The sequence below is a fragment of the Leishmania infantum genome, chromosome 32, assembly GCF_000002875.2.
Source record: "Leishmania infantum JPCM5 genome chromosome 32".
Taxonomy (NCBI): Eukaryota; Euglenozoa; class Kinetoplastea; order Trypanosomatida; family Trypanosomatidae; genus Leishmania; species Leishmania infantum.
Genome location: NC_009416.2, coordinates 1305043 through 1372409, shown reverse-complemented (window position 1 = coordinate 1372409; position 67367 = coordinate 1305043). Strand labels below are relative to the sequence as shown.

General features: G+C 59.5%; 16 protein-coding genes across 16 annotated transcripts in view; all 16 read right to left on the bottom strand.

Annotated features, from left to right (window-relative positions):
* The window catches only part of LINJ_32_3610 (conserved hypothetical protein), a gene marked incomplete at both ends in the record, with an annotated part of 8355 nt that extends 7211 nt beyond the window's left edge, over positions 1 to 1144 (bottom strand). Inside the window, one exon of the mRNA XM_001467997.1 lies at positions 1 to 1144. This exon is cut by the window's left edge and continues 7211 nt beyond it. Coding sequence (XP_001468034.1) covers positions 1 to 1144 — 1144 coding nt within the window.
* Positions 1145 to 2364: 1220 nt separating this feature from the next.
* Positions 2365 to 4179, bottom strand: LINJ_32_3600 (conserved hypothetical protein; the record flags this gene model as incomplete). Its single annotated transcript, XM_001467996.1, has 1 exon — positions 2365 to 4179. The coding sequence occupies one exon, from the start codon at positions 4177 to 4179 to the stop codon at positions 2365 to 2367; it is 1815 nt and encodes a 604-aa protein (XP_001468033.1).
* A 3332-nt stretch (positions 4180 to 7511) lies between these two features.
* Positions 7512 to 9275, bottom strand: LINJ_32_3590 (conserved hypothetical protein; the record flags this gene model as incomplete). The annotated part of the gene is made up of 1 exon (XM_001467995.1): positions 7512 to 9275. One exon carries the CDS (start codon positions 9273 to 9275, stop codon positions 7512 to 7514), a length of 1764 nt encoding a protein of 587 aa, XP_001468032.1.
* A 1255-nt stretch (positions 9276 to 10530) lies between these two features.
* LINJ_32_3580 (conserved hypothetical protein) lies at positions 10531 to 13347 on the bottom strand (the record flags this gene model as incomplete). The annotated part of the gene is made up of 1 exon (XM_001467994.1): positions 10531 to 13347. The coding sequence occupies one exon, from the start codon at positions 13345 to 13347 to the stop codon at positions 10531 to 10533; it is 2817 nt and encodes a 938-aa protein (XP_001468031.1).
* Positions 13348 to 14127: 780 nt separating this feature from the next.
* LINJ_32_3570 (putative chloride channel protein) lies at positions 14128 to 16785 on the bottom strand (the record flags this gene model as incomplete). The annotated part of the gene is made up of 1 exon (XM_003392676.1): positions 14128 to 16785. The coding sequence occupies one exon, from the start codon at positions 16783 to 16785 to the stop codon at positions 14128 to 14130; it is 2658 nt and encodes an 885-aa protein (XP_003392724.1).
* A 1304-nt stretch (positions 16786 to 18089) lies between these two features.
* Positions 18090 to 20519, bottom strand: LINJ_32_3560 (conserved hypothetical protein; the record flags this gene model as incomplete). Its single annotated transcript, XM_001467993.1, has 1 exon — positions 18090 to 20519. One exon carries the CDS (start codon positions 20517 to 20519, stop codon positions 18090 to 18092), a length of 2430 nt encoding a protein of 809 aa, XP_001468030.1.
* A 2189-nt stretch (positions 20520 to 22708) lies between these two features.
* LINJ_32_3550 (conserved hypothetical protein) lies at positions 22709 to 26665 on the bottom strand (the record flags this gene model as incomplete). Its single annotated transcript, XM_001467992.1, has 1 exon — positions 22709 to 26665. One exon carries the CDS (start codon positions 26663 to 26665, stop codon positions 22709 to 22711), a length of 3957 nt encoding a protein of 1318 aa, XP_001468029.1.
* A 3324-nt stretch (positions 26666 to 29989) lies between these two features.
* Positions 29990 to 33325, bottom strand: LINJ_32_3540 (conserved hypothetical protein; the record flags this gene model as incomplete). Its single annotated transcript, XM_001467991.1, has 1 exon — positions 29990 to 33325. The coding sequence occupies one exon, from the start codon at positions 33323 to 33325 to the stop codon at positions 29990 to 29992; it is 3336 nt and encodes a 1111-aa protein (XP_001468028.1).
* Positions 33326 to 34218: 893 nt separating this feature from the next.
* Positions 34219 to 34563, bottom strand: LINJ_32_3530 (conserved hypothetical protein; the record flags this gene model as incomplete). Its single annotated transcript, XM_001467990.1, has 1 exon — positions 34219 to 34563. One exon carries the CDS (start codon positions 34561 to 34563, stop codon positions 34219 to 34221), a length of 345 nt encoding a protein of 114 aa, XP_001468027.1.
* Positions 34564 to 36645: 2082 nt separating this feature from the next.
* Positions 36646 to 37557, bottom strand: CYC6 (putative CYC2-like cyclin; the record flags this gene model as incomplete). Its single annotated transcript, XM_001467989.1, has 1 exon — positions 36646 to 37557. One exon carries the CDS (start codon positions 37555 to 37557, stop codon positions 36646 to 36648), a length of 912 nt encoding a protein of 303 aa, XP_001468026.1.
* A 3902-nt stretch (positions 37558 to 41459) lies between these two features.
* GCVL-2 (putative dihydrolipoamide dehydrogenase) lies at positions 41460 to 42890 on the bottom strand (the record flags this gene model as incomplete). The annotated part of the gene is made up of 1 exon (XM_001467988.1): positions 41460 to 42890. The coding sequence occupies one exon, from the start codon at positions 42888 to 42890 to the stop codon at positions 41460 to 41462; it is 1431 nt and encodes a 476-aa protein (XP_001468025.1).
* A 997-nt stretch (positions 42891 to 43887) lies between these two features.
* Positions 43888 to 45090, bottom strand: LINJ_32_3500 (putative chaperone protein DNAj; the record flags this gene model as incomplete). Its single annotated transcript, XM_001467987.1, has 1 exon — positions 43888 to 45090. One exon carries the CDS (start codon positions 45088 to 45090, stop codon positions 43888 to 43890), a length of 1203 nt encoding a protein of 400 aa, XP_001468024.1.
* Positions 45091 to 46611: 1521 nt separating this feature from the next.
* LINJ_32_3490 (conserved hypothetical protein) lies at positions 46612 to 47334 on the bottom strand (the record flags this gene model as incomplete). Its single annotated transcript, XM_001467986.1, has 1 exon — positions 46612 to 47334. The coding sequence occupies one exon, from the start codon at positions 47332 to 47334 to the stop codon at positions 46612 to 46614; it is 723 nt and encodes a 240-aa protein (XP_001468023.1).
* Positions 47335 to 49608: 2274 nt separating this feature from the next.
* Positions 49609 to 52113, bottom strand: LINJ_32_3480 (conserved hypothetical protein; the record flags this gene model as incomplete). The annotated part of the gene is made up of 1 exon (XM_001467985.1): positions 49609 to 52113. The coding sequence occupies one exon, from the start codon at positions 52111 to 52113 to the stop codon at positions 49609 to 49611; it is 2505 nt and encodes an 834-aa protein (XP_001468022.1).
* A 7842-nt stretch (positions 52114 to 59955) lies between these two features.
* LINJ_32_3470 (putative chaperonin alpha subunit) lies at positions 59956 to 61596 on the bottom strand (the record flags this gene model as incomplete). Its single annotated transcript, XM_001467984.1, has 1 exon — positions 59956 to 61596. The coding sequence occupies one exon, from the start codon at positions 61594 to 61596 to the stop codon at positions 59956 to 59958; it is 1641 nt and encodes a 546-aa protein (XP_001468021.1).
* A 1689-nt stretch (positions 61597 to 63285) lies between these two features.
* On the bottom strand, positions 63286 to 64125 carry LINJ_32_3460 (putative glucosamine-6-phosphate isomerase; the record flags this gene model as incomplete). The annotated part of the gene is made up of 1 exon (XM_001467983.1): positions 63286 to 64125. One exon carries the CDS (start codon positions 64123 to 64125, stop codon positions 63286 to 63288), a length of 840 nt encoding a protein of 279 aa, XP_001468020.1.
* Between the last annotated feature and the right edge of the window lie 3242 nt (positions 64126 to 67367).

Here is a 67367-nt window from a genome sequence, read left to right as displayed (position 1 = left end):
CCCCTTCAGCGGGGCCGGCCGCAGAGCCGGATGCCAGGCCACCGCTCTGTGCTATGAAGACCTTCATGACGTTGAGAGCAGGAGAACGCAGCGCTGAGGCGTCACGGATCAGCACCCACATGTGCGCTGCTAGCACCTGACCACCCCGCAGCTCCGCCCACTCGCCTCGTTGGCTCGAGGAGGGCAAGGACGGGGCAGGTGCGTCGCGAGCGAGGGCTGCCTGCACATATTCAAGCAGCCCCATGGCACCTCGGTATATGGAGCTCGTCTCCGACTCCTCCAAGCAGCTGAGAAGAGCCGTCAGTAACCCCTGCACGCACGCGCGCAGTGCTGATCCGGGCAGACGCCGCACAACGCCACGGTCAAGGAGCTTGAGTATGTCTCCCTTTACCTGCATGGACGCCTGCGGCAGCAGTTCCAGCAGCCCCGGCAGCACGAAGGGCAGGTCCTTCGTCATTGGATACACGGGATTCGCGATTTCGAGATAGCACTGCACCACCTCTAGCGCCTTTCGCTGCACGCCGACCACGCTCAGCGGGCTGAGAGTTCGGCCAAGCGCCTTCGCGAAGTGCAGCCCGTCTGGCAGCTCTACCGCACCAATCACGCCTTTATACTGTCTTAAGCACGCCAGAAGCTGGCCAAGCAGGGAGGCTTGCGTGGCCCAGTCAGCCGAGAGCGTGCTGTCGATAGCGGAGAGGATCTTGTGCATGCCTCGCTCGAGCATCTTGTACTCGCGGTTTTCCTTCCACTTAGCAACGTCACTGGCGGACACGTCTGTCGAGGAGCCGATGTCTTGCATGGCCGGCTGGTCGGTGACGGGTGCGGCACGAGCCGCAGCGGCGGTGGGGCTCCGCGGCGATGGCAGGGAAGAAGAAAAGGTGTATGCCTGTTGCACGGATGAAGGGCCTTGCGAAGCGGGGGCGGCGTGGGAGTGGAATGAGCAAGCCTCTACAGCGCTGTGCTCTGAGTGATCGACTGCTGCATCAACCTCTGAAGGCTTCCCATCGGAATCATCTGAGGGTGCACCAGCGGTGGTGCTCGCCGTCTTTGCGTCCGTCTGCGAAGCCACACCTTGTGAGCTCCCAGAAGTTGCAACATGAACACCGTTGGAGCTGACAGAGGCGACGGATGGGACGAGTGTCATGGGAGCAGCCGCCGGCCGTGTCGGTGGCAGTGACGACCGCTTCAGCGACGGTGGCTGCGAGGACTTCACAGCCTTTCCCTCGCCGTTGTCAGACGCGTGGCTCATCAAGATAGGTATGGCAACAGCAGTCGCAGCAGAAGCAACGGAACCAGCGTTCACGCCTCCGGAGGGGGGGGTGAGGAGTGCGAGAATGGTGACGGTTCGCCTTCGATGCAGCACGTACGTGTGCCGGTGTGTGGATGTGGATGAGTGCGAGTGGAAGAGGAAAAAAAAGAACGCAAGAAAGGATAGCAAAAACAAGCTGCAATGAACGGCAGATGATCGTGAGCTTTTGTGAGTGCCTCGCACCACAAAAAATAGTAGCAAGAGAGAGAGGGAGCAGGGCGGTACAGCTGTGTTCGTGCACGCACGTGGATACCCGTGCAAGTCAGAGGGCGCAAAACGCATGTGTATCGACTCGCCCAATGCGCACAGTAGCCAGTAAGCAGCAGAGCCACGCGAGCACGCGCGACAGTAAGTCAGAAGAAGAGGAGGAGGGTAGGAAAGGCATATGTGTCTTTCACATTATCTAGCTCGCAGCTGGAAACGAAATGGAGGTGCGAGATGACGGTAAGCCGTGCGTGCGCGAGGAACGATGGCATCTTCTGGCCGGCCGCTCCCGTGCATTGACGGCAGTCGTAAAGAGCAGCGACAGCGCGTAGAGAGGCGTGAAAAGATGATCGGCAGCGCGGCCATGCCAGAATGCTGGGAAGAGAACTTCACAAGAGGAGTGGGCCCGGCCTGACGCTATCCCACACGTACGCCTGTACATGCACGCATCGAAAAGAACGAAAAGGTCAAAAGCCGTGCAGGAAGGGAGGGGAAAAAGGGGAGGGAGGGAGGAGGGGATGAGCGCGTGTGCTGTTCCACGACCTCTTTTTATTGCTGAGATCGTTCGCCATCGAGAAGAGAGAATGCTCTCATGCATAGTAGGTTATGAGGGAAGCACAAGCAGAGGCGCGGACATAGGACCGGCGGGCGTCGTGTTCGGGGAGAGGGACACGTCAGCGCAGACATCGTAATAATATAAGCTCACGAATGGAGAGCCAGAGACAGGAGGGGAGGGGCTGTAAAACAAAAATAAAAGGAAAAGCACAGGCACAGAGAAAAGAGGTGCGCACAACGCCTCCGCACACACACACACGCACACAGAGCGAGCGAGGCGTCCTCGATTATCACCTCTATTGGTGCAGGTTTTCGTAAAAGTTGTCGCTGACGCGGCTGTAGTGAAAGGGGCCGTTCGCCTTAAGATAGGTGAGGGCAAAGTAGCCGACGGCGCCAATGCCACCAAGCAGTATCAGCGCGAGCAGCGCGCGGGCAATGAAACGCCACTTAAAGTGAAAGCCACCCTCGTCATCGTTGTCGTCACGACCGCCGTTTGTTTCGTCAGAGTTTGGCTTGTCAAAGTCCCAGGCGTCGCTGGTGCCGTAGTAGATGTCGGTGGCACCGTTGATGAAGTCGATCTTGTGGGCGACGTCAAGCGTGCACTGATCCTCATCCGCCCACACGCCATGATCCCTGAACATCTTCAGATTGTTCACCAAACACGGCGTGAGCACAGCGGAAGGACGGTTCATGATACCTCGAAGCTGACGCAGCTGCACCGAGTCTCCAAGTTGGCGGAAGGCAAGGGCGACCTGGCTGGCTGCACCTCCGGGCAGCAGCGCGTCGGTGTCGGCGTTGAGCAGAAGGATCGGCTGCGTGGCATTGGCTGGGAGCTGCTTCGACTCAGCGCTGCGTGAGATGCGCGGAAACTTCTTAGCGGCGCTGTGAAACGCCGACATGGCATGGAAGGAAGGCAGGATCAGATGCTTCGCCGCCGCGCTGCTGCGAAACGAGTGGATGTTGGCCGGCGGCGCCGCCTGGAGGAATTCGTTTACGAGCCAGTGCATATGCAGGGCGACGCTTTCAGGGCATTCGTAGTTCTTTGCGGCGCTCAAGTAGTCGTAGAGCTTGTTGAGCGCTGCAACGTCCTTTTTGTTGCAGCGCTGAACCCTGTAAAGCAGCGACGGGATCAAGTTCAACAGAGCGGCGTTGCTGGCGAGGAAGGGGTAGACAGGGTACCGCAGCATGAGGGCCAGCACCCCGCGCAGCTCATCGGCAAAGGCGGCGTTGCCGCCTCTGCGGGGTGCCCACTTTAGCCGCGATGCGCACGAGAGCTTTCCCTCTTTCGCCATATGTATGACCGTCATCAGACGGTTCCACGACCCCTCCGCTGCGCCCAGTCGTCCGACACACGCTGCCTGGTCATCACACATGGCAAGGAGGTGCTGCAGGGCAGTGACCATGCTGCCGCCGCCAAAGTAGTTGTACACGTCGAACATGAGCGGGTGCACGTAGTCTAACAGTATCACTGCTGCCTTGGTGTCTTGGTGATACTGAAGGAGACGAAGAACCAACATGCTGCTCAGGCCCTGGCCCAGCACCACATTGGGTCGGCCATCGCCGAGGGTGCGCAGTGCCCAGTCGAGATCGTGCGCTGCCTGTTTCGCCGAGTAGTGCGACATGTTAAGGGGGTTGCTCGTGCTGCTCGCTGCCGCCGCCAGCTCGGCCGCGCATGCCTCAGACATCCAGCACTGCCTGTTGTAGGGGTTCGAGGTATTCGCGCACGTCATAAACGATTGTGTTTGCTTTGAGCCGCGCGGGTGCACAATGACGACGTTAATGCCTTCACGGAAGATGTCCTTCGCCATGTTGACGTCGGCGTCATCCACCACCATCCACACGGTGAGCACGTTTTTCGCGTTCGGGTCTTTCATCATTGCATCCACAGTGAAACTCAAGCGATTCTTCTTCTCCTCCCAGTACTGGTACACCTCGATGGTGGAGCACACCTCGTACGGGGAGGTGCAGGTGCGGCTCCAGCTGGGCTGCGGCAAGCGGTCGTTGTGCGCCCCCACCGTCGCGGAACCGGAGCACTGGACGCAGCCGACGAGTATGGTGAGAATCAGCGGCAGCACCGCTGCCGCCGCGCGCGAGCGTAGCGAAAATGCCATGGAGAATGGCGGCGGGAGTACAAAAACGTAACAAAAAAAAAGAAAAAAGAAAGCAAGCAGGCGGTTGATCTGCTCGAATAAGCAGGCGGGCGAACGACGTGGTCAAGAGGTGTGTGCAGCAACCGGAGAGGAAGCGCTTGTGAAGAAGATGGCAAGATGCCACCGAAAAGCGCTCGAGAGCGAAACACGATAAGCAGAGAAGCTTGCAATGTAAGGGTGGCTTACTGCTGTGGGCGCCAACGCATACCTTCCTTCGCCAGCATGAGAGAGAGACGAGGCCAGGAGAAGAGAGAAGGAAGGTGAGGAGAGAAGAGGGAAGGGAGCTTGTCACCGGCAGCAATGCGTGGGGCCAGATAAATCTCATACGGAGAGCGCGTGCAGTTGCGCCGCTCAGACCGATCTGTGTCACTCCAGGTGGTCCGTAGGAGTCTGTGTGTGTGTGTGTGTGTGTGTGCCTTTGCTTGGTGCGCATGAGCGTGCTAAGCCACCCATCCTGCTGGCTTTCCTACCTCACCTGGCGGAGATTGGAGCGGGGCTTGGATGTGGTGGGGCTAGCTCGAAGACACTGGCAGTGATGGAAAGAAGGGTCAAGGCAGGAATACGAGTGGACAACATGAAGAAAGAAGAGTGTCGATGATAATGGAGGGCGAAGCGCATTGCGTGGTGTATCAGCACAACGAAAGTAAGCACCTGCACTCGATATACACCGGTGCTTCGCGCCGGCTCTCGCCGTCTGGGAGGAGAAGGGGGTGGACCGAAGAATCATTCAACGAAAAAAAAGGGGTTGAAGCAGAGGAGGTCGCAGGGGCAGAGGACTGTTGGCGGACGTCTGTATTCACTCTGCAAGGCAAGCCACCACCGCCGTATGCGCTCATACAGGCGTCTATGCGTATGCGTGCTCGCGCCTCCATGTAAGGAAGCGTAAGCAAGTCAAAACAGCTTCAGTCAACGAGAGAGCGGCAGCGGCGAGACGACGCTGGAAAGCACAAGGCTTGGCGGTGAGGCAGAAGGGGAAAAAATGGGTAGCACATCTCCTCGTGCAGCACAGCCCAGCACAAGCCCCGCGAGGGAGATCTCGTCGCAGAGGAAGTTGAAGAGGCAGTAGCGATCACGTACCTGTCTGTCGGTCTGCCTGTGCGTGTGTGTGTGTGTGTGTGTGTGTCAGGTGCACGAATGACTCGAACAGCAACGGTGCCAATGCACGTGAGAAAGGAAAGCAGGAGGTGTTGGGGCACACGGAAAAGAGCAGCGAGTGAGGAGAGCTTGAGCAAGGCACGAGAATATGCGATTCGATTTCGTACGCAAATGAAGCAGCCGCGGAAGCACACGCGTGTGTCTCTTCTTGTGTGTCTTCGTGCGCGAGGGACGACAGCAGGGCTGCAGACGTCGCTTCGAGGTCAATGATGCGGTCAGCCCCTCTTCCACCCCACTCGCCACCGGTCTCACCCACGCTCCGCTTGCTCATACCCCGGGAACGACACTCCATAAGTACAGTAGTGAGAAGAACTCTTGCGAGGCAGAAAAGTTCCGCGTTACCGTCGCACATGAAAAGGCGTACATGATCGGGAGCGCGAGGCGCGCGCGTGGCAAAGACAAGAAAAGGCTACGCTTCAGCGCAAAAACTCCTTCTTGCTCGACTCCGTCGTCACTCGAAGGGTGGTGAGAGGGAGGGGTGGATGCTGCTTGATAGCCAGCGTCATTCCGCTTGTGAATGGCTGGCTAGGCAGGGAAATAGAAACTGGCAGTATGACGACTCCGCAGCTGCCGTCGTGTGCGCTGCTGCTCTTTGTGTGTGTTGCTTTTTGGTTGGTTTTCCTTCTCTGGATTCTTTAGAGGAAGGAAAAAAAAAGGAAGAGAGAAGAGAAGAGAGACAGCGTGACACAGAGACGCGCACGCGCACAGAGGGCGACGCGAGAGAGGAGGAGAAAGGGAGGCACGGCCGCCCTGCGTAGGGTCTTTCTTCATTGCTGGTTAAAAGGTGGCACTTAGCTAGACAACGCATCCCAGAGCGATAATGAACCGCATCGTCAACAACACGGGCAGCAAGAGGAGAACAGCGGCGAGGAGACACAAACTAAGCAGCTGGGGGGAGGGGAGCACGCCAGCAACGAGCCAAAAGCGAAAGAAGACGAGAGGGAGGAGAAAGAAGGGCGGAGATGCGGCCAACAAATGGAGAGAGACGGCAGGAGAGACGAGGAGATCCTGTGGTGACGACAAAACGACTGGCGCACCGCCTCTCTGCAATCCGTCTTACGCGTATGGAGAGGGCTATCCCCGAGTCAGCGGAAGCCCCCGCCAGCAACACACCTAAGCCCCTCTGATGAGAGAAGACAAAACACGAAGGAGTCGAGGCGGCCAGCACTCAACGGACACGTGAGACCCTCACGCATGCTGGCAGTCCTTACGCGGTAGACGCACGTTGTGCTCCACTGCAGAGCGCGTAGAATGGGTCCTGCAAGGGCGTCTGTGTCTGTTTGCCTGCGTGTGCGTCGACGCTTCTTGGTACCAATCTGCGCCAGTGTGCCTCGCCACCTTTCGTGAACGAGCGCGCAAGCAACCCCTGCCCGGTCCCGGTCCGTGCGCACCACTCTCGGCTCCCTTTCTCACCTCCCCCCCCCTCATCGAGCGCGATGGCTCAGATGTGCGCGCGCTGCAACGCGCCAGCCCTCCCTCTTCCTCTCCAGCTCTCGAGCTACGCACACCAGCACACCTCTGCGCGCTCTCCAGCACTCGAGCGCCACCACCAATGCCACCAACCACAACAACGCAGCGCGAGTGCACAAAACAAAACCACATCAAAGGATGGAGGGAAGGAGAAAACACGTGACTGTTGACATCCCCCAGCCTGTTCACGCCTTACAAACACCTCTTCCTCAGGAGGGAGGACAACCCCGGCGCACAGAACGCACAAGGGGCGCGTGACGAGCTCACCAGCCCGCGGGGAAGAGTAAGAGAAACAGCGGAAGGAACAGGTGTGAGATAAAGAACATGAAGCGACGGAGGGCGATGGGGAGTAGAATTCGGGAGAGGACGAGATCGGTCGTACAAGTCGCGAATGCGCGCGAAGGCGCCTCGAGAAGGAGGTGTGCAAACTCCCTCATCATCTATATCCCATCCCACCACATCTCCCGCACACCCCGCATGTGAAGCCGGATGCTCTTTTTGCTGTCTGCTCCCCCCCCCTTCCCTTCCTCGCCGCCGCCTCCCCCCCCCCCATATGCTCTCCCTTAAATGGGTCAGCAGCTGGTCAAGAGCAGCATCCGCCCCTCCCCTCTCTCTATCCCTCGGTTCGCCTAAGACTTCTTGACGTCCACCTTGGCCTGCTCGCCCTCCTACACGCCATTCTGCTGCTGCATGCTCGCTGTATCAGCCACAGGCTTCTGGCCCAGCTTCAGGAACGACTCGCCCCTCTTCCTCTGGGTCTTGGCCTCCTCCGTCTTCGCATCAGTTTTAAATAGGAGTAAGAGGGCGGCGCGGCGGAAGCATATCATGGCATCCACCTCGAAGGAGTTGGACACCGCCAGCCCATCCTGGCACTGGCTCAGGCAGCGCTCTGCCTGCTCCAGCCAGCGCTGGCACTCGCTCTCCGGGGAGCGCGCTGCCATCATCACAAATATGCGCGACAGCATCATGAGCGCGTCGCGCTGTTGCGCCGTAATGATCTCCTTCAGCCCCTCCACCCCGCCGCTGGGCACGACGTTGGTTACCGCCAGCAACGAGGCGATCGAATCCTTGGCGACCTTTACACGGCGCCAGAACTCTGCCGGGATCGTGCTCTTGAGAGCGTAGTTGATCTGCAGCGACGCCAGTGCGTGCAGGGGACGAGCGTAGGAGACATACTCCTCGAAGGTGTCGATCGGCACGTCGAGGTCCTCGCAGTGGAAAGTGGTGAAGAAGAGTATATGCGCCTGGATGGCGAAGTCGGCGGTTGGACTGAAGACGTAGAGGTAGTCGAGGCAAGCCGCCGCGAGCGGCGCGCAGCCCTCCAAGATGGCGCTGCGGTTCACCTCGCGCAGCAGCACACAGGCAAATCGCGCCACCTCCTCGTGCGGCGGCGACGACGTCAGGGTCGTGGAGGACACCAGGCGATACTGCAGGCCTTCCTGCCGCGCCGATTTGAGCACGTTCAGCGTCAGCTCAATCGCGTAGCCCAGGGAGTTGTTGGGGTCCACCAGCACGCTGAAGGTGCCGTGTTCGAGGCAGCGCCACCACGCCACGAGCGCCGACCCGTCCGGCACCTCCGTCACCACCTCACCAGACTGGCAGCGATACTTGTCATACAGCAGCGGGCACAAGAGCTTATGGTGCCGCTTCATGTGCGCATTCATGCAATCCCGGGAGCAGTAGTGCGGCACCTGGCAGTGCTCGCACGTGTAACCGATGGCGTAGACGGGGTCGAGGCATTGCGCGCATCGGTGGCCATAGAACGGTTTCAGGAGAAACCGAATCGTCTGCGGCGTCTCCACCGCCTTGCCTTCCGCCGTCACCGTTACTGCACCCATGTACCACCCGCACGACTTGTGTCCTGAGCAGTTCAGCACAACATCCGTCAGTATCTCCGGCTCCGCGAGCCCCAACACGGCCGCCTCGAGTCGCGGCATCCGCACTTCCAAGCCGAGCATAGATGAAGAAGGCATTGTACCCGCAGCCTCGAGGCCCTCGACTTGACGGTAGTAGCTCCCGATGGCAACACTGCACCGCCGATCCTTCTGATGCACCGGTACAATCGGGATGCCGTCTGGCGATGTCGAGCTCTGCGCGGGTGTGCCGTCGCGGTTAATGCCGCGCGCCATCCCGCTGGTCAGCGACGGTGTCGGCGAGAACACCTTGGCGTCGCCTTTCACAAAGAACATTTCGTTTTCCACGTCCACGCGGATCAGCATGTGCCACTGGCTGAACTGAGAGAGAGAGCAGCACGGACTGCCGCTCGCGCTGGACTTGCCGCCATCCGAGGACGCCGGTGCTGGTAGCGGAGACGAGGAGGACGAGTTTGTCGCCGTGCTGTTCGTCTTCTCCTGTGATGACTTCTCCGCCGGGAACACCGTGGAGAAGTGCATGGTGTACAGGCCCGAGTGGCCCTCGCGTCCGACGTCCATCCTTCAAGCCTCTGCTGCCTTGCGGTGTGCGTCGGGAGGGTAACAAGAGAAAGAGAAGGAGAGGGGTTGGGAAGCGTGTGACACCACAAAGGTACGCGTGAGGTGGTGCTCGATGCTCTCGTGGAAGAGGAGGAGCGTGCGGAGCGAATGACTTTTTCGCCCTCTCCCCACCCTTCTCTCGGATCACACCTGCGCCGCCACGTATGTGCGTCAAGGGAAGAGAAGGCGCACGCCGAGGGATGCACGTCGGACGGAGGCGCACGCCTCAAAGACACCGAGCCAGGCGCAGGCAAGATGAGCGAGGGCGCCTTCGGCACGCGCACGAGCGGGTTGGCGCGTATGATGGAGTCCTGCAAAAAAAAAAGAGGCCTCGTCCTCCAGACGCGGTTCAGCGCAGCGGCGCGCGCCCCCGCGAGCAGACCCCTCACCTCTTCTCCTCCCCGCAAGCAAAGAGAGAGAGGGCGAGAGAAGCGGCAGAAACGGCAGGTTCGCCGCCGCGACGTCGGCGGGGCGGGCGACTCGCTCTCACAGCTCAAACAAGAAGGGGAACGCACGCGAGACCAGCAGTGCCTCGTCAACGCTTTTTGTTGTTGCGTGTTGGATGAGGACGGAAGGCTGGGAACGGACAATTTGCCGTGTGCAACTACACAAGACGAAAAAGAAAAAAAAAACAGACACAACGGGGGATGAACTGGACACGCCGGCCCAGTCCTCTGTGCGGCACCGGGAAGGCTTTGATCTGCATGCACGTGCATGTGCGCATGTGTGCGCGAGTGGGTAGAGAGAAAGGCATCGGCGAGAGAGAGAGACGAGAAACGCGGATCAGGTGAAAGACAGTGGAACGCCGTGCAAAGCCCCGCAGGGGGAGAGTGTCGTCGCATGTTGGCGGCACCGAACCCCCCCCTCACCCACCCACTCCACCGCCCACCTCATTCGCCGCTCAGCCGCCCATCTGCCCCAGCACCACCGGCAGCGCTGACGGCAGGCCCTGGGGCGACAGCGGAGAAAATGGCGACGAGAGCAAGGTTCAAGAGAGGAGAGGAGTGAGATCGACGCACGTAGCTGAGCATCCACACGCGCGTTCCCTAGCCCATGTCGCCTGCCAATGCGTGGGCGAAGGATTGGCATCCATAGGGTAGTAGTTGCGGTCCGTGCCTACTCTCTTCGCAGGCTGGTGCGCGTGTATACATGCTTGCGCTGTGTGCTTTTATGCGTGTCTGCCTGTGATATTGGTAGGGGGCCCGGAATACGGTAATCACCACCACTTGTCGCACCCCAGCACCTCTCGCAGAAAGACGGTGGCGTAGCACGACGGGGGCAACGCAAAGGAAAGCTGCATTGTAGAACGGTACACTGCGTCCGCGCTAGCATCGCCGCTACCACCGCTGCAGATGCGCCGTTGCGTCTCGGCCCTCGCCTCTGCTTCCCACTCGAGGGAGGCATCAGTGGGACGTGCAACAACTGCGCGCCACGAGCCGGGCACCGGCACCCCAGCGACGCGGCGCTGCTCAAACCCTTGCGCCGAGGTCCAGCGCAGCTCCCGCAAGGCGTGCTGGATGGCGGCGTCCTTCCACTGCGCCCACAGCCCGGCCGACGCGGGGTCGCTGAGATGGATGCTGCCCAGCGCAGCTCGATCCACGTGGTAGCCGCCGAGCGGCAGCTGCACGCTTGCAAGAACGTCATAGGAGAGCGGCGCGAGTGGTTGCTCTGATGTGCTGCTGCCGCTGCTCGTGCACGCCGCTGAAGAAGCGGCGTGGGGGTCGCCGCTGCCGTCCGGATGGGGTGCTGCCGCTGTCATTTCGGGTCTTGCCAAGCCCCTGGAGGCCACGTAGGAGGCGGCAAGGTTGAAGAAAACGCTCTGTCCGGCGTGCACCCACAGGGACCTGAGGTAGAATGGTACGCCCTCCGTGATGGCCTTCTCGCACAAGCGCGTCCACACCTCGCTCTCGTTCTGCACGTCGGCACTGCTGAGCGGGCAGTCGGAGAAGTACATGCGATACGTCTGCCGGAGGGCGTGCGTCATGACCTGCGCGTCGCGCGAGTTGCTGGACACGAAGCGCGCCTCCATCTTGTCGGGGAATGCGTTGTAAACGTCGGGGCACGCGCGATACAGGCTGCGGACTGCCGCTACCCATCGAGCGGCGAAGAGGTGAACGCCGGTGTGGTCATCGACGCGCCCAACCGTCTCACTAAAGCGCTGTTGGCCAAAGTAGTTGATGAAGCCCGCCTCTGCACACCGCGCGAAGCGGCACTGGAGAAATGCTCGGAGCTCCTCCTCCTCCTCCTGCTGCTGCTGCGCGTTCTCGCACGCCGTCGCCGGCGACGGCCACATCCTGCGATCTGCTGCGCCAGCCCAGCGCACGTCGCGAACACGCAGCGAGAACCAGTTTCCGGAAAGCTGTCCGAGATGCACTGGCACACTAGAGGCACTCGCACGAAGGAGCACGGCGTAGCTCTGCTGCGGGTCTGCTGGCCAGCGCAGCGTGACAGGCTGGACAGCCGCAGCGTCCGTCAAGAGCGCGCGCACGCGACTGTGTGCTTCGCCGCCTGTGGCGACCACAGGGACAGAGCACCGCTGCACCGAGACCGCCCTTTTATCCTTCATGCCTGCTACGCAAACGGAGCTTTCCTTCACGCCGAAGTACTCGCCCAGCAGCTGGCGCATCTCCGCCGTGTCCAAGTTGCGCTTTCTCACAACGATGTGTACGTACGCCGGAGCAGCGCTGTTGGACACCGATCCAGCCGACAAGGGCGACGCGTCCACTAATCGGCCCTCCATTTCTGCGCGGGTGCGCCGAGCGCCGACACCAGTGCCGGCGTTGCGCCTTGAGCGTGCAGCTGCATCGCTCGTTAGCGTATCGTTGCCGCCGTCGGGGCGGGTGTGAAAGCGTAGGGTGGCGTGTCCCCCGCGTACTTGGCAATGCACAAACGGGTAGAAGCGGCGAAGGAGCTCGTGCACCTGTCGCCGCACATCCTTCTCGGAAACCAGCGGCATCGACTCCGCTGCGATCCTCCTTGCCGGCTCATCTGGTGGCTGCCGCCGCATTGCTTCAGTCAGCGAGTCGAAAGAGGTGCTGCAGAACCCCTTCGCTGCAGCACCCGTGCGCGCTCTTAAACCAGGCCAAGCTTCACTGTCGTCGCTGTTCAAGAGCTCGCGCAGCTCTGCGCGGTCCTCATCACTCAAGCTCCGCTCCTGGCGCGCCGCCTGTGCCTCCACGGACCACCTTGCTATGCACAGCGCCGCCTCACAACCAAGAGTCGCGCAAAATAGCACATAATGCAAGTCCAAGGAGCATGAAATCACAGAAGCGTTGCCATCTCCTGACGAGATGCCATCGGCGGCACGCGGCAACGGCGGTGCATCGGCGCAAGCGCGGAGGTGTGGAAAGCACCAACGCACCATCAAGTGCATCAGCTGCCGCTCCCGCTTGTCCGCGAAATGGCCGAGCGTGTGCGCCGCCGCTCTCCACCACGGCAGACTCGCCCCCGCTGCACAAGACGCAGTCGACTCCACTTCACGCGGCGCCGTGGAGCTGCCCTGAGCAGCGGCCCGAATGTCTCTAAGGAGCAGGGAGAGCGCCGCTTGGGTGAACGCAGATGACACACGCGTCGCCACCTCCGCGACAGTCCCGAAGCAGCGCTGCAGTTCTGGGGTGTGCGCAGTCAGTGTGCTTCGCAGCGCTTGCACAGAGCGAGAGCATGCACCCGGACTTTTGACTTGCGGAGGCAACACGGGCGGCAGCAACCCGAGCGCAGCCTCGGGTCCGGAAACGGTGCCCGCTTCGGCTCCATCATCGACCGGGTCGGCCGTAACGGATGATGGTGGGTTTGATGTGCTCGCAGACAGGAAGTTGTAGTCGTCGGCATCGGTGCGCTGCCCTGTCGGGTCCACCTCCACCACCACAAAGTCCTCTGGTACGTTCTTGAGGTCACCGGTGGCACACCGCACTGGTGTCGAGACGCGGTCTGTCGCCGCAGCACTCAGTCGAGGACCACCCGCGGAAGGTGTGGACGGGGATGCGAGGGGAGGCAAGGGTGTCAGGAATGCCGTGATACCACATGCACGTAGCATCACTGCGAAGCTGGGAAGAGCAGAACAAAAAAAAAAACAGAGGAGGGGGTAGATAGCGATGTGAGTGCGTGTCCTACTCGTTCATAGCGTCTGTGAATGAAGTCGGCGTCCTCGTGTGTTTGCGTGCACGTTGGCTCTGTGCACAAATTCACCGCCACACAAGGCAAGGCCAACGAAGGAGACGGGAGGGCGATCCGGTCAGCAGTGACGGAGAGGGAAATGAAGGAGGGGCGGAAGAAGCGCCGCGCACGTCAGAAGTGAGAGGCGGGCATACGAAGGCGCAGCGGCGAGCTCGCCGCGTAGGCCCACACCACACCCGCGCACACCAACTCACGCAGTGATGACGAGGAGAAGAGGACGCGGCGCCGTGAGCGGCACCCATATAAAGTCTAACATGGAGAATGCGAGAGAGGAGAGAGGGTGGGATTCGCTTGCTCTGCTGCTTTCAAAAGCCAACCCTCTCTTTTATTCTCTGGGCCTCTTCTCTCAGTGTTCCGGGTTGGAATTTGTCAGCGCACGCACCGTGCGCTTAAGTTCCCAGCGCGTGCAGGCTTTGGCGGTGTTGCACCGCATTCATGGGGGAACAGATTGTAGTGCATGCAAGAGGCAGCAGAAGCATACACGCACACACGCAAGAGGAATGACGCCGGTAAGGTATTCTCCTTGTCCTCTCGAGAGCAGCGCAGGAGACCGTAGGCGCAGAGAAACAGCTACAGCGACACTTGAGGAGACCGCGGCGCTGCTGTTGCGGCTGCTGCCCGGTCTATTTGTTGCCTTTTATCACCCTCTCCAATCGGTGTCGACGAAGCCCTCATCGGGTTGCGTGCCGACCTTCTCCATGAGTCGATCGCCCACGAAGCTGACCCTGGTCAGGATCCCGACGACCCGCTGTGTCCGATCAAGCACCGGCAGGTGGCGCAGCCCCAGATGGCGAAAGGTGTAGTACGCCCTCGAGACGCACACGCCTTGCTGCACGTACGGCGCGCTGTTGTCCACGTACGGGCGAAGGTCGATGTATGAGCGAATGGCAGACAGTGGCAGGTGCTCCATCATGGGGACGCTCGGCAGGCGGTTCCAGAAAAGAAACTCGTGCACGCGCTTCAGCTCCGCTGCCGTGACATGGGATTGAAGGAAGCCCTCGGCGTCGACCTGCTTCGACGCCATCCCGCTCCGCGCATCCGCCGCGCCGTCGCCGACGTTTGCCGCGCCATCGTCATCACCTTCCTCGTCGACGAGTACCTCTGAGGCATCACCCACCTCGCGCAGGTACACGACCCAGAGCAGCAGCTGAAGCTGCGCGCGCGTGATCATGCCCTCGTAGGCTTGGTCCGCCTTACCCACTCGCACGACAGGGAAGGCGTTGTGTCGTGTCATGGTCAGCGCCTCGACCACGTGCAGAACGGTGTCCATCGTCTCCAGCACTGTGACCGGGCTTGTCATGATGTCGCGGGCCGTGTATGTGTCGAGTAGGTGCATGCTCGTCTGTGCCTCGAGGAAGGGGACCGCCTTCACCTCCAGCGAGGCGTGGTAAAAGGAATGGCAGCACTTGTCCGCGATGCTCTTGGCGACCAGGATGCCGAGCATGAGACACGTGATGTGTGACACATCCGCCGTCAACTCCATCATGACGACGACAAGAGCGAAGGTGAGGCGGGAGATGCCGGCAAAGTATGCGGCGGCCCCGATAAGGGCGACCACGCCCTCATCCGCCCACACCGGGCGCTGAAAAAGAACGCCGATGAGGCGCCCCTCGACCGCGCCGATGAGCAGCGACGGTATGACGGTGCCGCAGGAGATGAACATGCCACCAGCGTAGCTGGAACCGACCACGTAAATCGCGAGGTGCAGGAGGAGTGACCATGCCGGGAAGAGCCCCGCCGAGCGGCGCGAGAACAAGAGGCGCAGCAGGTTGTAAGGACTGGTCATGGTGAGGGTGGCGAGCGGGTGATGGGTTGTTTCGGGCTGTGCACAGAATGCGGTGAAGAGCTCCACGTTTAGGGCCTCTTTCTTCTCTCGCACATGCGGTGGGGTCGGCACGCACGGTGTGAAAAGGGGCAACACGTAGCAGGCCGTGGAGAAAAGAGATGCGAACACGCACGGCTCCAGCACACGGTACAGCGTCGTGGGGAAGAGGCAGCGCGAGCGCCAGCGGGAGAAGCGGATGCTGCTGACCGTGTAAGCCACTGCCAAGAGGCCAGACAACACCGCCACCATCACGGTAGGGATGAACGTGTACGTGTACAAGGAGACCGTGTTCTCTGGCACGGTGTCGATGTAGAACATCGCGATGGACGCCTCGCGCAGATCACCGAGCGCCATGGCGGACCGGTCGACGAGATGCCAGCCAGATAGAAAGGAATTGCATGTCTGGATGATCCACATGCACGAGAGACAGGATAGAAAGACGAGCCACGCGAGACGCACAGAGAAATGAGTCGCCATCTCCTCCAAGACGAACAGCATCCCCCCCAGCGGGCTAGAAAAGGCGCTCGTCAAGCCACAGGCGGCGCCGGCGGAGATGAAGTCACGCTGGTCGCGCGGATTGCGAAAGAGATCAAAGACGGAGGTGGCGCTGCACCCCAAAGAGCGACTGCGGCCGGTGGGGAGCCCGGCTCCAATGAGCGAGCCCATGTGGATCATAGGCCCCTCCGTCCCCACCGGCAAACCGGCGCTCACCGCGAGGATGCAGGAGAGCGTCTTGACCACCAGGTTGCGAATGTTGAAGATGCGCGGGAACATGACGCCATTGAGGTACGCCATCACATCCGGGATACCGCTGCCAGCGGCGCTCGGCATGACGAGGCAGCAGAGAGACGACAGAAGCGCCATCAGCACGCCCCACATCGTGTACAGTACGCCCCCGTGCAGCAGAGCTGACCACGATAGTGCGCGTAGCACTACCGCAGCCTTTCCGTCGTCGCCGCCGTCCTCATGTCCAGAGTTGCACAGCGCCGACATGCAGATTCTGGACGCATTGAAAGGCGGGTAAGTGCTGTTGCGGCTGCGCACCACCCCCTGCACCGCATCCAGCTTCACCTCCGCAAGGTAGTCAAGCGTCTGAAACACCAAGAGGGACCAGCCACCAACGGCGAGGCCGATCAAGACGAACATCAGCAGGCGCAGCCACCCCTTCGCGTCCGTGCTGCTTTGGCGAGTGGTGCTGACGCGGTGAACGAGGGACTGACCCTCGGCGTAATCGATGCTCTCATACCAATCCATGCGTCGCCGCTCCTCTGCTGTAAACACGTGCGGGCGGTGCGCCTTCTCAAACAGAGGCGCTCGAGCGCGATTCACCTCGGCGTCCCCGGCCTCCTCCACCTCCTTTACAAGCTCGTGGAACCAGGCAGCCGTCGCTGCGTCCGCCTCCCGCCTGCGGAGGGTAGCAGACGGGGTGTCGAACGTCCCGCTAGTGCCTGCATTGCCGTACGCGGCGCTCATACCTGTCGTCGCGAGGGATCCGAAAGAACGCGCTCGTGGAAGGGCACACGGGCGCCGCGTCCTTGACGAGGGCGGTGACGCGGATGGCAGCGGCTGAGCTGCTGCAGGGAAGGGGGCACCAACACCAATGCCAACGGTGGGCTCGTTCAAGGCGCCGGCGTGGGCCTCGTCCACCACGACGGCAGGGACTGCCTGCAATCACTGATAACAGCAAACTACAGCAGATGAGAAAGAGCTCTGTTGCCCGTGTCTTTGGATAGACGAGGAAAAGAGAAGCCAACGCACGTGTTAAAGACACCGCTGCAGTGCAGCGTACTGAAAGGATGGCAGCGGGAGGGGAGCAGCTGTTGCATGCAGGGGGAGGAGAGCCACTCGACAGCCACGCACACGCAAGATGTCGTGGCCGAGGGGCAGGCAACCGCAACAGGGAAACAATGTGGAGCGAGACAGAGCCATGCGAAGCATCGGCAGGGGCTCAGCACGTGTGCGCGCGCGAGATAGAGAGAAAAGGGAGGTACAAAGAAGAGGTTGGGGGTGGATGAGCAAGCAGGAGAGCGACATGAGCAGCACCAACGACGGGCGAGACTTCCGGAAAGGCGCACCGGAACGCGTTCAAAAGACGTACAGCAAAAGGAGGAAGGCGGAGAGGGGTTGTTGCTGCGATGGCACGGCACCTCGTCGCTGTGTACTCCCGGTGTCTACGGTCTCCCCACTCCCTTACTAGCGCACGCTCACGTCCCGCTCGGGGAGGAGCGCACGTGTCTGCCCAATGCTCACAACTTCGTATCGCAACCCTCACCACCCCACCCCCTCTCTCCGACACGGACGCACATACACACACACACACACACCTTGTTCTCTCAATCTGCTTCGCACGACGTTTGGACTGCGTTGCTGTGGTGGTGAAAGGCCCGAGATGGTGGGGGAGGGCGAGTGCGAGAGTGAGAGGGGGCGAGAGAGTATATACACAACGATAAACAGAAGGCGGTGGAGGTGGCGGTGAGCACGAGGCACACACACACGCACACAGAAACAGACTCACAGACAGGGAGAGGACGACGATGACGGGGGAAGAGGGTAAACGAAAAAGAAAACGGGGCGGACAATACAATGAAGAAAACGTGGGCCGAATACGCCCGCAGAGAGAGGTGGTGGTGAGGATAATGGTGGTGATGGTGGGGGGGGGGAGACGGCGACGACGCACGGCGGCAGCAAAGCTGCAAAGGAAAGAGGCGAGGTAAGGGTGTGGGCCTGTGTGCCTCGGAGACCGGCCAGCCCTCTCCCCTCAGCGCGCATACACGCCATCACCCGCCTCGGCTCTCGCGTAAGGGGCTTTCTGTTGACAGTGCTACGGCTGCCGCGGTGGCAGTGGCGGTCGGTATCGTCGTGGCATCGTCGCAGATGGACTGCCACTTGACCCTATACCGACGCAGCAGCTCGTTCAGGCTGCGCAGATAGAGCGAGGGGTAGTGATGCAAAGCCGCTTCGGGGATGAGGACCACCTGCTCACGCACCGCGGTGGCAGTGAGCGGAACGGCAAGGAGATGGCGGCGGCGCGTCCCGGATGTCATGTTGTACAACGAGCCAGGAATGGCGAGCAGGGGTACAGATTGGTCGGAGACCCCTGCGACCGCAGGTCCAGTGTCATCGACGGCAGCCCCGTCGCCGCTAGACAGACTCTCCTCCGTCGGCCGCGCGTATTGCTGCAGAAAGGCGTCCTGAAGCGACCGCAACTGTAGCCGGGAAACAACGTCCATGCCGTTGCTGAAGGCCACAAGACGACTTCCAGAGTGCTGCTCCTCCTCGTGCAGCCATGCATTCAGCAGTGGAGCGACGCGCCGCTCCACGACTGGGGCGGCACCAAATGTGCAAGTCACCGTCTTGGTAAAAGGCACATGCGCCGCAGTGCTGGCCGTGGTCGTCGCTGTGTCAGCGGATGCGATGGCTGCAGAGGAAGGAGGCCGCGCCGAAGGCAGTGAGGAGGGGCATGTGAGCGCCTTCGCGCGGCGCAGCAGCGTCGTTGACGAGTGCAGCGCCGCGCGCCACGGCCCGCAGTACAGAAGGTGAAAGAGAGAGGCCTGGGCACCGCCCAGAGAGTGTCCGGTGATGCAGAGCTGGTAGGTGCTGTATTGGCTGTGGATGGTACGCAGGAGAGGAAGCAACTGGGCACCCGCCTCGACGACGGACTCGTAGAAGCCGAGCGGAATCGCTGTGCACAGTCGCTGCGACGTGTCCATGCCGGTGGCCGCCGCTGCCCCATCCACAGGGGCGCGCTCCAGCACGACGTTGGCGTAGCCCTCTGTCACATCCACCACGATGTCTGCCGGCGTCAGCGAGCCGCGGAAGGTGAGCACGACTCGGTTCGTAGCGTGGTCGAGGAAGAGGGCCCAGCAAGATTGGCCTACGCGAAGCGAGTAGCGACTTGCCACGCACTCAAGCAACGCGTTCGGCTCCTCGCCCTGCAGCATGCGGCGCATCGACTCTAGTTGCTCCTCAGAGTTAGCGCAGACGTAGCGCCGGTGAGGCTCTGCCATGAGCTTCGACAGCTCACGCAAGCTCGAAAAGTAGTTGAGCTCAAAGGGCAGACCGTAGGCGGCCATCGCGTAGCGGGCGAGGTAGCAGGCTGTGTGGAGCGTGTCCAGCTTGCCCTTGATTATCACCTGCTCGGACGGCGCAACGGTGAGCTGGGACTTCGGCGAAGGCGAGCCAGTGGCACCGGCAGGCGTTGCCAACTGCAGCTGCCTTTCACGAATGCGGCGCGACCCTCGACGCACCCACAACTTGTACGTCTGGCGGCTCATCTCACTGTTGAGGGCTGCCTGAGCGGCGTAACGCGAGACGTCTCGCTTGCGCAGTCCGCATCGGGTGAGCTGTGCCTGCACCTCCCGCGCGATGCGCTTCGTTAGCGCCGACCACGATGGCCTTCCGAAGACCTCGACGTGGAACGGGTCCAGGTGCCGCAGCTCCGCCACCTTGGCGCCCTCCATGGCAGTGTTGGCGATGCCAGTGGAGATGGTGTAACCGTAGCGCTCGTCCGCGCTGCTGTCAGGCGAAGCCGCAGCGATGCCAGTGGTCGCCTCGCCTTCATCCTCCTCATTCCACTCGGCTGACGACGTGGTGGCCATCGTGGTTGCATGCTCTGTCGATGCGGCACCAGTGTCAGTGGATCCGCTAGAATTTGTCAGCGCGCCGTCGCTCGCCTCTGCGTGGCCCTGTAGGCCATCGCATATGTTGCACCGATAGCACGCCTCGGACGACTGCGGGGGTGGTGCTAAAGGGGTGGTCGGGGGGACAGCAGCCTGGCGTGACCCTCGTCGCCGCACAGCCCAGCGGGCACGCAGGGATGGCAGCCGTCCAAGTGAAGAAAGGAAGGACAAGGCCGCGGCGCCGCCTTTTGCGGTGGTCGTGGTCGACGTGTAGACAGGCGAGGAGCACCCAGACAACGTCCAAGAGGACGCGGGGGCGTCGCTGGTGGATGGCGCGCCAGCACCGGTCACATAAATGGCCTCGTGTGCAGACGCGTACACCGTTGGCTCGTCATACAGGGAGCGTCGAGAGGAGCGCAGGGTGTAGAGCGGGTAGGCGCATGTGCACACGCGGTCACGAGGTGTCGAGATGTGCGGAATGCGGTAGCGGTAGAGAGGCCGACACCACTCCTGGATCATACCAAAAAGCTGCCCCTCCAACCTGGGCGGCCTCTTGGTGGCTGGGGCCATGCGCAGGTGCCGCAGCATCGCTGGTCCCTGCTGCGCGGTCGAGTGTGCCGGAGTGCGTGATGCGGAACTTTAGGAAAGCCAAGCAAATTTCCTTGAAACAGAAGCGAAGGCGCCGAAGAGAGAGCGCAGAATCGCCTGCGGGGGTACGCTCTACTGCCTTCAGTTTACGCTATATACGGGTATGTGCGGCGGCGGGGTGGTGACCAAAGAGGGGATCGATGGCTCTGATTGCATGAGCGTTGACGGTGCAATACGCTGATACGGTCCGCGCGCACACCCTCCACCCGCCGGGCCACGCCTGTAATGGCACGACCGAAGCCTGTCTGTTAGTTAGGGCCGTTAACGGGTTACAAAGGAAAACAAGAAAAGGAGAGGTAACGAGAAGAGTGTGACACTAAACCGGCGAAGATCAGGAGAGACTCAACCAAAAGAAGATGAGGTGATCCACAGGAGTCAACAGCACAAGAGGATGCGCACCAAGCACACACAAGCACACACACAAAATGGCAGCAATGATGTCGGCCACACACAACGCAGTCCGTAGCAGCACTTCTCGCTTCTGCCACCGTAAATCTCAAATAAGCTTGTGTGTATGTATACGTGGGATAAAGAGAGGCCAACGAGCGAAGAACAACGCTGTCAGAGGCACCCGCAAAGGTGCCCAAAGAAGGGAGGAGGAAAGCGACAGGAAAATGAAAGAGAGCGGCGTATCTGTGAGTGCGCCTGCTGCGGTTAACACGAGGACGTCACGCGCGCAGAGGCACTGCAGAGAGAAACTAAAATAAGCGAAAAAAAACGACAAAAGAGTGGCTGTGTTGGGGCCGTGGTGCCGGCGGTTGTTTCTTTTGTTTTTCTTTGGGGGGGCACGGTCAGTAGCCCAACGCAGGTATGTCAGTCACCACCCGCTGGGTACGACTACGACCGATGCTGCTACTCGTGAATGAGGGAGGAGAGGAGGGGAAGTTGAACCTTCTGTGTCTATGCAGCCAAACGAATAGCCCTGCTGGCAACTCGAAGGATGGAGGAAACAGCAGCAGACATAAAAGAATGCAATTCAAATGTGGAGCGCGATAGTCCGTTTTTCATGCTCCTGATGTCTTGGAAAAGCACGCCCCTCAGCGGCTGTGAACGCGTGTCTGTGATTGTGTAACGGCAGCACACCGTGATGCTGCAAGAAGATATGGGGTGGCCAGGATGGATAGAAGAAGAGGGAGAGAGATGTCGCAACACCCATGTGATGCGGGTGTGGGCACCTGCGTGTTGCGACCCAAGGAAATCGAGGGATGGCCCGAAAAAAAAAAAGGGGGCGCGAGGGAGGAGAGAGTTTGCTGCATCGCACGTCGAAGTACCGGCGAGTACGGTTCGAGGAAAGGGAACGGTAGCAGGGAGAGAGGCAGCAGCGGCAGCAGCGGCACCCCCAAAGCACGACCACCGCAGTCCTCACGTGTTCACAGCACCGCACCGCAGTGAGGGCGAAAGAGCGGTGAAGCGAGTGAGAGAGACTCAGAGGCGCTTGTTTGGTGAGCAACACACAAGCACGAGCATATTGGTGCAGCTCAGGGAAGGACACAAAAAAAAACGGAGGCACAGAAAAGATCGCAGATGTACATGCACGCAGTCGTCTCCGCCTTCCCTCTATGCCTGTCACATTATTGCCCTGAAGACGCCATGATGAGCGAAGCACAAACCATCCTCTCCTCCCTGTCCCCCTCCCGCCTTACATGTGCACGTGTAAACGCACCTGCAGTCAGTTCGTGCTACCCTTTCGATAAAGGTGACGCATGTCGTGTGTGGCATTGCACTGCAATGCCAAGCAACGAACACACACGGCGGGCGGGGATGTTTAGGCCATCAGCTCATCGCACAGTTCGAGGAGAGAAGGTAAAGCGCACGACACGAGAGGGACAGCGACGACGCCGCAAGGAAAAGGTGGTGGATGAGGAGGGGGGAAGGGAGGAACACATGTCGATAGGCGAAAGCGCTTTATTTAAAAAAAAGTCGCCATGGAAAATGCACATCCAATGATCGTCGCGCACGCGAGCCGCGAAGGGACACCGGCATGCACACAAGCGCACAGGCAGAGAGGGACAGAGGAGAGATGGAGAAGAAAGGAGAGAGAGAGAAACAAAGAGCGGGAGCGGATGGGAGAAGCGCTATCTAAGCGTGATGCGCACACAAACCTGCCCCGCTCCTGCCTCCACGCAGCTCTAATACAGGTCGCTGATGGGGGCTATGCAAATCTTCACCATGTTATCGCGCGCCAGCTCGTCGGTCTGCAGCAGCTCTCTGCGTTGCAAGAAGGGGTAGAGACCCCATCCCTTCCCGGCAAATCGCGCCGTCCACCCCGTCACCTGCCACTCCGCCCATGCCACCTCTGAGAAGGCGATAACGCGGAAGTCTATGCGCAGACGGTGCTGCAAGGGGAAGAGAAAGAGGCCGAGCCACTCCTCCTCTCCCTCGTCGGACGAGGGCGCCGACGTCACGAGGGTGTTGTCGACATCCTCTGCCGCGAACGTGTAGTGGTCCTCCTGCGCGGAGTGCGTGAGAAGGAGTGAGGTGCGCGCCTGACTACCACTGAGCCCCCTGCCGCCTCCTTCCAGCACATTGGGTGGTGTCAACCTAGACGCCGCGGTGTCCATCACGCCGCCGTTGATCCCCGGCTCCACCATCGGCGTGGAGGACGCGCTGCCGTCGTGGCGACGTGCTCGCGGGAGCGGGGCAACGCGCAGCTCCCACGATACACCGAGCAGGCGGAATGGTGTGGAGCAGACTATCTTCCGTTGTCCAGGTGCGAAGTAAGACGTGGCGCTCTGGATGACCCAAATGTAGCCTCTCTGGAGGTCCGTCAGACAGCGGTGCAGGCCGAGATTCTGCAGCGTCGGCGGCGATGCGGCGGCACCGTTTTCGCTCTGCATAAGGGTACCGGCAGGTAGGCTGTCCAGCAGCCGCTGCGGTGCATCGCTGCTGGCGTCACGGCGCGGCGAAGAGAGTGCCATCAGCGTCTGAGTGCGCGCTCGCACCTTGGCAGAGTTTGGCCGGCTTTGTGCTGCACCAGGCATAGAGAGGGCGGTGGCTTCGTGCAGTGACGGAGGCGCGGTCCTGCCACTGCGAAATGGCCCTGCCGAGGTAGACGGCTGCGGCTCCGCTACGTTGTCCATGTTGGTGCGGACGTTGCCGATGCTCACAAGCAGCCGACGCAGGCCCGCCCAGTCAACCTGTTGAAAGAGGGCCTCATTCGTCTGCGCCTGAGCTTCGCAGCTCACGATGGCGTCGCGCAGGCGCTTCTCCTCGTCCTTGCGTCGAGCAATGCTGCCTTCCACTTGGCCAATCAGCGACGAGGTCGTGCGAAGGAAGTGCAACAACTCAAGCAAGCGGTTCGTGGGACCGCAAGTACGCTCTGCGCAGGGCCCACTACTGCTGGCAGCTACTGTGCTGTAATAACGACGCAGCGCCGCGTCTAGAGCGGCAAGCGCTTGCGTGTACTTGGTGGCCACGGCGGCAGCCTCGGCGAGCGGCGGCCTGCGCTGCGCCTCCTGCACCATCTGCGTCATGGAACGCTCCGCCTGCTGAAGCGCCTGATTCAGTGTCGAGAATTGCCGTTGAACGAAGCACAGATCTCGCTGCTGCCGCGCAGCGTAGCGGGCCTGCTCTGCCCTCAGCTGTTCCTCTGTTTGCTCGCACTGGGTCAGCCAGTGGCGCAGCGCCTCGTGCAGTGCCTCTGCCTTGGCGCATACAGCCGTTGCTCTTTCCGCCGCCTCCACCACCACGTGAGAGCGGTGCGCCCCAACGCTGGCGCAGTACGAGCACGTCAGCTCCTCGCACGCCATGCAGTAGAGCGACTTGATCTGGCGGGGATGAATGTCGCAGGTAAACTGATCCAAGGTCGCCGGTGGCGCCTGCCGCTGAGTAAACGGAGCTGTGGCCGAGGCGGGCGGCACTGTCTTCAGCGTCGGACCAGCGATGCCCCCGCCACCCATCGCGCCGCCACCGCGCACGCCCCCGCGCGGTGGCAGAAGGGGAGGACGTGAGGGGGCTCCATGATGGGCAGCTGGCAGCGGCGCGCCAGCGCTTGCGGCTCTCCGACCAGCGCTTCGGACCACGGCAGCAGGTACTGACAGATATGCTGTATCGCGGCTCGTGGCGCTGCGATCACGAGGCAGGCTCTCGTAGAGCAGCCTGTTGTGGCTCGAGTGCGCGTTGTAGGCGCCGTGGAACGACAGAGACGGCATCAGGCCGCCAGTCCCCCACGCCGAATTCGTGCTTGGCGAGACTTGGGCGGCGTATGGGCTCAGTGGCGACAGGTGCTGCGTCGGGGGCGCGCGGGGTGCCGAAGCAGCACGAACACCGCCGTAAGAGACACGATTACTGGGCGAAGCGTTGCGAAAGCCGCCGTTGCCGGCTGAGTATACCCCTGACGCCCACGGCGAGCCTGTCACCAGGTCACTGCGCCCTGCAGTCCCTGTGCCTCTCGCAGGCACAGAGTCTAGCGCCCAGGGTTCGATCAGTCCGCCACCGCCGTGATATGCGGTGTTGCCTTCGTCGCACTCTGCGCGGGTTTTCTGCGCGGCGCGGCGCTGTTTGGAGGCCTCACCGCGGCCCGGCGTGGTGGCGGAGGCAGCTCGTTGGTAGGGTGCTGTGCTGTCTGCGTAGCGCATCCCCATGAGGAGGCCGCTGGTGCTATGCGGAGAGGTAGCCTGCTTCGGATTCGCGCCGTTGTCCGCGGACACGGACCCCCGCCTCGGGCTGGACTTGAACCACTCCTTCATGTTGTAGATCTTGGACGGGGAAGACGGGGACGATGGGGAAGATGGGGAGGACGGCGACGGCAGCGGCGGCGGCACCCCTCCCGCACGGCTCATCTTCTTCTCGTCCTCCCTCGCTGCCGCGGCCTGCGCTGTCGTCCCTGGCGACCGGGCCGGGCTGGTTGTGGCGCACCGTCCGCTCTTGCGACGCTGCTGTGCCGACAGAGTGGCGGCGGAGGGGAACACCGTTAGTAGATAGCGGGGCAGTGCCTGGTAGCTGTGCTGCACCTGCACCTGCACCAGGGAGAGGTCCTCTGCGGCAATTTCAGCGGCGTCCTCGGTGCGCAGGCTGGTCTTCTGCTTGTGCGCCCGCATGTAGCAAACACTGTCGTAGCCGCGTGGTGGCTTCACAGGAGGGGTGGGGTAGGCCTGCTTGTCGGGGCTCTCGCCCGTGAGGCCCTGGTCAGTCATGAAACGGCGTCCAGGTGCAACTTCGCACAGCAGCACCTTGTGAGGCGCGGTGTTGGGTGGCATATACTTCACATGCGCGCTAAGCATCGAGGAGGTAAAAACAAAAGGCGTGCGCCGCGTGTTCGCCGCGGTCGGCGACGCTGACGACGGAGAGGTCGGCGCCGAGGCACCACCCCCGACATGTGGCACAGGATTGCTCGACCCCGACTCAGTGCCGCTTGACACGTCCGAGCCGCCGCAGGACTGCAGCACGGCTGCCAGCGACTGGGGGACGCCGTTGCTGAGCAGGAATCCATACTGCAGGACCACGCGCACGCTCCACGCGTTGTTACTGTAGTAGAGCAGCTGCACCTTGTCCTGATTGGCCGACAGCCGTCTGCTTCGCGTCTCGTCAAACATGCGAGTCAGGAAAGGGCAACGAATGCGCATCGCATCCTGCACTTCGAAGCCGACATGCTTGTTGCCCAGCCAGCAAGCAACGTGGCTGCGCAGCTCATCGTACTCGATCTTGTCGCGCCGTTTATCCAGTGGCTCCAGCTGAATCAGTGTTGTCTCCATCCACAGCTGGCAGCGATAGATACAGAGCTTGGAATGGTGGGCGCCCAGCTCGCTGGCGGAGGTGGCTCTGCCGTCCGTGTTCGTCGTCCCATCCGCCTCTGCCGTCTCCGCGGCCTCATTCTCTGAGGTGTGTAAACGCTGAGAAAGCAGGCGTCCGTCTTCCTGCAGCAGTTCGCGCACATCCTTCAGCAGCTCGTAGCGACTGTGCGTGTAATTCCAGTAGGATAGCACCATTGCACGCTGTCCTACTCGGCCCTCCACGAGTCGCTGCACCTCGCTGACGCTCCGCGGCACACGCACATCCGGTAAGGTGTGCGGCTCCTGCGAATCGTCGCAGTACACTACAATGCGCAAGTACGTCCGCTGGGACGGCGTGGGCGAAGTCGCCGCCATGGTTCACGCAATAGGAGGCGACGCGCGTGTGTGGGCCTGCGTGTAGACAGGCACCAGTTGCCACGCTGCGCTGCCGTGTGGAGAGACGCGCGCAGAGAGTGTGTAAGCGTGGAAGGCGGGAACACGCGCGCGCCAAGAGGAGGAGGGGGGTGCTGGTGCTGCGTAGACCGTCGATATATATATATATATGAGTGTGTGTGTGTGTGTGTGGTGAGGAAGCAAAACGAGCTTTCCTACCCTCATACGACAGAAGCAACGACGAGAAAAAGGTGAGCAGGTGAAGGCGTGTGCGTGTGTGTGTGTGCGCGCGCGCTCTCTCATGGCAGGAGGGAAGGGTCGTACAGCGACGTCTCGAGACAGAATGGCCCAATGAATGAGGGAGAGAAGGGAGGGGGGGAAGGGGGGAAGGGGCCCAAGACGAATAAGGAGACAGGGAAAGAGAAAGGAAGACGATATTATCTGAGACAACACTGCAAGAGCTGAAGAAAGCGGCGAAAACAAACGCAAAGTAAAAAAGAGACGATCAGAAATGCAGCCTAGCGAGCGTGTATACCGGTGGATGGATGTGTGCGTATGTGCGTGCCCGTCTACCGGGTGCGTACGGGTGGCGTGATGGCGTGCCGCCCTCAGAGAACGAGGAAAGAGGAGAGAAATCGACTACGCAGAGAGCACCACGCAACGCGGATAGACCCACGAGCAATGAGAAGCATACACTGGCGCAGGTGTGATGTGGCCTCACATCCAAGCACGTACACGCATACGCATACATATGCACATATGTACGCTTGCACGCACCCCGAACGCGGGCAAAACACACAAAAAGAAGAGGCTAGTCGAACGCTCGCCAAGAAGAGAAGCAAAGTACTCACTAAAGACGCCCGCACACATGCATCGCGTGCGTCGCGGAGGTGGTGGAACGAAGCGCCCCCTGCCTCTCTCTCTCTTTCGAACTTGAAGACGTCTTTGCCTTCCTCCTTTTTCGCTGTGTGTGTGTGTGTGTGTGTGTGTGTATGTATGTGGGTGGGCGGGTGTGTTGAGGAGGAGCTTCTGCAGATGGTGTAGGAAATCTACAGCCGCGCCGCCCGCCGTGCGCGCATGTAAGGGCGAGTTGTTAGCACCCATGTCGGTTCCACGGAAAAAAAAAGAGCAGCGACAGAATTCAAATATGTACCGAGAGGCAGCGGGAAGAAAGGGGGAGGGGAGGTGAACAGAAACGATAGAAAACATTGCGCACGTCGGCCATCGATGCGGGGAGGGGCTTGTGCAGCCGCGGAGACGTGCGCACGCGCTGCCCAGGATATCACTGCGCCCTCCACGTGCACAGAGAGAAAGGGAGCCAACTCGAGGGAGACACGCGTACGTGAGGGCCTCCGGCGGAGTGCGAAGAGGCACACGCAAGAACAGATGCATGTACACGAGAGGAAGAGCAACGTGCCCCCTCCTCTCCCCTTCGCGTTTGCCTCACTGAAGGCACCACGCGAGCGTGCACTTGCATCTACCCGCGGGGTACATGAGAGAGAGACGGAAGACACCGCTCTGCCCATTCGGCAGAGTTATGCTTTCGTCTACTGTTCTGCTTGGTTTTCCAACACGCCCGCGCCCCATTCTCGTAGTTGAGCATGCGACTGTGTGCATAAGGGAAGGGGAAGGGGGGCCGGGCAAGACGCTGCCATAATAACCGCGAGGCATGCACACGCACGCCCGAAAACAAGTTTTGGTTGTCCTTTTCGCTTCGCCGCACACTCGCTCTCTCTCACATGACTCAGGCAAACACTATGGAAGAAAGGCGAGAGGGGGCAGAGGTCTGTGCAAGGGTGTGTGTGTGTGTGTGTGTGGAGCGCGAAGAGGGCGGAAGAGCGCGTCCGAGCACGCCCCTCTGGTCAGACCACACGGGCGCACACACACGCACACGCACCCGCACAAAGACATCCCTCTCAGTGTTGAACCCTTAATGTATGAGATGGCAGACTCAAGGCTGCAAGAAGAAAGGAAGGCGGCACCGACATGTCTCTCCCCACCTCTCTGCTGCACACAGAAGCACATCTACGCACGCACGCACGCATCGCCACAGGCATTTGCAGACTCACACGCACATCAGCCACGTCGGGTCGAAAACAGCGTGGTCGAGCATCTCTCTAGTAGCAGCTAAACTGCCGCCCCTCCTTAATCCGCCTACATCCTCCTCTCTAGTCCTTTCCACCACCGCCACCGCCCTAAAGAAGCACAACGTTGCCAGCAGGGGTACCTTGGTTAGCCACGATACCTCCAGACAAGACCACTAGCGCATCACCAAGCAACCACCCACCTTTTTCCTCACAGTCACGGTGTGAGGTCGTTGACTCGTTCGCTGGTGGATTCTCATGATGTCCGCTCTCCTGGAATCTCCGTCACCTGTGGCACACGTAATGGATGCGCGTGTGCTCCGTTACTTCCGGTGTGCACATCCTTTGTTCAGATGCTCAGAACCAGAGTGTAGCGAAAGGGGATGAAAAGAGAGGCGGTTGTGCCGAATGTGTGATGGGCGATGGGCCGCATCCGTGGCAGCCACAGAAAGTCGCAAATTGCGGCGACGGGAGTTGGAGTGCCTCAGAAGACGGAAGAAACGCAACTAGACCTGACCGACGGAAGAAAGCGAACGATAAAGATGCAGAGCATGATGTCCACAACTGTTATGCGCGCGGTGCGAAGGGACTGGCAGGCAGACACGCAGGCACACATAAAGGATGAGCTAAAAGCAAATCGAGAGGAGAAGCCACGCAGAAGCTGGACAGGACATCCTCTCCCTCAGACCCTCCTATCTCACTCTCCACGGTAGGGTACCTCTCGCATGCACATGCGAGGGTTTCCACATACCTATAGAGTGCGGAAAAAATTAGAGAGACCTTCAGCGTGGGGGTGCGACTACGTACGTTCGCCTTCCCTATGCCGCACAGCTGCACTCGAGTGCTGAGACGCCCTCTTTACTACTTTATCCTTGTGTTCTGGTTGCTTACCTAGCTGCGGGGGGGGGGGGTCATCAACGGTTAAAGAGACCACGACAGAGCGAGAAGAGTGCAGTGAATAGAAGTGGGCGGCAGCGAAGGTGTTGCACAGGTAGCCACACACACACACGTGCACACACTGCAACAGAGCCGAGCAAAGGAAGGAGAAAAAAAGATATGTCTGTGATCATGGATAGAGGAGACGGAGGGGGGAGCGCGTCTCGAGGGCTCAACACAATGAGCCCAGGCTCCGCATGCGGCGCAGAGGGGGGGGGGCACGGTGAGCAGGACGAGCGAGCGAGCGAGACGGTTGAAGCGCTGAGCAGGTGGTCATTCGCATACGTCATACCAGGTGAACTGCGTCCTTGACCGAACGCCCCTTGCGCACAGTAGACTTCTTCGCCGAAGCCGCAGCAGACCGCCGCCCCGCCTTAGGCTCCGCAGCGGCTTCTGGTGAGTCGCCCCCACCCTTGATGTCTACCACAACCTCAATCAGGTCTGGACGTGCCAGCACTGCTGCGCTACACGTCAGCTCTCGCCACTGCGGCCGCAAAGTGGACCACAGCCGCGGCGGGCAGTACGGCGCTACCCACCTCCCAGAGCCAGCGGCACCAGCGTTTCCTTTCTTCGCTGCAGAAGGCCTGGACATGGTTTCCTGCGCCACCTCCACTGTGGCAAGGGCCACCGGATCCACCACGCAAGCGCGCAGGCGCCGCAACGCCGCCAGCACCTCCAGCTGCGCCGTGCCAACGAGCTCACCAAGAGTTCCTGTAGAGAGCGACTCGGCGTGTGTATCCACTGTCGTCAGCGTTTTCTCCCACAGCTCAACTGGCACGCTCAGCGATGTCTGGCACGCACTGAGGCTGCAGAGAATGAGGTACAGCCGCTGACCCGTCGCAGCCGGTAGGAGACGCTGGCACACCTCCACAAAGTGCCGCTCGAACACTGCGGGAAGTGGCACCGCCGCCCCCAGCCCTCTCCTCACTGGGGCAGAGGGGCCAGGAAGAGCAGGGGCTTCACCTTCATCCGCGTCGCCCGCAGCGGTGCTGTCTTCGTGAGCTTGAGGCGGCACAAGCGGCTGATCGGTGGTGGACGGTGGAGCCTCGGTCAGGAGCAGAGCCGAGCCGAGGGAGACGCAGTCGTTGTCTGAAAACCGCCAGTTGGGGCAAACATCGGCGGTGCTGGAGCCCAGCAAGTCGAGCGTTCGCTGACGCAGTTTGCCGTGTGGATGGCGAAGGCAGCGCAGCGAGCTCCACATGCTCGCCAGCTCAGCGGCGCGGAACTCTGCGAGAGTGGCACAGGCCCGCTCGCACAGCTGCCCGGTGACCTCGTCGTTATGCGCGACGCGCAGCTTTACAAAGCTGTACAGCGCTAGCGCGATGTCGCGCGGCGCGGCAGAGGAGGCGCACATCTTGAGGCGCGAAATAATCTGCTGCGTGACACGAATCGAGTCGCGCAGCACAAACGTGAAGGTGAAGAGGAGGAGACAGAGATCGTGGACCGTTGTTACCTGCCACTGCTGATGTCGCACCATCATCTGAGAAGTTGAGGACGAGGCGCTCACCGGCTGTGCTGCGCCGCCGCGTGCTGCGAGAGCCACGGACGAGGCGGACCCGACCGCACGCCGCATCAGTTGCTCCGCAGTCTGTGTAAAGAACTCCAGGTCTCGCACGCCTAGTCGAGCCAGCTGATGCAGGTACTCCACCACGCGCTGCGGCGGGAGTTGTGCGCGCTGCGCCTGCACGTACTGCAGCACAGCATGTAGGATCTGTGAGTCCCGAAGACCGCCGCTGCGCGACATGATCTGCAGTGCCCACCCCACCTCCTCCTCGGTGATGGTGCGAAGCCAGCGCTTCTGGGATCCCCACTGTCGGTAGACCCCGGGTATGAGTTCCTCCTTGGCGCACGGCAAGTTGGCCAGCAGAGCCGTGAGCTCAAGCTGGGTGCTGCGAGGCGTGTTCTGCACGGCGACGGTGATGGCTGGCATGTACTGCACGAGTATCGCCTCTCCGCCATAGGCGCGCAAGGCAAGAAGCGCGTCGATCAAACTGCGAAGCTGCGGTGGCCCTTCGTGTGACGAGAGGTCATTGGAGCGGCGGAGGTGATCAACCACGGCGCGGTAGAAAGTGTGGGGCTGCGATGGAGCGGGCAGCAGCCGCAACGCGTACCGCACCAGGTGCAGCACACGGTGGTGGTACCAGCGCGTCAGTTCCCCGGCGAGGGCGTCGAGCAACGCCGTCACTGCCGCGGGTTTGGCGGGCATCGTGGGATTCTTCTCTCCGTCATCAGTGCTCGCCGCAGTCGGCAGCTGCTGAGCGAAAAGCGCGGCATCATTGAACTCAAAAGCGGCCACAAGGGCCTGGGAGAGATGGTGCAGCTCCACTGGAGTGTGGCGGGGCTGCGGTGGCGGAGCGGCGGCATCGGTGGCGCCCACGGTAGGGGATGCGCTCTCGGTACCCTTCGCCGCCGCACAGGCGGCGCCGCTCCGCAGTTCGGGGTAGTACAAGGCAAGTAGGCGTTCGAGTGTGGCATCCATAGCGCGTGCCGTCATGACGCGTCGCTGCTCGCACTTTTGGAGGAGGTCCAAAACCCCTTGAGCATCCGCGGACTCCACCGCCTTGATGGCGGCCCCCTCGAAGGCCTCTAAGGAAGGATGCAGCGTCGCCACGCGAGCCGTCTCTGAGGCGCCCGACGCACTTCGGCTACCCTTGCCACAGCCGTCGAGGCCGCTGCTGCTGGAGAAAGCCACGACAGCGGCTGCTGCACTGATGGATCGCTCAACATCCTCGCCGTGAAGCGGCGTCGCATTGACCAACGCGAGCAGCGACACCACTGGTTGATGCAAGTCTTTGTAGCAGTGCACCACCCTCTGCAACTGATCCGGTGACAAGTAATTAGACGGCTGCGACGTGATGTGCCGCTCTGCGGCTACAAAGAAGTCTGGGTAGTCGTCGATGCCCTCGGCACAGAGTGCCTCGATGACGTTGCAGAGCTGCCTGCCGTCGAAGGAGTCGAGGTAGCGGAGGCAATGCTCCGCGAGCAGGTGCCACACCTGCACATCCTCAACCCCGGCCCTCTGCAGCGCCTCCATCAGCAGCAGAACGATGTTACCTTGCGAGAAGAGAAGCGGTGCCTCGTTGGACTTATGCGAGCCGGCCGCTGACGACGCCACCGCCGCCCCATCATCCCCCAAGGATGACGGCCCGGTGTACGAGTTCAATGCCGTGCGCAGCAGTGGCAGCGCCGTCGCTGTGATGTCGGTCTGCGCTCCAAGCGCGCAGCACGCAGCCAGTGTGGTGCACAGTTGTGGAACCGACATGGACGGCGCGCTGAGCTGCACGAGCTGCACCGCCTCCTTCGCGACGGCGCTGCTGCCCAAGTGGAAGTATGCTAGGCTGTCTAAGAGATTGCACAGAGCAGATGGGTTGATAGTGTATGGGGAGTAGCTCAGCGTGCCGCCGCCGTGGCCCCATCGGCTGTCCGAGGGCAAAGAACATAGTTGATTGCCTTCATGGGCACTGGCGTACGCCTGCTGGGCTCGATGCTTGAGCTCCTGCAGAGAGGGCTGCAAGGAAAGGCGCAGGAGCTTGTTTTTGAGAGTGTCGCCCAGCACCGCGTCAGGTAGCACGGCGTGCACGCGCCGAAGGTGGTATATGTCCTGGATGACCTTGTTGAGCATGTCTGGCGAGGGGATGGGAAACCGTGGCGCTGCTGACGCAGCTGCGCTCCAGCGAATGGGGCGGTGAACACCAAGGAAGGATAAGGACTTGTACACGAGGGCGTGGCGCGCAACGAGGCAGACGACGCAGTCCTCGAGAAAAGACGATGCGAGCACAACGCGAAGAGCACAAGAGGGGGAAGAGGGGCAGCAGCAACATGAAGAAAAAGAAACAGACAACAAGACAGTAAAAGCCTCATCGCACTACCACGATGAGCGCCTGCGTCTGGCACCGCGGTGCATTGTGTGCTTCGGAAAGGCGGAGAGGGGACGCTAAGGCGCCTCTGCGCTGCACACGGCCGAGGTAGCTCAATATATCAGCAATGGAAACGAACAAGAGCTTCCCTCTGTAAAGTGCTGAGAGAGACAGGCAGCAGCCGCAACACCGTGCATCCAAACAGCAATGAAAAGCACTCGACACCGAAGCATGCTACTGTCACCACCAGCACGCCGTTGGGCCTATGTGGGTCTTTGTCCGAGTGTGTGTGTGTGTGTGTGCGTGTGTGCGAGTGCTCAGTCAGGGATAGACTTGTGAGCGTGCGCGTGTGTCCAAAGAGTGCCTACACGGAGTTTGTCGCGCCTTGTTTAGGGCGGGATGCTGCGTGGCTGAATCGCCCCCCTCTTCTCCGTCTCCGGTCCACCCCCCCCCCCCACTGTCGCCCTGCAGGCGGGAAAGGAAAGACGAGGGTGTGGCAGACCGAGCAGGAGGAGCGCAATGGCAGCACACTACGGAAAGAATACCACTTTGCCGGGGAAGAAGAAGGGGGGCAGGCAGCGCCGACAACGTGAGCCGCACACAGTGCACCTCATCTGCCCTTCTATTTAGCCTCCGCCGCCACGCCGCCTCTTCCACGTCACCTCGCTCGTGGACCGCCCTTCTCCCACGAAGGCTGCGGCATCTCACCCTCTCTAAAGTTCTTCACCTGCTCCACCGACCACTGTCGCGCCTGGATCTTCTGCACCTCCAGCGTCGTCTGCGCATCCTTCTTCTTTTCCTTGATCTGCCGCGCTGTCTGCTTGATGCCGGCACCGAGGTCGAAACCGAAGAAAACCATAATGAAGAAGAACATGGCCACCCCAGACCACGGGATCATACGAATGCCGCGTACAACAATGCCATCTGAGTGATCCTCGCGCCTCCTGATCGAGCGCTCCCAGCGCTGCACGCGCATAAAGTCTTGCAGCATGCGAAACCCCATGTTTTCTCTTTGTTTTCCCTGCCTATGCCAATGCAGAATACGCTCCACTGCTGGAGCGCGCGCGAGAGAGAGATAGGGAGGGAGGCAGAGCTGAAGAGAGGTACAATCCTGCAGAACCGCTGGACGCGCCGGTGAATGTCGGTGCGTGTGTACGTGAGTAGAGTGAGAGAAAAGTCGATACGCACCACCGCCGAACAGTGCGAAAGTATCAAAAGGCGCTGATGCCTCGGCTGTGTCGATGGCTTCCTCTCCCTTCTGTTGTCCCCTTTGTTTTTCGTGTTCGGTGCGTTGTGACCGCAGCAGGAGAACGAGAAAGGGGGCGAGAGCGCCAGAAGAGAAGAGCACAAGAGAGAGGGGTGGCAGTGCAGTGGAGTGCGAGAGCACGCCAGACAGAAACAGTGCGTGTAGAGGTGTCCCAAAGGAAACGGAAAGGAAAAGGAGAAAAAGGGGGATAGTGATGGCGCACATGAGCCCGGATGGGCATGAGCGGAGCGGCGCCCAGGCAACACGCTTCGACGCGCATCTGCATGCGCCGAAAGGGAGAGGAGTCGACACGAAGCGAGAGAAGGAGCGTGCACACACTTGAGCTGCATGCCAGACGCGCCGGCGCCCCTCTCTCCGTCTCTTCACAAGTGAGGGAGAAACAAACGGCACTTCACAGTCCCCTCGGGTGCTTCAAGCGATCCTCAGTGGCCAGCGAGAGAACAAGAGAAGCTTCCCTCCCAGCAACCGCCACCGTAGAGCGGGAGACGCAGAGCACGCACAGAAAGAAGAAACGTGCTGAGTGCAGCGCTGCACCGGCACAGCATCTCCCCGCCATCGCGCACCGACGCACGCGCCCTCGCACCGCTGGAGCATCTGGCGTCGTAACGGACGTACCTCATGGGCTCTCGCTGCGTTGATTTGCAGCGCGTTGCTTTCTTTTTTCTTCGAGGAAGACACGGCGGTTTCTGAGCTACGAGCCATCGAGTACAAAACAAAAAAAAAAGGTTGTTGAAGGCCGTTCTCCCTCACACACCGGCACGCACACAGGGGCGTGGGTGCAGCTCGCACGCGGACACATCTCAAGCACATACATGGAGAGGAGCAACCCGCTGCGATCGCTGGCATCTGTATGTATGGCACTCCGTGTGTGTGTGTGTGTGTTTGTGGGTCGGTCTGGTCTTTTCGGCGCATGGGCATTCACGAGCAACGCGGAAGGGGCATGCATGCTCACATCATCGCTGGTCATCGACAGACCGCAACAGGAAGGTGGGGAGAAACAAAGGTAGACAAAGAAAGCGAAAGAAAAAGGCGACGAGCCCACGTGAGTGGGTGCACGTCTGTGCGTGTGCGCATCACAGGGTGCGGCGTGTTGGTGCGCGCATCGGCCACAGAGACAGCGGCCCATGATACAAAGAGCCGTAATACGAGCGAGAGAGAGACACAAAACGCTCACAATATACATGTGGCTGACGAGGGGGAGGAAGGGAGGGTAAGGTACGTTGTTTGTGTGGCATGCGTCTGGTTTTCGTCGCCGGGAACGCACTTGTGCAAGCGCGTTTCCATCTGAGGTGTGTCCGCGTGTTCTGCGCAGCCCTGTGTTACGTGCCAAGGACATAGAAATCAAAAGAGGGAGAAGAGCCGAAGACATCAGCCACGACAGAGAAAAAAGCTCGAGGCAAGCACCGAGAACGGAGGGAGGAGGGGGAGGGCCCTACGGGGCACTGCACCCGAAAAAAAAAGTCTGAGCAGACAAGCACACACGCAAAGCAACGCCCCGACAACGTACACACCGTTGCTCGCTGATGGATGTGAGGGGTATCTTGCTGGCGTCCGAAAGAGTGCATGCGCGCCCACACACAAAAAAAAAGATTTTAAAAGGAGAACATCGCTACAGGAAAGGCGAGGATCTAACATAATCTAACCGCAGCGGCCTTCGTATTGCTGCCCACCGACACACACACACACACACACACCAACGAACAAAGGGGGTCAGGGGTGAAAAGAACATGCGTACAGCATTCACTTCCGTGCACGCACAGACACAGCGAGGCCGCCAAGCCCGCGTCAATGCGCCTCAGCCGTGCTGCCTCCGCTTCCTCACAGTGTCGGCAGCTCGTTAGGCATCAGCATTTTGGAGATTTCCATGTAGCGGCTGCTGTTGTACTTGCGGCGCACCGCCTGATACTTGGTCGTGGGAACGTAGTTCACATAATCTAGGATGGCCTCCGCGCAGTCGCGGAACTCTTGCACCTCCGACTTGGTGTAGTACCGCAGGGCATCCGTCCACACAGGGAAGGTGGGCGTCTTGGGCAGCTCCAGCTTTGTGCGCAGCATCAGCAACGCCAGAAACACCGACGCATGGGCAATCTGCGACGGGGTGAACTGAAGACACTTGTAGTCCAGTAGCGCATGCTCCATAAAGAAGCTTGTGGCGTGGCGCACAATCGCGAAGTACTGGCGACGCTGCTCCTCGTCCGTGCCAATGCCGAGGAAGTCGTCTCCCTCCAGCACCGTCCACGCGCGCGAGGCGAACGGGAAGGGCGTCGGAACAGTCAGCCGGAACGACAGCGCGGTGCAGATGGCGCGCTCCATCTGGATAATCTCCTCGCGAGTGTATGTGTTGGCGCTGATGTGCACGCACTCCTTCACCTCTGGTGGCCAGATCTCCTCGTACTTGGCCGCCAGAAGCATGGCGCAGACGCCGACAAGCTGCAGCTGCGCGCGTGGTACGAACGTGGTTCGGTCTACCTTGTTGTTGGCGCAGGAAAGATAGCGGTCGATAAGGTTGACGGCAAGATACATGGTCTCTGCGTGCAGCTTGAACTTGAGGTGCACATCGATCAGCCAATCTACGAGGATCATACGCATTTTCTCGTTGATTTCGGGCTGGTGCTGCAGGTACCGCGGGGACGCGTAGTAGGCGTACAGGGTACTCGTGTTCGTTGGCTCATTGCTCGCGTTTCCTTCGTTGAAGCGCGCCACCGCCTGCCGCTCTCGTTCCACGAACATGTCGGTGATGTCGCCAATCAAATCCGTGCAGTACGTCGGCTCCTGTGCATGACGGGCGTCTGCGCATGAGCCGGATAGGGCGCGACTGGTTCGCTGAGGCACAATCACGTTTGTGCGTCGGGCGTGGATGTGAGACTCGCTGTCGCCCCTTCGCACCACCAAACTGTGCATGGAGTGCGACGTCACCGCAGAGAAGCTGCTTGCTGCCGTCAAGCGCTGAGAAAGTTGCTGCTCCTGCTGTGAACCTCGGTGGAGGCTGTCTTGATTAAGAAATGAGGCGCCGGAGAAGCCATTGTTGTTGGGGTCAACGCGGCAGTTCTGTTGACGCTGCTTGATGTCGGCGCCGAGGTTGCTGGCGAGGTTCGACACCTCACGAAGGGCGGCCATGCTGTCTCGCACGCGCTCACGCACAGCAGCAGACAAGAGAACAAATGGCGAAACGAAAACGCGTTGACTGTCAGCAAAGGCAAAGCAGGGATACAAGAACTGGTGTCGTGGCGTGAGGCGTCGGGCGAAGAGGGGCTGCCGTCTCTCTGTCTATGTCACGCCGCGCGTGTATCAAGTACTGTATCTGGCACGAATGAACAGTGAAGAGGAAGAGGAAGTGGGTGGGATAAGGGGAAGGCAACTACGGTCATGAAACCTCAGACAGATAACTCGAGCACCTCTTTTGGACTCCCCTAATCAAGCGTGCGGCTCCTATGTGCACCCTCTCCACGGGATCTTCTACTTGGAAATCTGCACACACACACACACGTGCACAAAATGAAGAAAAAAAGCGAAGCCTGTCAGCGCGTGCGTACTGGAGAATGCGAAGGGTGACGACGTGCACAGGAGAGAGAGAAGAGGGATCTAACGTGCGGTGTGTGAAGTACCAAACGAAAAAAAGGAAAACGGAAAACGGCAAGAGACAATACGAAGCAAACAACAAAGAGAAGAGGGAAGATGAACCGAAACGGCGAGCTCCAACACATACGTGTATACACGTATGTACAGAGAGGGTTTGAGGAGAAGGAGAGGGGGGAGGGGAGATGGTGATGAAGGATCTAAAAGGTGATGAAGAGAGGAGAGGGGTGTGAATCTAAGCTGTCAACAGGGCAGACGAAGAAGCGAAGAGAGAGAACCGAGCCAGCGAACAACGCTGTTGTTCGCGGGACTTCCACGCGTGTGTGTATGCGTGACGGAGAGGCAGTGAAGGAGGGGGTGGCCGGCTTTATGCACAGACACACACGACAGAAGCAGATACGCGCCTAATCGCTCGCACAGTCACAGAGACGACGTAACACACCGGAAAAGAAAACAAGCTTATGCGAGGCGGGGTCGTCGACCGGAGCGCGCGAGAGGAAGCGACAAGGCAGGGCAGGGTAGGGGGCAGTCGCTGACAGACGCACACGTGAGCAAAGGACTCCCGACAACTTCACACGATTAGACAAGGCGGCAGGGAACCGACAAAAGAAAAGAACGCGAAAAAAGCAAGAGGCGGCCGCCAGCTCCCTCTCTGTGCACACGTGTCTCCTACTTGGTCTGTGTGCGCGCTCGCGCTCGGCCTTGAAGCTTGCGAGAGTGTGTACGTGGGTGCGTCTGTGTGCGGTAGTGTTGCCGAGTTTCTCTTTACTTCGTTCGTTGCCTTCTTACCTCACGCTCCCTGCTTGCAGTGTTCGAGTACCTGCGAAAGGCAAGAGTATCACGGTGTGAGACTTTGGCGCGAGAAGGAGGTGCGTGCTTTACTTCCGTGCTGCCTCGTAGCAATCTGTGAATCGGATGAGGAAGGATAAGAAAGAGGGTGGAAGGGGCAGCTCAGTGAAGTGAAGAGATATATGCGCGTAGGTACGAGAGCGTCGTGCGTGGAGGGAGGGGAGTAGAGATGCGTCGAGAGTGTGTATGGCGATCGGTTGAGGTTTCGATGAAGGAAAGTGGAAGAGTGCGTATCACAATGGTCATGTGCATGGTGGCTGTTGCGCTTATTGCTCATCTCCCGCGGGTGTGTGGATGGGGAGAGTGAGGGGAGGCTCTCCAGGAATCTGCAGAGACCACGCCTCAGCGCTGCCTCCCCTCCACACGGGCAACTGATCAACCACAGGGGGGGGGAGAGTCGCATGTGCGCACGTGGTCGATCCGTCGACTCGGGATGGAGTACAAGTCGTTTTATACAGCCGCTCCCACGCAGGGCTGAGGTGGCACTGCCCTACCTCATCCAAGAGCGCCGTGGCACGGAAGCACACATAACTGCGCACTCCTTTTTTTTTTGCTTTCTGTTATGCTCTCCTTGCTTTTAGATAGTGATGCTTCAAAACTGTAGCTACCATGACGCCTGTTGGCATGACGTCCGTTCGGTGGAAGGGCAAGCAGAGAGAGGGCGAGGGGCTGGTGCGTCGAGATTGTGTTTCAGGTGTGAATGGGGCAAGGATCGACGGCGGAGTGGAGAGCATGGGGGGGGGGGGGGGGGCCAAGCGCCATGCGTGCGAGTGCGTGCGCCAGAGCAGTGTTTCTTGCTGTGCACAGCACACGACGAGAGCAGAGAGAAGATCCCGCTCCCTACGCGCAAACTCGCACACACGCTGGGACATCCACTAAAGAGCCACGCGGGCGACTATGACAACCGCTGTACCCTTTTCGGTCATGCTTAAGATCTAAAACGTCCGACACCTTCTCGGCACCCCTCTCCTTCGTTTTACTGCTCTCTCGTGTGCCAAAGCCATCCCCACCATAAAGCGAAGAAAGGCTGATCGAGGTGGCAGTGGTTGAGCACCGCACCCCGCTCTCCCTCTCCCTTCGCATTCATGTTTGCGATAAAACACTAAAGTTGCGTCGCATTACACTCTCCACATCGCGCACCCACTCGTTCAGATATACCTACCAACACTCGCTACCTCGGGCCAGCATCCCTCTCTCCTCTTCATGCTCTCTGCCTCTCTGTCATCGTCCCGTTTCACCTACCCCCTCTACCTCTATCTTAAACGCCACGCAGACAGAAAGAGAGGCGTGCATGCATACACACGCATCTCGACGTTGCAGCACCCAGACTACTACGCAACAGACAGACACAAAAGAGGGCCAAACGGCCAAATACCACAAAAGGCAGCGGAGAGTGAGAGAGTGACTGTGCAAGAGGGGGGGCGGACGCGCATAGCATCCAGAGAACCGGGATCAAGGGAGACAGGCAGAGTGCGTTGCGCTCTGCTCCCACATCGCCTCAACTATTTCTCTAGCGGCTTCGTCTCTCCCCACCCGGCTATCTTCATTGGTAGGGTACCTCTTCGTACTCGGGTTGATTGGATGTATCCCCTCCCTGTTCTTGGTGAGCGAAGACTTGCTCGCCAACGTGCGTGCACACACATGAGGCGGCGGCACACACCCACATACATCACACACGCACACACACGAGCCCACACGAAAAAAAAAAGGAACAATATAAAAAAATCAGACGGAAAACGTAAAGGAAGTCAAACAAAGGAAAACCCCCGGGAGGAAGCCAAAACTTTTGGTGGTAAGGGAGGGCGGGGGCTCAGAGACACACGGCAGACAGAGGGCGACGGCGCTCGCCCACTCCCTGGGGGCCATCGCACTCCGACCCTCTCCAAGCGACAACAAGGTGTCGAGTTTGTACCGCTGGCTCAGTGCCCTACGAGGTGCATATCCCTGGAAGAAGTTGTCTGTGTGAAGCGCCCTCTTTCGCCACCACCCCACCTCGGCACACACCGCTACGCATGTGAGTGTGTTTATGTGTGCTCTTTGGAGAGCGATAGAGTTGGTAGGTGGTCGTGGTGGAAGGCAAAGTCGACGGCGCGAAAGGAGCTCAACGGCGTGTGTTTGTACGTGCAAGTCTGCGTGCTCACATCCGCCAGCGCCGCCCTGCACCTCTGCCTCCCTCACTCGCGCAAGCGCACACATTTCCTACCCGCTTAGAAGTTGATCGTCTGCGCAAAACACGCCATGCACGCCTCCTTCACCGCCTCGGACATTGTTGGGTGAGCGTGGCAGGTGCGGCCCAAGTCCTCGGAGCTCGCGCCGTACTCCATCGCCAGCGTCGGCTCCGCGATCATCTCGCCAGCAGCCGTGCACACAATCTGAACGCCAAGGATTCGGTCCGTCTTCTTGTCCGTCACCACCTTCACGAAGCCATCCTCGGTGCCGACAGCCTTGGCGCGCGAGTTGGCGCTGAAGGGGAACTTGCCAACCTTGTAGTCGATGCCCCTCTTCTTCACCTGCTCTTCCGTCTCGCCCACCTGCGCGACCTCAGGGTTGGTGTAGATGACGCCGGGGATGACGTTGTAGTTCACGTGCCCGGGCTTGCCAGCCAGCATCTCCGCGCACGCGACGCCTTCCTCCTCGGCCTTGTGCGCTAGCATTGGGCCCTTGTTCACGACATCGCCGATCGCGTATACGTTTGGCACGTTCGTCTCGAAGTGGTCGTTGATGCAGATAAAGCCGCGCTCCATCTGGAGGTTGATGGCCTCGGCGTTCAGCCCAGTCGTGTGCGGGCGGCGGCCCACGGAGCACAGCAGCGCGTCCGCCTCGAGCGTCTGATGCTTTCCATCCTTGTCCTCCACCTCGATCGTCACGCTGCTACCGTTGTTCGTCCCGCTAACGACCTTTGTGTTGGTCATAATTTTTATCTTTTCGTGCTTCACCAGCGCATCCGTGAGCGCCTTGGACACGTCGGCGTCGGTGTTGGCGGCGCAGCGAGAGGCAAACTCCACGACGGTCACCTCAGCACCGAGGCGGGCCCACACGCTACCAAGCTCCAGCCCAATCACGCCGCCGCCAACCACGATCATCTTCTTGGGCACGTGGTCAAGGTCGAGGGCGCCGGTGGAGGACATCACAACCTTCTCGTCGAAGGGCAGGAACGGCAGCTCCGTCGGCTCGCTCCCAGTGGCCACAATCGTCTTCTTCGACTCGAGCGTCTCGTCCTTGCCGTCGAGACCTTTCACCTTGATCGTGTTGGGGTTCACGAAGCTGCCCTCGCCCTTGTAGTACGTGACCTTGTTCTTCTTGAAGAGGTACTCGACGCCGCCCGTCAGCGCCTTCACCCCCTTCGCCTTCTGCGCCTGCATCGCAGACACATCCATCGTCACGTTCTCCCCGCCGCGCAGGCCATACTGGGCAAAGTTGGCGTGGGCGTCGTGGTACAGGTGCGTCGCGTGCAGCAGCGCCTTTGACGGGATGCAGCCGACATTCAGGCAGGTGCCGCCAAGAGCACCGCGCTTCTCGATGCAGGCGGTCTTGAGGCCGAGCTGGGCGGCCTTGATGGCTGCCACGTACCCGCCAGGGCCACCGCCGATCACCGTCACGTCGTAGGACGCCAGGTGCGCTATGTTCCTGCGGAACATGCTGGTGTGTGCTTGTGTGTGCGAAGTGGGGAAAAGTGTGGGTGTTCGACCTTAGGCCACTCAGCGTCGCCACGAAAAGCGGGAGGGAGGAAGAGGAGGGGGCACGCGAAAGGAATAAGGCTAAGGGTCCGCTGAGTGAGTGAAGGGGGAGGGGAAGGGAGGGGTCGCTACGAGATGGTAGAAACTGCAGAGGGAAGGGAGGGGGGAGGTACGCCACGTCATGTGTCCCATACGCCGAGATAGAGACGTGCATGAGAAGTCCAGCGGCAGCGGAGGTGGGAGAGATGAGTAGGGAGAAGAGAAGAACGGCTACCATGAAAGACAAGCTAACGAAAGACGTCGCAACGTGCATTGCCCCCTACCCCTGACATATACCTCACATAGAGACACGGCTGAGAGGTTGGTCGAAGGTGCGCCGATCCAGGGCACTCCGTGTGCAAGACAGGTGCTCCAGAACGACGAGTTTCAGCGAGGCGCGCGCTTCAGCAGTCGAGCCGCACGTGCCGGGGGGATGGGAGGGCGGGAGAGGGGAGAGGGGTGGTTTCGCGGCTCGCGCGTTGCATCACCTTCGCAGACGACCCCTTGAGCGGCTCGGCGCGCGTCTCGGGCAGAGCTGTGAAGGACACAAATTAGTCGGGCGTGTCTGTGTCTGCGTGTGCCCTCTTGCAAAGCAGAGCCAGCAAAGACAAAAGACAAAAACAAAACGCGCGCAAGGCAGCACCATAGGAAGCACTCCCAGTGCGAGCCCACGATGAGAGAGATCCGCCGCCGCCTCGAGCACCGCGTTCATCCACGACCTTCCGTGGGTGTGTCGTCTGCCCAGCGGAAACAAGTGCACACCTTGTACGCAAGGGCCTGCAAAGACACGTATATCAGTGCGCGTGAGGAAGCTCCAGCCCCTGAGGTACATGACCGAAGACCGCCTTTCATGACGACGCGCTGCTATCATGCGTAGTAGCCTCCACCGCCGATCACAGAGTCGATTCGGGGCGGCACCTCACAGAAGCATTTCCACCAGCTTCCTCTGCTCCTCTGTAAGCTGCGCGGGCATGTCGTACTGCAGCCTGACGTAGAGGTCACCCCGCTCGGAGGCGACATTCATCTTTGGCATTCCCTTTCCCGGGAGCCGAAGCACGGTGCCATAGGGTGAGACGGTGTCGAGGCGCTGCACCCGAACCTGCTCCACTCCGTCTAGGTGTGTGATGTTGCGGTCAAAACCTACGAGGGCCTCCTGAAGAGTCAGCGTCAGCGACGTGTCCAAGTCTAGCTGGTTGCGGCGGCGTGAGAAGACGGGGTGCGGGAGGGTGTGCACGTGTACGAGAAGATCCCCCGGCAGCCGGTCCGGCGACTCCTCCGCCTCCATCTCGAACTTCAGCACGTGGCCCTCCTCCATGCCAGGCTCCAGCTCCAGTGTAACTGTGCTGCTGCCGAGCAAGACTTTGTTGCCTCGGCACACAGAACACAGCCGCTCCGGCCGCCGACCTGCTCCGCCACAGCTGGGGCACTTCTGGTGCAACTCTTGGATCATGCCAGGGGCAAACTGGATGCGCTGGCGCAGCACGCCCTCGCCCCCGCACTGCCGGCACTGCACAATAGCCGCCTTAGTATCTGCACCACTGCCTTTGCAGGCGTGGCATACCTTTTGCTTGTTGACCTGGAGTGTCTCCTGCCCGCCAGTGAACAACTTGGCGAGGTCCACCTTCGCTTCCAGCTCCATGTCGGGCCCTCGCAGGCCATCGTCCACCCGCATGCCGAAGAGCCGGGCGAGGGGGTTCATACCACCGCCAGGGGTGTCCTTGGAGCGGTCTATGTGTTCGAGCTGCTCCAAGCCCCGCTCCCCGCGCATGTCGTACACCTTGCGTTTCCGCTTGTCGGACAGCACCTCGTACGCACGGTTAACTTGACTGTACTTGGCCTTGTCCTCCTCCGTCTTCGCCACGTCGGGGTGGTAAAGGCGAGAGAGGCGGCGGAATTGCTGACGGATGTCCTTCTCTGTCGCTTCCTCGCGCTTATCCTCCAGCTGCAGCACCTTGTAGTAGTCCACCTCCTGGGCATGGTGCACCTCTGCGGACGGCGCGTCGGCACGACGACCGCCGCCAAAGTCGAAAAATGCGCGCGAGCTCAGCGCTACGCATAGAAGCACAAGCACAAGCATGCATGCGCACCGCACGGCAGCGCGACGCGAGTGCAGGATCGTCATTCGCATGTCTGTCGGCAGCGGAAGTCGGTGAGTAGACGAATCGCTGCTGCTGCTGCTGCTGTGTGTGTGTGTGTGTAACTTCAAAGGGAAAATGTGCCTACGCTGTACAAATTCTATGGAACAACACAGCAGCAATGTCGCGGCGCACACCACATGAGAGTTTCTCGTTGTCGGCCGTTTTTGGAGAAGGAGGAAGGGAGGCGCTTGGCAGCAACAACACCGCTTTCGACGCCTCTTCGACCGATTCCCTGGCGCACGCACACGGCACACGCACACACACACAGGCAGGCAGTAGAAGATGTGAGGCCTGGGCGAGGGAAAAGGTGCGGTGACAAGGTTCGCAAGAAGCTGTTGAGCCGAGAAGATAAAAGAGAGGATATACACAACGTGAAGCGGATGACCTGACAACAGCAGCGGTGCGGGTAGCGATCAGGGTGGAGAAGTAATGGAAGCGTCAAGAGGCGGTAAGGGAGGGGTGGAGGTGAGAGAGGAGCGAAACGACTCGCACAAGAAGCTTCAGACACTACGGTGGATGCGTTCACCTCTGCAGAGGTCCACAACTACACAAGCTGGTCAATGTCAGCCGTGTCTGACGAAAACCTAGCAGAAAAAAAAGGAGAAAAGGAGGCATCAGTACCCATCCCCTAAAGAACGCCACAGCCACCGCACATCAAGCCGGGAGGGAAGGCGGTGATTGAGCCAGAAAGGCAGGAAAAAGGGAGCAAGAGAGATGCAGCGGCGGCAGGCGCACTCCGAGGTGTCTGCTTTCGTGTGCACGCCTTCATATTCCTTCTTCCCTTCCCGCGCAATCATAAGTCGTTTGTTGCTGCAATCGTCTTTTCGTGTTACAAGTTGCTGTGAAACGCAATACACGTGAAAGGCGAGAGAGCGAGAAAGAGCGCCTGCGCATATGTGCGTGCGTGGCGGGGGCGCGGGCACTCGCTCGCTCTCTGTCACCGAGATGGAGAAGAAAGTGGAGACAGGTCATCACGAACACGAGCGAGGTCGTCGAAAAAACCCCGAAGACCTCCTCAGCGACAGCTCCCCAGCATTGCGGGGAGAAGAGAGCGCGCAGGTATTGCGGCGTCTTCCATCGTGTGAGTCTGGGAGAGGCGGGCCACAAGAGAAGAGGCGGCCGCGCAATAAGCAAACAGAAAAACGCACCAACGTGTCATCAGCTTCGTCAGCGCCAACGACACGGCAGGACAGGCGCATCCCTAACCCTGTGCGAGGAGCCACAACGATACACGCGTGAACCGCCACAAACACACAAACACACGTGTCGCGTGCCAGAGCACCAACCCACACACATGGCCAAATCAAAACCAAGAGAAAGCAAAACAAGGAAGAGCAAGATCGGCACGACATCGACCACCTGGAATAGGGAAGGCGGGTCGGCAGCACAAGCGCCTGCAGAATGTGAAAGAGATGGAGGCGGGGGGCTCGTCGTGTCGCAGCTACACGGTGCCCCTAGGTGGTCCTTGTGCCCCCCAAGAGCCCATGCGCAGGCCGAGCTAGGCACTACCGCGGCTGTGTAGGCATCGGCTTGTAGCCTGTCTGCGCGACTGGCGTCAGCACCTGCTGGCCCAGCTGCAGGTTCACATCCACGGGGCCGGTGCCGAGGCCCTGGCTCACACGCTGGCCACTGCGATTCTCATTCACGTGCGCCTCGGCCTCGCGGAGGAGACGCTGCTGCTCTTCTTTTGTCACCTCACGCGTGGCGGTGCGCTTAAACATTATGCCAGACCGCTGCGACAGCATCAGACGCCGCACGTGAAAGGATAAGTTGCTCTCCCGCTCGTCCAACTCCAGCACGCGCGAGACAAACCACTGTTGCACTGCCATGTAGGGGATGGTGGCCGCCGTCAACCCAAAGGCAGTTCGCCCGATCTTTGGGAGGTGGCTAACGAACCAACTGGGCCGTCCTCCCTCGTTCAGCGGCGCCATGACACGCACCACGCGATGCCAGCCAAGCCGGCCGCTTAAGAAGTACCCAGCACCGAAGAACGCTGGCATGCCAACAAAGGTGCCCACAATGCCCTTCTCCACAAGTCGCAGCTCCTCCTCGTTGAGGTTCTCCTGGTAGTGCATCAGAAACTGCACGAGGTCGTTGCGTGTGTACGGTTTTGTCTTCTGGTCAAAGTTCATGATCGCCATGCCGGACGTGACGGTGCCGATGTCGCGGATGCCACCGCCGCCGCCACCCTCGTAGTTCGCCGGCGTCGTTGAGGCGGAGGAGCTCATGGTGAGGCAGGCCTAGAGAGAGAGAGAGAGAGATGTGCGCGTCTGCGGGTGGAGTTCTTGGGGTGTCACGTAAGCGAAAGGCGAGTAAGGTTACCGCGGCAAAGGACTAGAATGGCGATCTCGGAGAGGCGCCAGATACGCCACGTTGCTTTTAGCCTTCGTTCTTTTCTCGCGAGCGAGGATAAGCGTCTGTGTCACCGCTGTGTTTGCTTTACCGTGCTGCTGCAACCGCCTCGTTGTTTTTCCTGTAAGTGGGCAGCCAGGCTGCAATTGGCAGCAACGAAGGAGCAGAGAAAAATAAAAATATAAAAAGAAGCCCTCGGCGAGGAACACGTGGAAGGGGGCAGTGAGCGAGGAAGAGAGGAAGGCGAAAAGAGACGATGGAGAACTTCGGGAGAGAGGAAAAGGACAGTGGCAGGGCGGGGGACCCTTCCGCTGTACATGCAGCCCGTGCAACCCGTGATAGGCCCACTGCATGCACGTGGGGAGCTGTAGATTAGAGAAAGAGAAAGCTGGGCTAGAGGTGCAACGCCATGTTCCTTTCGCGTCGATCCGCACACCCCCCCCTGCCTCTCAACGGCGATCTTTCAGTCAAAAATAAACACGCGCAAGGCACACCTTCCTCGCTTCAAGTAGTGTACGCTAGGGGGAGGGGGGTGCCGCCTTGCCAGCTGCGACTACATGGGGCGACGCGAAGTCCCGCCCCTGAGATTCTTCCACAGACAGTCGCGCACGGCAGCACGCTGACGACCATTCGGTCACACCGCGAACGGAAGTGTCGCTGACTTAGCTTTGGCTTCCTTTATTCATACCGTCTCCATCTCCGTTCAAGCCTGTGCCTGCGATCGCATGCCGGTCGGATGCACGAAGATGGTGGGAAAAGGTGCGCTTATTCGCATCCACGAAAGTACGAAGAAGCGCATGAAACTCGGCGTTTGGCGCACTGAAAGAGAAACAAAACAGCGAGCATGTGTGTGTGTGTGTGTGTATTTGTGTTTTGATGTGGTTGAGTCTTCCCCGACACCTAAAATACAAGCGCGCACAGATTCGTATGCGTAGGAGAAAGTCACCGCCTGCCATACCTGCCCGCTACGAAGGAAAAAGAGAGCACACAGGCATAGACAGAGAAAGAGAAGCGACGTCGAACACGCGCGGCATCACAGAGCGAGCTAAGAACAAAAAGAAACACAAGGCCATGGAAAAGGGGGAAAAAAGAAAGACAGAGCACATAGGCGTGAAGGTGGCACGTACGGAACATACGCGCAGCGCCTACGCCTCTTCTGTGTCTGGAAAAACGTTGTGAGGCGGTCCGTTCATTGAGTAGGCGTCTCCGTGCCACACATCCATATACATGTGTGCGTATGCGCACGATTGGCTTGGTTTTGCCACACCATTTTACGCCAATGTCACACCTCCGCTATTCAACAGAGTTCTCCCGCATCATATATGTGTCCTGCCTTCTCTTCCACCTCCTGCATTGAGCCGTCAGCCATTCGGCACGGTGTTTGCGTTGGAATGGGTCTTGTTTCCGTCCTATCGCTTTTGCTTTTCTTCGCATGCGAGTGCGTGTGCATGTTCTCTCTCGCTCCGTTCTCTTCTGCATGTTTCACAGTCCTCACTTCCTCTACGTGAAGGCCAAGCTCACCAACGCACACACAAAGACGCATCTGTATATATTTCTATTCACAAGGACACCAACAGCGACACGCAGAGGCGGGTATGGTTGTTGGCGCTTGTGCGTGCAATGGGGGGAGGGAGTACAATGTGCGTGGCGCTCACAGCCACGCGACAGGGTGCGTCGCGCCTTCCTTGTTTTTTTTCTTTGCTTTTTCCTTTCGCGCACCACCTACCGCTTTCCCTGCCTCCCTCTCCCTCTCTCTCTTGCACAGCCACGCGTCACCGAAATCATGTGCGTATTCATGTACTTCTATTCTCTTCGCCTACTCTGTCCTTGCTAATCGCTGAGAGTCACGATATCGCGCGCGTGAAGACGTATCCGCTTTCGCAGATGCCTCTTGCAGTCGTGGCACCTGAGCAGGACAGAGAAAAGCATCTGAAACCGAAGAAGGTCAGGCACACGCAAAGACAGCGAGATACATGAAGCATGCCTCGCCCACGGAGCTTATCTGAGTCTGTGCATGTATACCTTCGTAGCGTGGCGCGTGCGGCTCAGTTTCGAAAAGGTACATGGGGGGTGCTCATGTGACTACTAGCGCCTGCGTGGTCTTGTGTGGTGCCCTTTCACCGTCCGCCGGCATCGGACACATGCCGTTCTTAGGCGGACAGAGAGGGCCGCTTCGCCTTGGTGGCCGCCTTGGCGGTGGCACTAGAGGAGTTCTTCACGTGGCTGCTGGAGGCCGCAGCAGAGCGGTGAGGAGCGCGGCTCTTCGCCTTGGGCGACTTCTCTCTCTTCCCTGCCGGCTTTGCAGCGACAACGAGAGCCGGTGGAAGCGCCTTCGCGCTCAGACGCAGAGCCTCGGCGTACGACTTGGGGGCTCCGGCGGCGGCAGCGGCATCGGCAGGCGAAACTGCATCTTCGTCTACGGAGTTCACAAATGCGGCAGTTGCAGCTGCTGTTGGTTCAGCGCGTGCGGCAGCGAAAAGTGCCTCGCACAACGGCAACGATCGGCATGGAGCGTCTTCGACATCATCGCCGCTCTCGCACGCAGGACTCGAGTGCGCCACGGAGCACGACGCGCTCTCGAGCTCTGATAACGGGGTACGGGTGGTATCAGCTCGCAGAAGGCGGCGGCGCTCCTGCAGCCGCGCAGTGGCTTTGATCAGCGGGTCCGCGAAGCTGAAGCTCATCATCTCCCCGGCGGCGCTCGAGTTACAGGCAGAGGAAGCAGGCCTCGGGGACGCGGACGATGTGAAGGCACGGGCAGCGGGGATGCTCATCTGCGACAAGGAGAGGGCGCAGCTTTTCTCTGCGCACAGCACGAAGCCTGCCGGGCTGTATGGGTCATGGCGATGGCGGCGCGACTGTGATAGAGGGCATGGCGACAGCTGCGCCCCCGCTGGCGATGGGCATATCGGCCCGCAGCCGCCGAGGCCGCTGCCGGGAACGCTTTCAGAAGGGATGGCCACCATCAGCGGGCGCGGCGGGCGAAGCTCAGCGAGCGGTAAAGCGTCAGCCATCCTCGGAGAAACGTCAATGGCACGCGGGGCCTGCGGCATCGCAGCCCCGAGCGCCCTCGGTGGACGCTCCGCAGGCATGCAGCACACCTCCTTGCGGAGAGAGGTCGAGGGAGACTCATCCACAGGCATGGGCGGGGCCGCCATCAAGCCCCTCCTCCACGCCCCTGCCGCACCGTGCCGTTTCCCCCACGAGGAGCCCGCGCACAGGTCCGGTGTGGCGTGCGTACAGCCGGTGTTCGAGTCCGTCAGTGTCTCCTTTGCTAGGGCCTCGCTGATGTCCGCGGGGAAAGCACCGGCATGCTCGCAGACAGTCGGCCGGCGCGGGGTGGCAGCGGGAGCGACACCGCTGGTAGCGCTCAGTACGCTCTTTGGCATAAACGGCGCGGTTGTCACGCTGAAGTGCAATCTGTTCGTGGTGTTTGCAGTGGCGGTGGCGGAGGAGGGCGTGGCTGGCACCGGCAAGTCCGACCTCATCGTGGGCACAGAGGTTGCCTCTTTCGCGCTGCTGCTCGCTGTCGACCCATGGAACTTGGCAGCGGCGTCCGTGAGGAGGACGTCGATGGTGGGTGGTGGCTTCGGCACCGGCACACACGCACGCAGCGTAGGAATGTGGATCTTCTCTTGGTTGTCAGCGGCACAGTCACGGTTACCTGAACAGAGCGGCTCTTCGCCCACGACGAGCGGGCACTTCAGCGTCCTGCGTGGCGCGGAAACGCCGATGATGGCCGGCTCCTCGGCCACCGCGACAGGGAATGCAGGAGCGATCGACAAGGCCCTGCCGGGAGCGTTGGCGTCAACTGGGCAAGACACACTCACATCTTCGTGAGGCGGGTTCGCCTCCCATGCCGCGTGCGCGTTGTCGGCAGGGAGCAGTGAGGCGAGAGCGGCGCATGGCGCGCACGGGGCACTGCTGGGCAGTTCTGCCTGCCGCGTCTTCTGCTGCGGTGAAGTTGCCCGCAGTCGGGAAAGGGTCAGCGAGCGCGGAGAGTCCTCGCACTCAGGCGTGTGCTGCCAGCACTCCAGCGTCCGCACGGTGCGAGCGTGGCCTTCAGCGTGACTGCAAAGGCCAACGCGCAGCCCGGCCGCCTCGGCCTCGTCCACTGAGAGCGCGCAGAAGCTGGAGGCCGGAGCAGGGAGGTCGTCGCGCAGCATCAGCTTGTTGGAGGCGCGAACCGCGCTCAGCATCGTGTGGATGCGCTCGCTGCGAGTGCGTCCGGTGAAAAAGGGCTGCAGGCAGGAGAGGCTAGCGAGGGCAGACACGCACACTGTCATCGCCGCGTCCATCAGAGGTAGAACCTCCTCGGCAATCTTATGGTCCTTCATGTCGGACGAGCACGCGAGAAAGACTGGGTCCATGCAGGCCTCCAGCGTTTTCTGGACAGACGGCCAACGCGACACGGTCGCCGTTGGAGAAATGGGGGTGGCGGCCACGGTGGTGATCTCGAAAGAGTCGCTCTCCGGCGTGCTCGGGCTGCGCGAGTCCTCTGCGCTGGTTATGTGGGTGATGGCCGCATCCGTCTTTCCTTGCGTTTGCGTTCCGACGCTCTCCACTAGGTCAGACGCGCTGTTCTTCACGTAGGGGACTAGAAACGTGTACTTGTCCTCGGCCCCAGTGGGTGCAACCGCCGCGAGGTCAGTCATGGTGCACCTTGCGGCTGAGCGCTAGCGTCGATCAAAACAGGCGAGCAGAGGTGAGGGAGAGTGAGAGACGGGCGCACCACGAGGGAGGAAGAATGGCGGAACGAAATACAGCGGAGCCAAGCACGCAACGAAACGAGAAGCGCGTACCGAATAACAAGAGAGGGGAGGGCGGCGGCGGCGCGACGAGCACCTGGCGGGCAGTCGATCTGTGAATCAGAAGAAAAGAGGGGGTAGCCAAAGAGAGGGAGCAGACGCACGCACGCAGAAACGCAAACAAAACAGCACAGACCTTCAGAGAGAGTGGGTGCGACGCCAGGGCGCGTCGCACACGTGCTACTTGCACGGATCGCAACCTAAGATCTGGATCAGGGTGTGAACGTCTGTGTACGTGCGCGCGAGAGGGAGGAGCGAAACAAGAACCATAGAAATCGAGGAGGGGTGAGGGGTCCAGCCTACGCGAGCACACGCCACACCAAAACACAGAAGTAACGTACAAAAGCAGTGAAAAAAAAAAGCACAGGAAAGTCAGGATCGCTACCGAAGAGAGGGAAAACGAGGAGTCGACAGAAAAAAAAAAGAGCCGTCAGAGAGGGAGGGAGGGAGGGAGGGAGAGAGGGGGGGGGGCTTGGCCGCAAAGCCACCAGAGACGAAGAAAAGTGCTTCCAGATTCAACGTGCTCCGCACACGCACACACACATGAAAGGAAGACGAAACAAAACAACAGAGAGAAAGTGATCTGATGAAAACCAAAGAAGAGCGTGTGTTCCTGTCGTGTGCGTGTATATACATATGTATATGTTATTAGTATGTTTTTTTTTTTTGAGGGGTGGTGGGGCGAGGGGGGGGGCAGTACTGGGATTGCGTGCGCTGTGAGTGTAGAGGTAACGGTGATAAGATGGGCAAGACGGGAGAGGAGAGGACAAACAGCAAGCAGCACGACAGACAACATCAACAATCTGAAGGCGAGAACGAAAAAAAAAAGAAAATACACACACAAACACACTCACAAGAAGGGAGAAGGCGATAGGCGGAGCAAAGAAACGAAGTTACACAGACGCCGAACAGATGAGCACGCAGACAACGTGCGTGATACAGAAAACGGAGGGAAAAGAGAGAGCTCAAGCACGCACTAGAAATACAATGATACGCGGTACGCCCTCCTGAGAAACAAAAAGAAAAAGAAAAGACAGAGACACGCAAGACACTCGCACCTGAGTGCTAGAGCGCAAGTGGTGGTTTGGGGGGGGGGATACCTATGCGTGGGATCGACGTGCCTGTGTCAGGGGACGGCTGCCTTTCTCAGGCACACCTCGGTGATCGCTGCCGCCTGCTGTGCTTGAGCTGGAGTGCCTCTCCTTTTTCTTCCCGGGGCTGCATGCACTTGAGGAATACAAAAACTAAAAGAAGACAGTAGTGTGCTGAGGGCTCAACAGAAGTCCAAGGAGGAAAAAGGGGGGCGAGAAGAGCGGCGAGGGAGGCAAGCAAGGCGAAAAGCAAAAGTGCGCGATGCTGGCACTCTTTGTTTCTTTCGTTTCGTGCGTTCTTTGAATTTCGATACGAGGGTGATCCTGTCTGGGCTACAACGGGGCGAAGAGGAAACGCCAGAAACCTTAAACGAAAGCCGAGGAAGAACAAAGGCGTCCTGAAATGTGAGAGCAAAGAAGGGTAAAGGGGAGAGGGTAGCGATAGTGGATGCGGTTTGACGATGCGCCCACACACACACAGAAAAGGAAACTGCCTCTACTTGGCTCCGCCTGTTGCTGTTTCGTGTCGTCTGTCTTCTGTTCTCTCCCTCCTTTCCCTATTCCTCTGCGTACGAACAAAGGCAAACGAAAATGTGAGAGAAAGAAGGGAGGCAGCCTGTACGACGCCCTTGAGAGAGATGGAAAAGCGGCGATTCGCTTGCGCTACGTTTTTGTTTTCTTGTTTTGCGTGCGTGTTTTCGTGTGTGTGCGTGTGAGGTGGGGGGTGGGGGGCACCTTCCTTTACTTCCTTCCAGTCAAAAAGCTACCACACGGGCGATGATGAGGATGATGAGAGAAGAAGGTGCGCAGAAAAGGATGAAGAAGAAATACGCACACGCACACACACGAAGGTCGGCACGCCTTCTTCGTTTCCTTTTTTCTTTCCAGGAAAACAGCAGCGGGAACAAGACCCACGAAGGCAGTTAAAAAAAAATGAGTTGAAGAGAGGAGAGCACGCGGGGTGTGTGGGCGGGTGTCAATTAGGCAACCAACACCTCTTAGCAGCAAGGCTCTTCTTTGCCGCGCGTGCTGCCGAGTGGCGCCGCCTCCTTCGATTCGACTTTCTTTCGTCTTATAAGACTTCGCAGCGCCTTCCTACAGTTTTCTTTGCTTGCTGTTCTCGCCCACGGAAAGGGTAGGCGGCAGCTGTGCGAAAGGGAGGGAGGTAGCGAAGGCCGATAGGCCGAAAGGGCATAGAGGAGTCTCCAAACCAACAAAAAGATATGTGAACAGGTTTTTGTCGCCGCGCCACTGGCTGTTGCCACCTCTTCGGTGCTCACGGTGGTAATGTCGATAACTGCAAGGGTGGCTTTCCTCCCTCCGTTAGTGGCAGGTATATATATATATATAGAACAAGGGCGCACACACTCACGAAACTGAAAAAAAAAAAAACAGACGAGACGCGAAGAAGAAAGAGCAGTAGTACTATATATGTACAAGCCGCAGTGACGATGGCGCCAACAATGATGATGATGGTGCTGCTGCAGCTGCGGGCTTCGCTCCCCCTCCCCCCAATATGGGTTTCGTCGTTTTTTTTGTTGTTTTTCGTCTCTGCTCAAGTGCCGCTCTTTCGCGTTGCCTCGTCACAGGCGGAAACAAAACAAAACGAATGAGGAGAGAAAAAGAAAAGGGAAAGATTAAAAAAAAAAGATATTGATAGCAGCGCGAATGGACGAGCACGACACGGGGGCAGAGCAAGAGACGGGGAGGGGCAGCAGGGGCACACTCGAAACACAGATGCGCAAACGCGCACGTACAGAAGAGCGCAAACGAAACGGAGGTGATAAAACGGCCAAAGAAAGCGGCACAGCGGCAGGCCAGTGACGAGCGCGCGCACACGCACACGCACACGCAAAGCGGCGCGGAGATCTCCAGTGTACGAGATCAGGGAGCAGTTCGGGGAGGGGAAAGGAGGCTGATATACTGGCCAACAGGTGAAAGACAGAAATCGAAAGAAGCACACAAAGACGGTTGGGGGGAGGGGGGGTTCGCACTCTCTCTCCCACACACACACACACGCAGAGAGAGAGAGCGCGCGCGCCAGGCACACGGCAACGCAGTGAAGAATAGACGCAACAAATTATCCAACAACGGAAGGGCACGCAAACTGTGAGGTCCCTCGAGGCACAGATGATGCACAAGCGAAAACACAAAGAGAAGCCAAAGGCAGTGAGCGATAAACGAAAAAGCAAACAAAGGGAAAAAATGAACAGAGAATCGTGAGAGACAGCGACCACTGCAGCGGGGGGAGGGCGGTACACACACACATACACACCTACACACACCTACATGCACGCATACAAAAAAGAGCAAGTACGTACAAGCCAGAGATACGGGACAGCAGAAATCACAGACACACACACGCGCATCGAGAGAAACGCAGAGGAAGAAAGGTGTGCGTCACCTCTTGCTCGCTCGCGATGCAAATGTATATGTGCCAATCGCCTCGTAACGGATCCGCGTCTGCCTTTTCGGGGAGGAGCAGTGGGCCGCCTCGTTGAATTCCCTTTTTTTTTGCGCTCTTCCCGTCTTTATGCAAATCGTTGTGTGCGCCTTTCCGCTTCGCGTCTCTTTTTGCCTTTTTTTTTGATGGGGGTGAGTTGCGTGGGGCCACAATCGCTTGCCCCGGGGTGTGCGTCTCTCCTTAACCGCAAAGACACGTTCTCTGCGCTCTAGGCCTTCGCTTTTCTTCGTCTTGGCGGGAGAGACAGATAAATATGAGCGTGCGAGGATGTTTGTGTGTGAGTGTGTGAATCAGCAACTCAGAGGCCTGTACAGAGACAAATCGATATTGCGTATACGAAGACACTCGCGTGCGCGCACGGCCGCTGATACTGGAAAGCCTGCAAATGCCGGATGAGGATAGAGACCACCAAGGCAAAGGCGTACAACACGAAAGTGGCAGAGGAAGGAGGCAGATGCACACACTCTCGCGCACACTGCAGAGAGAGAGTGACGGGGGAGAGATGGGAGGAGAGGATGATGTTCTTCGGTGATGGCACGGCAAAGACACACCCCTTCACTTCGCGCTCTCACATCCGCAGCCCCGCCCCACAAGCCCTGCAGCGAGCGCTTCCCTTTCCTTTGCAGGCGTGAGAGACAGAGGGGGGAGGGGGGTGGGGCAGAGATGGAAGAAGCGAGAGTCGCGCCGAGGGCTGCACCGCCAGGAGTACAGTGCGTCCTACTCAGGAGCACCGCGATACGCATATATGTTGTGCTTGTGTACGGGCGACAGCGCGGAGCCGCGGGCCCTTCCAGCCTCCGGCACCGCCACGTGGAGGCATGCAGACGGTCGCACGGGCGGGGCTGACCCTCAAGACACGGCCGGTCGAGGCACAACGGCAGACAAGAGGCCACAAGGTCGCGGGGCCCTCCGCGTCCACGGCAATCGACGCTGGAAGTAGCACCGGCAGGCAGCGCAACGCCACCGCCTCCACTGGGACGAGAGACAGAGAGCACAACCCGATCGCACTCCCCGCCGGATCTCGTCGCACCGTGGTGTCCCACGAAGAGCGTACAACGACGCATCAGATGAGCAGACAGACGCGACACAAGAAAGGGGTCCCTCTCCGCAGGGACGGACGCGCACTCACTTGCCGGCCTCGGAAGGAGGCACAAGGAGCGGGCACGGAGGAGAGCGCGCGAGGGTTCGTCGCCGGCATCCTCATGGCCGAGGCACGCCTTCACCATAGTGTACCGGCCCTGCCCGGATCACTTCCGCATGCATGCCTCTTAGGAGGAGCGGCTGCTTGCTGTTGCAGATTCTTCCGTCTCCTTTTCTTCGTGCGGCACAATGCCTGCTTTCCCGTCTCTCCGTCGTGCGGCTCCGCTAGACTTATACGTGCGGCCGACACAACGAGCGAGAAGCCCAAGGGAGGTTTTTGATGGATCAGATCCTTGTGTCCGGCTCTGCGCGGTCTTTTGTTCGTCGCCCGGTGCGTTTCGTATTGATGCTTTCGTTCTCTCGTCGCTTGCTCGCCTACAGACGTGCACCGAGATGAGGCGGAAAGGCACAGAAGCACAGAAACAGTGCGCAGGATACGGCACACGCAGACACGCAGACCTGGCAAAGAGGAGATGCGATATGTGAAGAAGGGGTTAGAGATCTATACGAAGAAGGCAAGCACAGTTGTAAGAAACACGACAACGCGCATTTTCGCTATCGAGCGGCCTCCGATGTACTCGTCGATCGTTGGGGAAAGTGCGCAGTACACATAACACGACAAAGAAGGTCGCTGCGTAAAAACGGTGATGGTATCAAGAGCCTGAGAGAGAGAGAGAGAGCAGTCGCAGCAGCTTGTTGCAAGGATACGAAAGAGAGTCCACGAGCACGAGAGTGTGAGAGAGGGAGGGAAGGAGCGGATATGATGTGGTTGGGCCTAGGACAGAGCGTCGCCCTCGAGAGACAAGAGGAGGAATGGACTTCTAACCGCGAAATCCAATGTACAAGGAAGAGACGAGCAAGATCTGAAAAAATATAGTAATAATACGGGCCAAGCGAGGTTTGGATTAGAAGAGGACACCCTGTGGGGAATGTGCGTATTCGAGGCACGCCCCATGTATGATGCCTTCGTGCAAGTGCGTGTGTGTATACGAAGTGAGCAAAGAGCGAGAGGAGGGGGCTGAAGGGAGTTGAAAAGACGTTGGCGGACGAAACGCACGCGCACACGCACACAAACACACAACAGCAGATGCGTCACCGCTTAAGCTTCCATGTGGTAACCCAGCGGCAACGAGGCTGATGCACCAGACGCATCAGAGGACGCTGCATCACAACACAACGCGCACGCGCACAGAAGCATGGGTGCCATAGCCAGAGGAGGGGGTGACGACGTGCGCGACAGCAGCGATTTGGGCCGCTCCTCCTCCACAGGATCTATGCAGAGTGCGGCAGAAGGAGTGGAGCAGAAGAGAGATCGGTGAGCGTGTCACGCATGTCTCACATTTGTACGCGATTTTCTTTGCTTTCGCGGCTCCATTCTTTGTCGGAGTGCCTACCCGCGCACTTGCGCGCTTCTGCGCCTCCTTTCGCGTTGTTCGCTTCCGATTTCAGTGGCGTGCGCTTTCGAAGACCTGCGCGCCAATCAGTCACCTGAATAGCCACTTGCACACACATACGCGTGGGTAGAGGTGGATGTGGGCTGCATGGACACGCACGGTATTTTGTTTTTTTTTTTGCTTTAAAGGTGGGTGGCGGCGTTTGCCTTTTCGCTCCTTCATTCTCTGTTTGCCCTTTACTTAACACACACGCACCAACGGAGACCACCCGCACGGCCAAAGAAAGGAAAGAGGAGTGGCAGTTCAAGCGCACTACATGGTGGTGCATCGACGATTTGCGATAGCATCGAAAAGGAAAGAGAGCACACTCACACGCACGCGCGCCAGCACGAGCACCAGGTTGTAGTTCCTCTTTCACGTCCATCCCCATCCGCCGTTCTCGAGATCGTCACGCGACGCAGGAAAGAACGAAAATTAAAAACGTCCTCGTAGGTGAAGACACGCGCGCACGCACACGCGCATCTGATTGTCGCTTTCTCTCACATGTGCGCTCGCGTTGTCATTTGCCTTGCGTGTTCGGCATGTGGGCGCCTGACACATTGAGCTGCACCTCGCCTCCCCCTCCGCGCCACACGCCACGCCCCTTCCCCCACTTCTTTTCGTTCCTTACACCTCTCCTCTCCAATCTGCATATGCGTGAATCGAACAAACACCTACGACGAGTCTCTGTCGCCCGCCGTCAGAGTTCGTGCTCTTACAGGTGCGTGCGGATGTGCGCATGCTTGCGCACCTTTTCGCCGCATCCCTCTTGCAGTCCAAAGCGGTTGTGGTACTGGAGGGGAATATAGACAGACCGACAGACAGTCACGCTCAGAGAACGCGACGGGGAGAGACACTCGAGATGGATACGGCAAAGGAAACGCCGAAAACACGTCGGCAACGTGGAAAAAACGCCACGAGCACACGGAAACACCTCGCCTCACCTCCTCGCTCTCCCTCCCTCCCTCCATCTGTGCGGTGCGGTTTAGAATCGGCCTTTCTCCACCCCTTGTCGTCGCAGCTCTTTTCTGCCACCTCCTCTACCCGCTGCCGTCCGCATAGCTCAGTCCTTCAAACAGCACGGCATCCGCTGCCTTATTGCAGGATCCGTCTTGGCGAAGCGCACGCACACTCGCACGCGCGCGCGAGTACGCACCCGGAGCGAAGCAGAGGCAAATGTGCCGGCGATGAGGAAGAGAAGGTCGACAGAGAAGGAAGGAGGGCTACAACGACTCGGCAATCAAAGAAAAAGGAGACGGCGTGACAATGCAGCAAGAGCGGAACGACACGGGCACACAAGCAGAGAGAAAGAACCGCAGGCACGTGCGCTGGAAAGCAACAAGAGTAGGGAGAACACAGATACTGTCAGAGAGACGTCAACGCGTGCGGATAGGCATGCCTATGCGCACGGCAGCCTTTGGACCGACTTCCTCGTTCTCACTTGACAAGCGACAATCTATGTGGACGCGTTCTCGACCTCCGCGCGTCGTCTTGGTATCCGGCGTCTGCTGCTGCTCGCTAAATCTCGTCCGACTCTCATAATCGGTGGGAAAAGCGGTCTTCAGCGCTGCTGGTCCTCCTCATCAGGGTTGAGGCGAACGCAGTCGTCGATACGCAGCACCGTCACAGCCGCCTCCGTCGCGAACTGCAGGGACTTGATCTTGCTAGGCTTTGGCTCCAGCACACCCGCCTTGATGTTGTTGCGTAGCGTGCCGTTGTGCAGATCCAGTCCGGTAAAGCGCGCCTCCGTCTGCTGGCCGCTGCTCTGTGCCTGCGTGTGCTCGACACGAAGCTTCGCAACGAGGTCCGTGGCATCGAGGGCAGCATTCAGCGCCAGCACCTTCGGTATGACGAGCAGTGCCTCGGCGTACTCGGCCACCGCCAGCTGCTCGCGTGAGCTCAGTGTGCGGGCAAAGTTGTCCAGGTACACCGACACCGCCGTCTCCACGGAGCCGCCGCCAGCAACGACGCAGCTGGCGTCACACGTGCGCGCCACAGCCCACAGTGCGTCGTTCAGCGCGCGCTCCATCTCCTCTAGCATGAAGTAGTTCGCGCCGCGGCAGACGATGGTGGCACACACGGCGTTCGAGGTGCCAGCAATAACGATGCAGTCATCGTCGCCAATGCGCTCCTCGTACACCTTCTCCGACCGACCGAGCCACTTGGGGTCGAAGACCTCCTCGCCCTCGAGGTCGGACATGGTGTGCACCACCTGCGCGCCGGTAGTCCTGGCGATGCGGCGGATGTCATCCTTCTTGACACGGCGCACGCCAAGCACGTTGTTGTCCACCATGTACTTCATCATGCTATCCTCGATGCCCCACGTCGTCATAATGACGTTGGCGCCGGCCGCGATCATCTTCTGAATGCGCTCCTTCGTGATGTCGAGCTCACGCTGGCGGATCGCCTCTGCCTTGGAGGGGTCCGTGATGGTGATGTTGATGCCGAGCTTCATCTTGACAGCCCGCAGGTCGAAGTCGACGAGAGCAATCTTAGCATCCTTCACCGAGGTCGGCATGCCCTGTGCGGCACGAGAGAGGTTCATCGCAAAGCCCTGCACCAGCCGTGACTCGTGCAGGCTCCTGCCGTGCTGCAGCAGAATCGACACCGCCTTACGAGGGTAGATGACATCACCAAAGTCGTTCACCGTCTTGACAGACATGATAGCATCAACCACGATCTTCGCAAACAGATCCGCGTCGTTGTTCAGAATCTTGCTCGACATGGAGGTGCGCGCGACGTTCAGCAGCACATCCTTGCCAAGACTGTCCACGGCGCAGCTGAGATTGTCGTTTAGGTAGCGCAGTGCCTCGCGCATGGCAAGCTTGTAGCCGGCAATGATGCTTGTCGCGTGGATGCCCTGCGACACGAGTTCCTGGGCCCGCTTCAGCAGCTCCGCAGCAAGAATCACGACAGAGGTGGTTCCGTCGCCAATCTCCTTGTCCTGGAGCTGGGCCAGATCAACCAGTAGGCGCGCGGCTGGGTGCTCCACGTCGAGACTCTTCAGGATCGTCGCACCGTCGTTCGTCACCAGCACATCACCGACGTCGTCCACAAGCATCTTGTCCAGACCGATAGGGCCCAGCGACGACTTCACGACATTTGCCACGGCCAACGCGGCCGTCACGTTCTCGCGGCGAACGGCGATGCCGCTGGTGCGGGTGCCGTTGATGCCAAGAGCTGCCTTCTGCTTCGGCTGCATCTTCTCAGCGTGTATGGAGTAGGGTGCAAGGAGGTGCGTGTCGGCCGCTTGTGTGTGGGTATGTCGGCCTGCAGGTGCTCAAACACAGTCACAGAACCACAGCGCAGCTGAGAGAGAGGCAGGCGGGTCGAGGGCTAGGTAGGAGCAACAGAGTGCGGCGCCAAAGTAATTCGCGGCAGGATACACGCGAAATGACTACAAGGAACAGGAGAAGGTCGGGGTAGGGGGGGGGGTATATTACGCTGATGGCAGGTCTAAACGCACAGAGAACTGGCGACCCGACAGATGCACATGAAGACGCATACGCACATGGATGGCACCGGGGGAGGGGGCGAAGCAAGGGGAATGAAGAAAGCAGACACCAAAGGTTGTGTCACACGCGAGTGCATTGACGTGGCGGCGACGTCGCATGTGAGTGTTTGGAAGGTGCGCGTGATGAAGCACGCCGATGAAGTGAAGCACGGGAGACGGAGAGGAGAGGGTGGCAGCGCAGAAGCTATGGAGGAGCACTAGGGAAAGCAGCTTATTGCAAGGCAAAGAATGCCGCTTGTCAGCGTATTCAGCAGATTCGGACGCGGCACGGCGGCATCTTTCCAAGGCATCGCGTTGGTGCATGCAGTACAGCGCACGCACACGACCGCCACTGACGCCCACGCCAGATCCCTCCTGCACACCGCGCAGCGTGTGGTAACATTACGCGATTGCACCAACGCTGCAGTGGAAGCGACCACGAAAGCAGGACCATTCCCACGCGTAGGAAGGGCCCATCGATACCGCCTCCCATGAACCTCGTGCTGAGAGGCGAGCTCACTTCGGCTGCAGTCTGCAAAGAACGACTTCTTCGTTTTACAGGTCATGTGCGGCTGCCTCTAACGAAGCCAAAATACAGCCGCACGCACATACATTCACAGCCAAGGCCACCGCACGCTGAACAGCAGAGCGGGGGGGGGGGCTCACCGGCAGCCACGGTGGCACTGAGATGGGGGGGGGGGGCGCTCGCGCGTGCGGGAAGCAGAACGTTGCTCGCAGGCTCCAGCACACCCTCCGTAAACAGCAACACCGGGCGCAGCAATCTGAGCCCTCTCATCTCGCTCTCTGTGTATGTGGGCGCGCTGCGCTGAGCGTGGGCACATGTTTGCAAGAGAGACGTACCGGCGAAGAAAGAAAAGACAGACGAGCACATCTTTTTCGTGCGTTTTCGACGCTGAGCCACCATCGCCAGTTCTAACCCCACCCACGCACGCGCCCACCCTTGGAATATCAGTGATCCTCCCCTGAACCCTCCATATGACCTGCACACGCCCTCCTTGCCCTTCCCTTCGTGTGTGTGTGTGTGTGTGGTGGTGGTGATGGGGATGAGAGAGAGGAGAAGCGCGCCGGCGAGGCAGGTGGGTTAGCGATGTCATGCACGGGTGCGGTGGATCACAGCTCAATAAGCATGCACACCACACACGCGCACGCAGGGGCCATCAACCAAGGAGACGCGAACCAACGAAAAAAAAAATAAGAAAGAGAGCAAAAGTGAAACATTAAAGGGTAACAAGACAGCGGGGAGGGGACGGAGGCGGAGGGCGGCGAAGTTGTCTGCACGCGGTTTGCCACAGTGGAGACGCGCTGCTGCCCCTTTCGGGCACGCGAGCTGGCAGCGGAGGCGATGGGCGTGCTTGCACGTGGGCGCAACAAAGACGCCTACAGCTTCGAATAGGTACGATTCATGTTGCTCTGGCGCTCCTCCAGCGCTTTCTCCGTGTTCAGCAGCAACTTGAAGTAGCGCGTCGTCCGCACCTTCAGCTCCAGGGTCGCGTCCTCGTCAAGGCACAGCACCGCGGCGGGGTGCATCTGTAGCATCGTTGCAGTGCACATGTGTGTGATCCCGCCCTCCACGCACCGCGCAACCGCGAGAGCCTTGCTGGCACCAGTGGCAATCATCAGCACAACCTTGGCCTCCATGATCGTGCGCAGCCCAACCGTTAGCGCCATCGTCGGCACGCGCGAGACGTCGTTGCCAAAGAACCGCGCGTTGCTCTCCATCGTCTCCGCATTCAGGCTCTTGACGCGCGTGCGGCTGTAGAGGCTGCTCCCAGGCTCGTTGAACGCAAGGTGTCCGTCCGTCCCGATCCCGGCGAGGAACAGTTGGATGCCGCCAACAGCCCGGATCTTCTCCTCGTACTGGCGGCACTCCTCGATCAGATCCGGCGCGTTCCCGTTCAGGATGTGCCGGTTCTGCTCGGGGATGTCTACGTAATCAAAGAAGTTGTGCTTCATGAAGTAGTGGTAGCTCTCCGGGTGATCCGCTGGCAGCCCCACGTACTCATCCATGTTGAACGTGATCACGTTCTTGAACGAAACGCGGCCCTCGCGGTACGCAACGATCAGTTTCTGGTACGTGCGCATCGGCGTTTCGCCCGTCGGAAGCCCAAGCACAAACGGCCGGTCTGCCGTCGGCTTGAAATCGTTGATGGACTTGATCACGTAATTAGACGTGTAGTCCGCCACCTTGTCCGCCGTCTCGGAGATCACGATCCGCATGGTCGATAAAAGTATGTGAAGTGGGGGTGGTGTACTGGTTACCAGGAAAGGGAGGGAGCAAGAGACTCAGTTCAGGGGCAGGTGGCAATCGCAGACGAAAACCTGAAGCGCGTGCGCTTGTGCGCGTGGTGTTTTTTTTTTCGCAGGAGGAAGCAGGATGAGGACAGAAAAGGAGGAAAGCACAGTCGAGGAGGTACGCTGCACGCACTCAGGAGTCTACAGTGTTAATCTACTTGATTCCAGGGTAGCCTACACCTGGAGAGATTTGCCTGTGCACTCCGGGAGCAGCAGGCAGCGGGGTGGGACGGAGATGCAGTGGCTCACGCAGAGGAAGCAGCTCCTTCGCGCGTTCGCAGAAGAGATCATTCTATAGGTGTTGTCGATCATCACCACATCAGCATGCACCGCCTTTGTTCACACCTGTGCTCGCGTGTTCTCGTCTTGTTTTCCGTTCTCTTAATGACTGCAGCACCAGGTTCCAAAGATGCACAGCCCGAGATGCCAAGCACCACTCAAGCATACATACGCAACCAAACACAAGACGGCCCCCATGAGAGGCGCGTACACACACACACACACACGAACGCAAGCACCGAAGAGGACAAGAGAAAACGAAAAAAAAGCGAAGGAGACGAAGGAAGAAGGCGCTACAAACAGAGAAACTCGAGCACTTACATGAGATATGAGTGAAAGGGAGACAAGAAAGGAAAGCGAAAAGGGAAAAGAAAAATGGGTCGAAGCTGCACCTACGCGCACACACACAACCGCGAAGAGATTTACGAAGACAGTCATGGCAAGAAAGCACAAAGAAGAGGCGACATCGACAGCTAGACAAGAGGAGGATATCTACATACAGCTTAGCGCGCCCAAAGACATGCTCGTCACGCACAGACACACACACACGCACCTACAGACATACACGCGTGCAGATGCATGTGCGCAGCAAAATATGGAAGCACGCAACGACACGAAAAGGGAAAAAAAAAACAGAGAGTGAGACACCCGAGTGCGAATGCAAATTTCAAAGCAAAGAAGAGAGCCAAGAGGCAGAGATCGCTGAGGTGCGCGCAGAAAGTCGGCAAAGACACGCACACATCGGCGGCGGTCGGCAGGCGGGGCGGGATAAGCACATCAGTAAAGCCGTGGACCCTATTAAGACGGAGGGAAAGAGGGACAAAGAGCTGCAGCAGCGACCTTCCCACAAAGTGAAACAAAATGAAGAGAATAAAAGCATGTCGAGAGACGCCTGCTTTTGTTTTTTTTTTTCCGAGTCTACAGTCCGGTGCGATGTGTGTATCTGTTAGCATAGGGGGAGGGGGGATGGTGGGCGGGAGAAGGGAACGACACAAGGAAAAAGGGAGAGAGAGGGGGGGAGCAGCTGGCACGGCGGGAAAGTGTAGAGGGACGTCGTGGGGCATCGAAGCGAAAGGCACAGAAGGATGGTCATCCACGCGCACAATGAGGAAGGGGTCTCACAGAGAAGGAGAGTGAGACAGCAGCAGCGGTGGATGAGAAAGGTCGAAGAAAAAGAAGGAGAGGTGCGCGAGCATACACGCACAAAGCCGCAAGTCGCGTTGCCATTAAAGTGTCGCATGCCTCTCGCACACTGCAAAGAGATGACATCTCTCGTTGATTAGCCCTTCAACTGCAACGGATACCTCTTGCCTGTTTCCTCCATTCAAAGCAGGTCGCCGCCCGACCGCCTCTCCCATCTCGTGAGCCGGTGCCGCCAACCCTCCCCCCGCACACCCATAAACAACGGCGCAGGCATATACATAAAGACGTACCATACACAGGAAACGCCCTTCACACGTACATGTGCCCGGTGAAGATAAGGAGACAGAAAACGGCTGAGCTGAAAGAAGAGCCTCAAAAGACGTACATCAGCACGCCCCGCAGGAGGGGGTTGGGATAGAGGGCGAGGTGAACACTTAGCGCGTGCTGTGTTTGTCGCACAGCTCCCTCGCGAGCTGTTGCCGCCGTATGTTCGTTCGAGTGTGAGTCCGTGCATACACGTGTTCCATGCGCGTGGCGCTGATTGACGCCTTCTTGCTGCTGCTTCGTTCATGCTGTGCGTTCGAAGTTGTTCGCTCGTCGAGTTATTAAGAAGCTCTCTGCGCCATCCCAGCCGTGAGGCTTTAGGGGATGGAGAAAAGAGGGAGAGAGGGGTCAAAATCTTTGCACAACAGACGTGATCAACGAGTAAAAAAGAGACGTAAGAAGGAGAGCCCATGGGGTTCGCACCAGTACCGTCACCAAAAGCCAGCATCTTTTTCTTTGGACAGAGAGAGAAGATGGGGTGGGGGGGACGAAGCTGTCTCGTCTGTTCCACTAACCCCCCCCACCAACACCACTTCCGCCACCACCTCTCTCCCTCCCTCCCTCTCTCCATCGCCAAAAAGCGCTGTGTTCGTGCCTCTCGCGTGCGGGTTGGAATGAGACACCAAAGCAAGCCTGGCGCGCCGGAGAGATGAAGAGAGGCGGTAGAAAGAGTCAATGGCACGCGCGCGCATACCGAATCCGTGATGAAAAAGGAGGCGAATGGAACGCGAGAAGACATCTGCACATACATACACAGAGAGGCAGACCTGCACGTGCACGGACGCGGCAGTGAAGCAGGCCTTTAGCGAGCCCTCGACAAGGAACGCGAGGACGAGAGAGCACAACGACCACCGCCACCCAAAAAAAAAGACAAAGCGTTTCTGCACAGACTGATATAATGTGGGTGAACGGGTGTGCGTGCGTGTGTCCGTGGTGCGGTGAGGAGAGGAGGGGAGAGGACTAAGGCATGCGCCTTCTCGGCCTCTCTGTAACTCACGCCAGCTCCGGCGACAGCGAGGCAGGAAGGTAATGAAAAAGAGAAACACTCCAGAAACCCAAAAAGAGGAGAAAGGGAAGAGCAGCGCACAAGATAGACTGTGGTAGCGGCGGTGTTGCGTTGTGCGTTTTGCGTCCTCGTGCGAGCTCCTCCCCCCTTCCACCCCCTCAGCAACACAAGAGAGCGCGCGCGACGCATGCGCACGCAAAGGTAAGACAGGGAAGTAAAGAGAACGAGAGTCGAAGATACCATACAAAGCAGAACAGTGAGAACAGAGCGAGGTGCGAGGAAAGAGCCAGCCAACACACGCACGCGCCTCTCCCCCTGCCCCTGGATGGCGTGGGAGAGCGAGAGAGGATGAGGCACCTGTGTATCGGAGGACAACAAAAGGAAAGCAGAAAGCAAAACAAAAAAAAAAGAGAAG